This window comes from Centroberyx gerrardi, chromosome 10, assembly GCF_048128805.1.
Source record: "Centroberyx gerrardi isolate f3 chromosome 10, fCenGer3.hap1.cur.20231027, whole genome shotgun sequence".
Taxonomy (NCBI): domain Eukaryota; kingdom Metazoa; phylum Chordata; class Actinopteri; order Beryciformes; family Berycidae; genus Centroberyx; species Centroberyx gerrardi.
This window is the reverse complement of record NC_136006.1, coordinates 5,199,182-5,270,121: the sequence shown is the minus strand read 5'-3', so window position 1 is coordinate 5,270,121 and position 70,940 is coordinate 5,199,182. Positions and strand designations below refer to the sequence as shown.

General features: G+C 40.7%; 4 protein-coding genes and 1 long non-coding RNA gene across 5 annotated transcripts; 3 read left to right on the top strand and 2 right to left on the bottom strand.

The window, feature by feature from the left end:
- The first annotated feature begins 7,554 nt into the window (after positions 1-7,554).
- LOC139920961 (heat shock 70 kDa protein 12A-like) lies at positions 7,555-10,359 on the top strand. Its single transcript, XM_071911069.2, has 4 exons — positions 7,555-7,837; positions 8,522-8,746; positions 8,868-9,039; positions 9,281-10,359. Exons 1-4 carry the CDS (start codon positions 7,556-7,558, stop codon positions 10,357-10,359), a joined length of 1,758 nt encoding a protein of 585 aa, XP_071767170.2. The 5' UTR covers position 7,555.
- An 8,589-nt stretch (positions 10,360-18,948) lies between these two features.
- On the top strand, positions 18,949-54,107 carry parp4 (poly (ADP-ribose) polymerase family, member 4). Its single transcript, XM_078286097.1, has 36 exons — positions 18,949-19,086; positions 19,779-19,911; positions 20,764-21,004; positions 22,441-22,567; positions 23,489-23,567; positions 24,139-24,243; positions 25,126-25,284; positions 26,137-26,274; positions 26,807-26,974; positions 28,191-28,342; positions 28,479-28,610; positions 29,413-29,511; positions 30,000-30,183; positions 30,807-30,948; positions 31,551-31,693; positions 32,440-32,571; positions 33,816-33,902; positions 34,487-34,651; positions 35,217-35,263; positions 37,727-37,808; positions 38,588-38,725; positions 39,463-39,655; positions 40,307-40,377; positions 41,308-41,495; positions 42,167-42,266; positions 43,348-43,518; positions 44,088-44,168; positions 44,440-44,520; positions 44,628-44,723; positions 46,028-46,309; positions 46,498-46,611; positions 46,768-48,026; positions 48,325-48,391; positions 49,159-49,261; positions 51,116-51,248; positions 52,180-54,107. The coding sequence occupies exons 2-36, from the start codon at positions 19,786-19,788 to the stop codon at positions 52,376-52,378; spliced, it is 5,784 nt and encodes a 1,927-aa protein (XP_078142223.1). The 5' UTR covers positions 18,949-19,086; positions 19,779-19,785; the 3' UTR covers positions 52,379-54,107.
- Positions 51,671-62,333, bottom strand: LOC144539859 (uncharacterized). Its single transcript, XR_013505138.1, has 3 exons — positions 62,166-62,333; positions 52,105-52,392; positions 51,671-51,835 (listed from the first exon to the last, which is right to left on the bottom strand). It is a non-coding gene; the product is annotated as an uncharacterized LOC144539859 (long non-coding RNA).
- Positions 55,282-59,246, top strand: LOC139924815 (C-type lectin domain family 4 member E-like). The gene is made up of 6 exons (XM_078286260.1): positions 55,282-55,413; positions 55,510-55,611; positions 56,172-56,360; positions 56,878-57,020; positions 57,901-58,010; positions 58,910-59,246. The coding sequence occupies exons 1-6, from the start codon at positions 55,344-55,346 to the stop codon at positions 59,067-59,069; spliced, it is 774 nt and encodes a 257-aa protein (XP_078142386.1). The 5' UTR covers positions 55,282-55,343; the 3' UTR covers positions 59,070-59,246.
- A 3,809-nt stretch (positions 62,334-66,142) lies between the features above and the next one.
- vtcn1 (V-set domain containing T cell activation inhibitor 1) lies at positions 66,143-69,469 on the bottom strand. Its single transcript, XM_071907622.2, has 5 exons — positions 69,327-69,469; positions 69,054-69,118; positions 67,832-68,194; positions 66,504-66,755; positions 66,143-66,404 (listed from the first exon to the last, which is right to left on the bottom strand). Exons 1-5 carry the CDS (start codon positions 69,356-69,358, stop codon positions 66,292-66,294), a joined length of 825 nt encoding a protein of 274 aa, XP_071763723.2. The 5' UTR covers positions 69,359-69,469; the 3' UTR covers positions 66,143-66,291.
- Positions 69,470-70,940: the final 1,471 nt, after the last annotated feature.

Sequence of the window (70,940 nt, the reverse complement as noted above, 5' to 3'; positions counted from 1 at the left end):
CTTTTTTTGGTTTTGGTGAGGAGTCTGGCAGCTGCATTTTGGACAAGCTGTAATTTATGTAGACTCTTTTGGCTCAGACATGTGTAGAGAGAGTTGCAATAGTCCAAACAAGAGGAAATAAAAGCATGTATGACAGTCTCTAGATTTCTCCTGGATAAAATTGAACTGATCTTGGAGAGTCTCCTGAGCTGCAAAAAACAAGACTGGACAACTGTGTTAACATGCTTGTTCAAGCTGAGTTGGTTATCAAAGGTGACACCAAGATTTTTGCAGTTTTGGCCTATATTTTGGGACAGAGAGCCCAGATGTTTTGAGGTATAAGGATTAGCTGTTCCAGGGCCAATAATAATTACCTCAGTTTTATCAATATTTAGCTTCAGAAAGTTCTGGGCCATCCAGCATTTGAGGTCAAGAATGCAGTCGTTGAGTGTATTCATTTGATAAAAATCATTGGGGTTAAAAGAGAGGTACAATTGAGTGTCATCTGCATAGGAATGGAAGCTCACATTATGCCTGCGGATTACATGCCCCAGGGGTAACATGTAGAGAGAGAACAGGAGTGGTCCAGTGGTACTCTAATTACTGTATCATCCTCACACGTCATTGTGGTATGGCTGTCAACTTTGTTTTCATCATTCCATTGGCATTCCTCGTAGCTGGACTTCTCACGCAATCAGTTCCTTCTGAGGCAGTACTAAAAATAAGAGATTCCTCTTGGCTCGTTCAGGGGTTCCTCAGAATGCAATGCTGGTAGAACCCCCCTCGACGGCAAACAGAAACCAGTTCCTTAAGGAACCTTTGCTCAACGCCTCAATTACACACAAGCCCCTTTCACACATGCACCCTGTTCCGTACATTTAAAAGCACAGAGGTCATGTGTGAATAGGAGCCGGTGTCAAAATGCCGGCAAATCAGTTCCAGCAATTTAACTGCTCAAGTTGTACGTTGTAACATTTCTGGCAAAGTTCTGTATCAATCATATGTGCGAACAATTCCATAACATTAACGGCACAAGCAGGAATGTGGCTGCTCTGACGTAGGACACTCTGTTGTTGAACTGTGTGAGCCAATCATAAGGTTCATAAGGTGACGAGTTGATCCGCACCGGCTGTGACCACATGTAGGAGGGAAATACAAACCACAACGGGCAGTAGCATTTTGACGAAGGATTGGCAAAAATGTCGAATTGGACAGATGTGGAAATAAGAGAGCTCCTCAGCGTCCGGGCGGATGAAGAGATTAGCCAACAGATAATTCACCTGCCATGTTTTCAAACGGCTAAACGTAATTTCCGGGAAATGACAACAGAGGAATTTAACGGTATTGCCAGTGTTGTGTGAATGGTAGGCGTACGTTAAAATGCATAAAGGTATGTCTTGTGTGAACAACAGAAACTGATACCTTTAACAGAAAAAATAATCTGTCAATTTTTACAGGTTACATGTGTGAAAGGGGCTATAATATGTCAAATGTGTTACTCCCCAATGGAATTTTGTTAATTTATTTAAAATGAGAGAATCTGTTACCATCATTCATCATTCAGATACACTACGTGTTGTTTTATCCTCTTTTTGCTGGCTCTCTGTGATGTTTTCATGAATCATCAGCGAATTCAACTTGTGTTGATTAAAATTTTCTTCTCAACTTTATATTACAGTGCTCTAAACAGTGATCACACTAGATCAGTTTCATCTGGATAAGCTTGAACCAATTGTTGCTTAGAACTCTGCCCATAGCATGGAGTAAAAGGCAATAGGATGCACTGAGTAATTTATCACATTAACCCTGCTGTCTATATTGTAAGATGTGTAAAGAGTAATTGTGAAAAACAATCATTCCATTGAATATTACTTAATTTGAATATCAATAGTTTAGTTTTATTTCACAGTGATAAAGAAATGCATTAATGAGGACACAGTAATAAAATGTGAGGATAAAAACATAAAGAAGAGATAAAATTAATATTTTTTGCAGGTGAGATACAAAACAAAAGAAAACAAGGAGGCAAAAAAACATTTCAAAACAAACAAAACAACCAAATAAACAAACGTTTGGGAAACAAAATAGTTTCCCAAACAGCATCAGTATATTAGAGTCACCAGACTGCACCGTACCTGAATCAAACTTTTGGCCGACTTTCTGTTGTCATCATGTGATTTCAGGTGGCCTTTGATTTTAGGCCACTGTATGATTCTGAGCTGGTCGTACATCTCTTTCAGTCGAGTTTTACTAACTGGGTTGTTCATGTTCTCAGAGTCTCCTGTCTTTATTGAAAGAGACATTTCACTTGCCATTCTATGCAAGGAGAGATAAACACAATAAGATTTCTCCTACTTTATTTACATGCTTGAGTTTCCCAAGGCAACACTATATACAGCAAATTGCAATTTCTTTTTTCAATATGCTGCATGTACCTATCTTTGAATGATTTAAATTCTTCCTCAGATTCTTTCAGGGCGGATCTGTAGGGATAAAATTTAGTGTGTGAAAATGTCTCATGCTTTTATTCAACAAGTTCATAAATCAACAACTGAATTAAAGTTTGTAACATGTAACACATTCATGTAACAGGATTATATTTTTTCAATTTACTAACAATATTTTTTATGTATCCAATCCATAGATCACATCTTAATGGTAGCCGAAACTGTTCTATGAACGTTGTCTGGCCTCAAACTGTCCTTTTATCCTTTAATTGCTATTTATTTATTGAGGGTTTATAATGAATTCATCTCTTGAATTCTCTGCACCTCTACTTGGAACAACCTGTAGAGGGAGCTCAAGCTTCAGAAACTAGTCACTCTATTTTAAAGTCAATGGAATCAGCATCTATTTAAAATTGAAAATGTTTTAAAAGTTAGTTAGTTCTCTTGCAGTGTAATACTATTTTTTTCTTGCAATTTTTGATGACTTTGGTGTTTGTGTCTATATACATGTGTATTGTTAATGCCTTTGAAACTATGTGAGTGTTTGTAATTGTGAATGTGGAGAAGAGCGTCCGTGTTCAGCAAACCAAACCTGAGTTTGTAAAGGTTAAATAAATAAGTTTTAAAAAATCAATAACGCATTGCTTTGTAGGACCTTTTCTCAAATCCAGTACATTAAAGAAACATGTGACAGAAGTCGAAATGTGTAATCCTTAAAGGCCCTGACACACCAGGCCGACGGTCGGCCGTCGGCCAATGTCGGGCCGTCGGTAAGCGCCTGTGTCCCTAGTTTTTGCGGTGTGTCCCGCACCGTTGGCACTAGTCGGACCCTGTCGGCAGCTTTTCGGCCGATTGAGCATGTTGAATCGGCGGCGCAGCCCGTCGGTGAGAGAGATCACTCTGATTGGTAGTTCGTGTTTTGCCTCTGGATGATTGGACTGATAAATTCCTTCAACATGTGGAACTGAACGGGAAAGAGCCGAGCAAAATTTTTAAAATCGGAGGTTTCATTTATCTCCAGCTCTCGACACAGGTTCGGGAAAGCCCCTTGAGCCTGTCGCAGGAGTATCCATGATTTCACCCATTTAGTGCGGTTTCTCCTTATTTTTCGCCTCCGCCTCTTCCTTTCTTCTTCCACAACCAAAAGACCAAGGGCTGACAACGCCAGTGCCATTTGCAACTTCTTATCAGACATAAGGTATGGAGAGTTATTTCCCCTCACGCAGGCGCAGAACGTACGTGCTAGTTGGCCGTCGGCTGTAGTCTTTGCGGTGTGTTCAAGTGCAACTTTTTTGGACCAGACGCAGGCGACGTGAGGCGACGCAACAGTCGGCCTTCGTCGCCGCTGGTTCTTTGACGTCGGTTTGGTGTGTCAGGGCCTTAACATGTGACATGCCTGTTACAAATACATTATGTAAACCCTTTACAAATAGTGTTACCAAGGAAACTATGTGAAACTAACTTGAATTCATTGCGTATGTAACGGGTCCCAGGAGGGAGGGCCATAAACAGATAATACCTGTAGAAACAGGATAAGTAGTGAGCTGAGAAAGGAGACGTTGTCGTTGTATCTCAGGCGTTCTTCCTCTCTTTATTAAAAGATACTTTCTTCTCTTTCAAAATGTGATATATTGAATTACACAATAAATGTCTGCCATGTCAATAAAAACACATCACATGTACACATACATTTTTGATGATAATAATATAATAATAATTTACCGTAGCATTAGTCACTGTTTAGTTACTACAAGTCAATGAAAGGTAAAAATCATACATTCTTAGTACCTGGACTGCTTCACTAGTTAATGACCTTTTCTGTCATACAACAATATCAGTAAGTTACAAATATGAGCCTAATAGCTATGAAGATTTGCAAATAATTTATATTTACAACCATACAAAATCATGAGGATGCCTGGGGGTTTCACCAAATAAAACATGTAACATAAATTTACAAAATGAAACTAACAAAAAGCTGCATCACTGTCCATCTATAAGGCACCGGAGTGGACATTAGTGTGTGCCTGTAACCATGGCAACCAGGCAACCAGCCGGCTAGCTTAACCTAGCATAATGATTATATTTAGCATCACACCAGTCAGGTAGCCATCCATTTACAATAAAACAATAATAATAAGAATACTCTTACTGCAAAAAGACAACATTAACGGGCGATCTTTGGTCACAAATTACCCTATTTTTCTTGACCGTTACCAAAGTTCTACGACCGTTAATTTCCCCACAATATAAGCGAATGATGTTAGCTAGTTAGCATAAATGCTAGCGGACTTTTAGCTGTCTTAAAAACACATTTACAGAGATCGCAGTTACAACAGAACACACCCAGGCTTAGCTAAGGGTCTTATCTAAATGTGTATGAGGGGGCATTGTGTTCACAAAATGTACAAACCTGTAGAAACAGGATAAGTAGTGAGATGAGAAAGGAGACGTTGTTGTTGTATCTCAGGTGTTCTTCCTCTGCCTGAGAACGCGACCGACGCTGATAATATGCCAACGTCTCCCCCTAGTGACGAACACTGCTATATTAGCCACTATAAATGCCATACAGGAATGAATGAAAGATGGATTGCTCAGTGCAATCAAACAATACCACATACCAATACTATATAAAAATATACAGTATATACACAAATTGTGACAAGACGTTTGTGTGTCAAACGTATATCATGTGCAATATTTAAAATTGCCATTAAAAGAATGTTCAGAAAAATATTTACCTCGCCTCCATAAGTTTCTGTTTGTAATGTTCTTCCATTTCAGCCATACTGTGTTAAAAGAATCTTAAATGGTTATTTTGGTTAAACCAGGTTCACTGTAATTCATAACTTTAATGCCATGAATGTATACATGTTCATGTGATGTTTTTTGGATTATCTGTCAGTTCCATAAAATGAATACAATATTATCAGAAACCCACCTGTTTTCATATTCTAGTGCATTTTGTTGACACTGATGGCAACTTGATTCGACACAAGCATCTCTCATAGAGCTTTGGCTGTGTAAAGGAAATGAAAACAATATTCAATATAAGATGTCTGTTTGTGTATGATTTTCTTTTCTTTTTTTTTGTGCCAGGCTTTACTGTTTGTGGTTGATTGATTATCCAGTAATGAAACATACTGGGACAAATTCAGAGGCAAAGTTTCAGGATTTCCCAGTGGAGTTCCTGTAAAGTTGTTTACTGTAAAGTTCTGACAAAAAAGTTCATCTTCCCCACCAATTTCCATCTATTTTGTATAACACTCTTCTATTCAAAAGTCAGCAGCATAAATCTATTCAACAAATTATACAAATATAGCAAGAACATGTCCTAGTTTGTGTGAGAATTAATATTAGCCCAAGCCAACCAAACAGCGCTGCATCTTTCACCTACATGACAACAAGCTACATGCCATTTGACAACTGTATTTAAAGGCTTAAATTGTAGAAACTTCTTGGATGTGAAGTCACTGAGAAATGCAGCAAACTGTAGCAAATAACAACCTCTACCTCTGCTCTGGTAGATATCCTGCATCAAGAACTTGCCCACTGCATCCAAAGAGTTTGGGGTTAGGAGAAAGAGCCGATGATGGCATCACATTATCAGGGTTCCTGCATTTTAAATTCGCAAAGAAGATAAATTACCTGTAGTACAGTAATACAGAATGTCTTTCTCACATTGAATTAGGATTCAGCAATTAAATGATAAGTCTATGTCTATGAAGTTCATCATTTTTCCATAGCTAAGTATTTTACAGAAGCTCTTTGAACATTTTCCTAAAAGTAAGGTGTTGTAGGCTTCTAGTAACAAATTATAAATTTGCATCTTAATTTAATCACAATCAGCAAGTCTCAGTGAATGAAGACTGCAGTCTGTGTGTGAAGACACAAGTTCAAACTGTGATGTGTGAATCAAAATGTTGATAATCAAACCTTTGTGTCACGGCTCTTGTGTTTTCCTTGTGTTTCTCTTTGTTACCTGCCCCCTGTGTGTCTCCGCCTCCCTGGTTTGTCTCGCTGTGTTTGTCTGTGTCTGTTATGTGTGGCGTGGGCGTGGCTCCCTCTCCTTCCCAGCTCCTGGGCTCCAGAATTACCTACACACCTGAACCTCATCACTCATCACCTCCTGTATATCTACCCCGGCGTACCTTCCATTTGTCGCCAGATTGTTCCACCAACTCCGTGGTAGACACACTCTCGGTCGCTCTGCATTTTCATGTCTGGACTTTTCTTGTATACCTAGTTCTGTACGTGTTGATCGTATCTCTCCTGTGTCCAGGATTTCCCCATGAGTCTCTCCACCTGCCCACGCCACATCTGCCAGTCTCTCAGCTTTCCTGCCTGTCCGCCTGCTCGTCACACACCTACCCGAGCTCCAGCCAGCCGTTTCGCTCGCCTGCTAACCCGCCAGCTCGTCTGCTCGTCAGCCAGCCCAGTCCTGATCATCTCCTCTACTCCGACTGGCTGCCTTCATCCCACCACACCCAATTCCAACCTCCAATAAACCTTTTTCCTTTTTCTCCTACTCATTGTCCGTGTCTGCATTTGGGTCCAAGAAAACAACCACCCTAACACTTTGGACACGCTGTTGCTGCATCCTCTCAGTCTGTTGTCTTGGGTGTTCGTCATATCTCTGGGGAGAACAGCTGCAAAAGAAGCATAACAAAAATGTTGTCAAGCAGCATGTATCTCTATCTTATACTGTTGTAAAGGAATAAATGGAATTACATCTGCAAACAATATGTCACTCCACTCAACAGCTGCTGTATTCTACAGTATAGACTTTTCAATGGGAAAGTTGTCGGAAGTTGTTTCCTTGACTTCATTTACTACTCACTTAGGCTTTTTTTTTTTTGTACTCATTTTGCTGTTTGTCTTGTCTCTTATCTTGTCCAAGGCAGATGTGTACTGAAGCTACAACTCTGTCTGTCAGCGGTACTAATGTAGGTTCCAACAAACTCCAAGGGGATTGGGCCTCAGCGAAAGAAAAGTAAAGCTTGCAGGCTATAAATACACAAAGTGAAACAGGGTTCTTCACGTTGTTTGAAGCACTGCTGCTGCTGCTGCTCATTGCCATTTTGATTTTTTGATTTCACCAATGTTGACTAGCTGGATCTCTTTTTAAAATGGGTGATTCGTTTATCATAGCGATAGACTTTGGTACTGCATACAGTGGATATGCCTTCAGTGTGTCACCCAGACAGGCACAAATCCAACCCACTGTGCCATCCTGGGGAAAAGAGCATGGATTTGAAGCCTTGAAGACTCCTACCTGCATTCTTTTTAATGAAAATGAAGAATTCCTCAAGTTTGGTTATGATGCCAAAATGGCATACACCAAAATGCGTAGCGAAGAAGCAAAGAAAAACTACCTCTTTGAAAACTTTAAGATGGCACTCTATGGAAAAGTGAGTAAAGAGTGGTCTGTAAATCTAAATGTATAGTAGTTTTACATTTGTATGCCTCATGAATAAAGGCAGAATATACACTTTCCTATAATATAGATTAGATTAATAAAATTATGTCTTGTTATTACCCACACATCAGAGCTACCTAGAAATTATTTTTAATCCAAGATGTTGTTGTAATGCTGCTTTGCACAGTTTCAGGAGGGAAAAAAGATTACTAAATTTATCTTTAGTGCCGAGTCAAAAGGGAGAAGAGAATTGAATCCAAATTGAGGGTTGAAGTGGTTGTAGTGGAAGCTGGTGGTTGAAGCTGGAAAATAACTCTTTCACTTCGGTTGTTCTACCCTCACACCATGTTTATAATGGTGGTTGAATCTCAGTATCTCACTTGGTGTCCCAGTGTCATATTCTGCAGTGTTACTCAGTGCTAAAAATGGGTCATAGGCTATTTTGATTTCAGACCTTCCAAGTCTGACTCCTTTACATCACCACACAGTAATTTGGAAGTTAAACCATGGCACAGTGGTAGAGGGCAAACACACAACAACATGAGAATACAGAAGCATCTTCCATGTTAACTCCTGGTTCAATCTGACTCAAATGGCAATATTTTGTGTGATGACTTTAGAAATAAGGTTCCAGCTCTAAGAATATTTGAACTAACATCTTGTCAATCATCACCAGCAACTCAACAGGGATGTAATGATTGCAGCCATAAATGGCAAGTCGATGAGTGCCTTGAAGGTAATGATAGAAACCCTGCGCTACCTGAAGGAACATGCACTGAAAACCATCAGTGACAACACAGCTGGGAGGAAGTTCACCGCCTCTGATTTCACCTGGGTGCTGACTGTGCCTGCTATCTGGAATCCTTCTGCAAAGCAGTTCATGAGAGAAGCTGCAACTGAGGTAAGTGCATTTAAACTATAATTTAAGCTAGCATTTAAATAATGACATGATTGGCAAAATATACAATCCACATTTTCTTCCTCATATTAACAAGAATGTGTGACTTTTATTTTATTTCTAGGCTGGTATTGTGACTGAACACAAAGCAGACAGGTTGGTAATAGCTCTGGAACCCGAGGCAGCCTCAGTCTGGTGTAAGAAGCTCCCATCTGATGGTTTCATAGCAGAGACCGTTGACCAAAACACACTAGAGCAAGCTCCTGGAACACAATACATTGTTGTCGATTGTGGAGGTATGTGGTGCTGTTAGTAATTATGCAAACTATTTTCTGTATTTCCACAGGCAACAGCATACAAGTTGTGCAAATTTGCCATTTCCCATTTCAAATTTTACTTGCATTGCAAAATATTTATTGTTAAGCATAGCTTTTATTTATTGCCTCACGTAATAGTGTCCAGATTTGTAAGAGCGTATTGTTAGCTCAAATGCTGTAGTTGCTCAGCAGTTTTAATTGCAGCCTTTTTGTCTTATAGGTGGAACTATTGACATAACTGTACATGAAGTGCTGGATGGAGGAGCCCTGAAGGAGCTGTACAAGGCCTCTGGTAATGACCTGGGAGGGCAAAATGTTGACAAAAAGTTCAAAAGTTTCCTCAAAGAAACATTCTCTGATGACCTCTGGGATGAGTATGAAAGAAATTATCCCAGCGAGTTTCAGAAGATGATGTACAGCTTCTCGGTTCTTAAATGTGTGGAAGAGGATGTGGAGATTTCCTGCCCGTATAACTTAGCAGCATTAGCTCAGAAAAGGCAAAAAATAGAAATGTTCTTCCAGACAGTGCAAGGTGCATCCTGGGATGACGGAGTGATCAAAATCTCAAAAGAGAAAATGAAGTCTTTCTTTGATGAGAGTCTTAGCGGGATCACTAAAAATCTCAGGGAAATCTTAAAGAAAGATTTAAGAATTGAATACATTCTGTTAGTGGGGGGCTATGCCTCAAGTGTGACTCTGCGCAAACACATTAACAAGCAGTTTGACAGTCAGTGTAAAGTGTTGTGCCCTTTAAATGCCCAAGAAGCAATCATGAAGGGCGCTGTCATGTTTGGAAGACATCCAGAGGTTGTGGCATCACGAAAAAGTGCCTTTACTTATGGAGTTGGTACGTGTAGGAGGTTTGACGAGTCCAAGCATAAGGCAGAAAACAAGTTCTCAAACAAAGAGGGTGACTGGTGTGATGATATTTTCAAGAAACTGGTGGAAATTGATCAAAATGTGGGTTGGAATGAAACCAAAGAGCACATCTTCACTCCAATAAAAGCAGATCAGACATCGGCAACATTTCCTTTTTATCGCACAGAGAGAAAAGATCCTAAGTATGTGGATGAATGGGGAATTGACCCAGTTGGTTCATTTGCAGTTAGCATGCCTGACACTAAACGTGGCATGGATCGCAAGATCAAATTAGAAATCAAGTTTGGCTCCACAGAAATACAAGCCACAGCCACTGACATAGATTCTAACTCAACAGGATCTATCAAGATTGACTTCATGAGCAGTGCCGGCGCGTGGGCGGGGCAGACAGGGCAATTGAACAGGGCGCCACACCACTAGGGGCGCCAAATTTGTCCACACTTGTCTTAATTTGATTGTTACTAAGGTGACACTGGGTGACACAGCATAAATACATTTATCGCGATCTACAAAGAAAGAAAAAACAGAAATAAACCTACTATGCTTTTGGAACATTGTGCTCCTTGTTTTACTGAGACTGAGTTACAGCAACAGGTTGAGTTCTACTCCCAGTCTGTCTCCCGACGAGTAGCTTTGAGTAACTTTAAGTCTCTTTCAGTTAAGTAATAATAAATATTGCACTACGTGAGTTGATTTAAGTGACATGAGACACAACCTGTGTTGGAAATTAGCAGGTGACTTTGATCAACCTAACAGCCACGGTGGCCGGTTAGCTACGTCTCCTCCTGCATCTCAAGTCTCGACCAATCAGAGTAAGGTTCGGGCCACTGACCGCCAATTTGATTGCACGTGAAATTCAAATTCAAAACTGCGTCTAGTCTGCCGCAAATTGCATCAGAAGAAGAAAGTAATCTGACGGACTAACGTTATTTAAACAACAATGTGGCGTTACATTGCGGGTGTAAAGAGAGCGGCTGATGTAAGTACACCTACGCAAGAGGAGACAACAACTCTCGAATCAAAAGTTAAAAGGCGATTTTTTAATGAGAAGTGGAGAAGAGCCGACAGTGGGGAGTTACGTGTCTGGCTAGTTTTCGATGAGACTACCACCCCTCTCAAACGGAATGAAATTTCATTCGGATTGGCCAGTTTATTCTGATCGAGGCGTTTATATGAGGCATTTTTATTCTGATTGGGCTACTAATCTGATTAAAAGGCTCCATGTGCCAAAGCAGACCACAGTCAGCAGTCTGTCTCTAGTCTACCTGTCTGCCACTGAACCAGCCTGTGTCACATTGTGGCCGGTCTGTCAGCATTAAGACTCTTACATCATCATTGTGAGCAAAGTCAGGCCACTGGGGCTCAAACTAAGGCATCACTGTTGATTACTTGACGTGTGTGTGTGTGTGTGTGTGTGTGTGTGTGTGTGTGTGTGGTAGATTGTAATGAGTTTGTTGTTAAAAGACTGTTAAGGTTCTGACTTAAAATTGATCTACAGTGCACTGCTGTTTGGGTGTCTGTATTTTGTTTTTGTGCATTTGAAGTGTGTGTGTGTGTGTGGTGTGAGGGAGAGAGAATTAAAAATGGATAACCATAGGTGAATATATATATTAAATTAATACTTTTTATGTTGGTTTTTTTCAAAGCAAGACAAACGTTACACAAAAGTTAGTTACACACAAAAGTGCAATTACAAAATGGTGGCTGGTAAAAAATATGAGTAGCTTCTTATATGAGTTCTTCCACCAGCCACTTTGGCTGGTGGAAGAAAAAGTTAATTTCCAACACTGGACACAACTGGGGAGGATTTACTAAATTGTTTTGAATGTAGCGTAATGTATTAACCAATCAAGGGCAATGTGTGTGTGTGTTGGGTAGGCCTACGTTGTGCTTCAGATGAAGGTTGTAGTGACTTTCAACAATAATAGCCACTGAGGGGCGAACGGGGTGAACTTGTTTCGGACGCATGTTCTAAAAATAAACCAATGTCCAGTGCGCTGTATATCTTTGGATTCTTCAATCCATTTATTCACAGTTCGGCATACACATGCTCAGCTTAGCATAGGTAGATAACAGCATTGTCCATATTCAGTCACAATAATCTTTCCATTCAGCAAAATCAGAGTCAAGCACCGACACGCTGATATGCTGCCATACTGACACGGTCAAAAACTGTTTGCTTCCCCTTCCTCACACCTGATTCTCATCACCTGGAGCTTAGCTATATGCACTTCCTACATCAATGCTCCACCCCATGTTCAATATCAGAACTGCATGTGTATACATATAGTCACATAGCGTTTTAGATAAGGATAAAATAAACAAAAAACTACATTATGGCTCCAACAAAGGTAATATGCCTTTGCAGTTTATTTTCATGACTTTTTGCTGGGCTGTGCTTTTTACATATTTACTTTGTTGTTTTTCTTGGTTGTAGGTTGCATATTTAGCAATTGGCAGTGTGTGATGATGGTTAACGGGACATGCACGTTGCACATTTGGCACTGCGTAATGGTGAGAGGGACAATCCCCCCCCCACCCCCCCATGTCCGTCAATAGATTTTGTATTTCTCAAAACTGCTGAAACAGTTACTGTTACAGTGAAACATCTTGTATTACACTTTGATGTTACATGAGATTAACCTAACTAATAATTATGAGCACAGTACTGCAGCATTAACATAAGCATCTGTAGCATATATCAGTGTTGCATATATAAGTGAAGTGTTTTTGTTCTTCATGTTCATCATACAGTTTGGTGTGTTATTCCCTGATGAAGGCCACAGTATAGCCAAAATACTTTGTTAATTTTAATATGTTGTTTTGAACTAGTCATTCAATAAAGGATTTTTCATCTTTTGCTTGAAGACTGCCTGGAACTCTCTTTTCATTGAAAGCAAAAACTCCAAACCAAAGAGTATCTTCAACAAATGCCTCCACACATTCAAACCCAATAAAGCACACACTATTATTCATTTAGCAACTTCTACCGATTTTTTGAGCTGCCAATAGTTGATTTCCTTAGAAGGAATTAGAAATTGACATCCTTTAAAACTCACAGTTAACACCTTGTATTGCTTGTTCCCCATCCATTTGACGGCGGCCACGACGTTGCCCCTCGCTCTGGCCGTGATGCCCGTACGCCCCTATGGCCACCATGGCATTTGTGCCCTGCTACTGTCAGAGTCAGAGGAATAGGATGGTATACGGCTCATTGGTGTCAGTACTTCGATACAGCCACCAGATGGCGACGAAGAGCCAGAGCTCCCACCACAGAGCTCCAGTCTGTCTGGACTGAAATGGCTAGTGAAAATCCCCGGAAGATCGCTGTGAGTCAGAAACAGTCTCAAACTTACGGTAGAAACGTGAGTAACTTTTCTGGCGAAAATAACCTGACCCCGACGTTTGTCTGCTGGACGTTTCCAGTGACAGCTCTTCATGAACATGGCGACTAACGCAGTTTCCCTCAAACTGCCGGAGTTCTGGGAATCGTCGGCCTCGGCCTGGTTCGCCCAGACAGAAGCGCAGTTCGCGCTTCGGGAGATCACCGTGGACGCCACAAGGTACTTTTACGTGGTGTCGGCCCTCAGGAGTTCAACTGCACCTCCTCAAAACACTTCCGCAGCAGGATAAATATGAGACACTCAAAGCCCATCTGTTGAAAGCTTTTGAACTTTCCGACGCCGAGCGGGCTAGCCGGCTCTTCTCTCTGCAAGGCCTCGGCGACAGCAAGCCGTCTGAGCTCATGGACAGGATGCTGGATCTCCTGGGTGGGCACAAACCCGATTTCCTCTTCGTCCACCTGTTCCTGCGATAGCTGCCTTCCCAGGTACAGGCTGCCCTGGCCAACACCGCCATCACTGACTGCCATGCTCTAGCCGTGGAGGCAGGGCAGGGGGGCGCCCCCGCCGCGGGGGTAGGGCCAGGCCAACGGGTCGGTCCAAGTCCATCTGACCTCTCCTCTGACCGAGGCCCACAGTTTACGTCCGAGCTCTGGAATGCAGTCGCAGAGGGCCTGGGGGTGAAGCTCCACCGCACCACCGCATACCACCCACAGGCCAACGGGTCGTGCGAGCGGTTTCATCGCTCCATGAAGGCCGCTCTTCGGGCCAGCCTCAAGGACAGCAGCTGGGCCTCAGGACCGCCCCTAAAGAGGACCTCCAGTCCTCATCTGCTGAACTGGTTTACGGCCAGCCGCTGCGGGTCCCTAACACCACGGCTCCCTGGTCTGCAGCCCGCCAACGGGCCACGCTCTGGGACAACGCCAGTGTTTTCGCACCGGTCCCCACTTCGCATCACGGCCTCCCACAGTCTCACGTCCCCACAAGTCTGCAGTCGGCGGGGTACGTTTTCATCCGCCACGACGCCCACCGTGGGCCCCTGCAACCTCCCTACGACGGCCCGTTCCGCGTCCTGGAGACCAGGGACAAGCACTTCGTGGTGGACGTCGCCGGCAAGCCGGAGCACGTTTCTGTGGACCGCCTCAAACCAGCTCACCTGGACTTGGACCGACCCGTTGGCCTGGCCCTACCCCCGTGGCGGGGGCGCCCCCCTGCCCTGCCTCCACCCCCCACCCTGCCCCCACGCCGCCGCAGGGCCCCCAAGGCTCCTCCTGCAGGCGCCTTGGCCCCCGCTCCCGTTCTGCGGAGCCGTTACGGCCGGGCCATCTGTCCCCCTCCACGTTGACTTTCTCTGTTATGGTGAATTCTGGGGGGACGTATGTGGCGGACTCTATGGACATTATTCACCATAATCTGTGGTTTGGGTATGTTTAACACACACAGTTATATTGTGTGCTTCTCAGGGTTGAGACACGGTCCCTTTAAGAAAGTCTGGTTTTCTGAGTGACGTCAGCTCGACGTAGTGTTGTGTTTTGGGGCAGCGCGATGTAAATTGTCTTGCTCTGTGAGTTTCAAATAAATGACACACGAGTTAGTGTAGTCAACGAGAGAAGTTGTCCGTCTCCACATTCCTGCCACTTCTACACTGTCATGATTTTTCTTGGACAGCTTGGACCTAAATGTTGGTGTGTAGTGAAAGTAGTGTTTTGACATAGAACTTGTATAGTTAGAGGTAAACTGTACTGTGTCCAGAAAGTCAGAAAATATCAGAAAGTGTAATATATGCAGCGTTTATAGTTAAAAAATGGCACATATTATTAGGGATGCACCGATACCGATACTGGTATCGGTATCGGTGCCGATACCAGGCTAAAATGGTATATCGGTATTGGAGATTTTAACCAAGACTAAAATCTGATACCAAAAGCCATGAGTAACATGTAAGAAATAAAAGCAAACTGTCTTGATTTTATGCATTTGTGGCACATAGAAGCCTGTATTTCTCAAACAGTGGGAAAAACAAGGATTTTATCTCAACAATTTTGTCCATTGAACCCAAACTAAGGAAGTAAGCCTGCACTGTTTAGTAAAAGTAATGGATTGGATCGGTACTCAGTACTCCGATACTCCGATACTTAAACTTTCATACTCATAATCGGTATCGGCATTGAAAAAGTGGCATCGGTGCATCCCTACATATTATGGCCTTTATTTTTTATTATTTTGACAAAAAACATTAATATGGGTGCTCACTTATTGAATTTGACAATTAAATACAAAGTAATTGGTTTAAAACAGTATTTATATACGTTTACAATCTCGCGCTTTTATTTTGAAGGATAAACGCCCAAACCGGAAGTTATTTTCTGTTAATTCGAGCTAGCATAACGCATCTTGTTGTGTTCCGCCAGCCTGAATAAGACTTCCGGTCTGTTTTTTTCAGAATAAAAGTAATTTCTACAAATTCCCTTATTGCCCTTCATTATTCCCCTATGATAAGAATTGTTGTAATCATTTTGTTGAAAGTTCATCTTTGGACTACATAGGATGCACAGATTAAATATTACACAGTCACCTTTCATTTCTTCTGCAAAAGTTATATATCAAAACCCTCCTACAGACCTGCACTTTTAACACATAGGCCCACGCAGTTTAAGAAAAATGACAGGCCCTCAAAGTCTGAAAGTCTGATTTGATGTGTGTGCCTCATTTCTCTGACATGAGCTCCATTCTTCTATTACCACCACCATCTTGATCGAGATTCAGTATTTCCATCTGAAGTAGTTGAATTTCCTGTAGGTTAAAACCGAAAAAAAGAAGTACAGGTTGTGCTCACTCATTTGTCCCAGTGGTTGTGAGGTCCCACAAGGGCACTTTGGGTCATATTTGTTTTTTGTCCACGTTGTTGTGAAAGCAGATTATTGCCGCATAATCAGTCATATCAAGAGGGCGTGCAAATCAGGCAGACCAAAAAGGCATCACATACTTCTATGTAATTTGTGATAATGGGCCACTATCAAGTAAAGTCTGAATATTCTCATGATCTGGATGCAGACAGTGTTGTATGCAATGACAGGCCAAAACAAGTCATGGATAAAGTCTTACCACTTCTTGTGTTTCTAAACAAGACATCCACTTTCAGTGTCCATTTTAAATGTCAGTGTTACAGAATGGCTGAATTTGAGGGCCTGTCATGACTTTTCTTAAAAAAGCTTGGGCCTAAATGTTACTGTGTTGTGAAAGTACAACACAGTAGGGCAGTAGGAGTGTTTTCTTGTGCAGTAGCAATGAACTGTACAGTGTCCACTTTAGTCTGTGTATTCTGCACATTGTAATATATGCAGCATTTATTCTAGTCAGTCTAGTCATGTTTATTTATATATCCCTTTAGCACAGTCAAGTCTCAAAGGGCTTTACATACTATCATATACAGTACATGTCATATACCATATTACATCCTACACTAAATCATACACATACTTCATATACATCATTTACTACATCATATACTATACATCATATACTATGTTATGTACATAAATCATAGTATGTATATTATACATACTACACATCATATACACTCATGCCTATGGGCAATTTAGTCTTCAATTCACCTGACCTGCATGTTGTTGCATGTTGTTGCAGCATGAGTCATAGTTAATATTATGGCACTTTTCTTTATTATTATAACATTAAATATTAATCTAGGTCCTCGCTTACTGGATTTGACCATTACATGCAAATGGATAAAATGTATTTCTGTATGTTTAAAATCTCGCGCTTTTATTTTGAAGGCCAAACGCGCGAACAGGGAAGTCTTATTTCCTGGTATGCGCAAGTAAACTATAGTTTCCTTGGGTTATGCATTCCACTTGTTCGAATTAACAGAAAATAACACTTCCGGTTTGGGCGTTTAGCCTTCAAAATACAAGCGCGAGATTTTAAACATAAATACTGTTTTAAACCAATTACTTTATATTTAATCGTCGAATTCAGTAAGTGAACACCGATATTAATGTTTGATGTCAAAATAATAAAAAAATGACATAATATGTGCCATTTTTAACTACAAACGCTGCATATATTACGCTTTCTGACATTTTGTGACTAAATTGGACACTGTACAGTTTACCTTTATTTGTAAGTGCACAAGTTATATGTCAAAACACTCCCACAGACCTGTACTTTCACTACAAACTAACATTTAGGTCCAAGCTATTTAAAAAAAAGTCATGACACGCCCTCAAAGTCAGCCATACTAACACTGTGACATTTGTAGAATAAAGTGGACACTGTAGGCCTACAGTTTAACTTTATTTGTATGTGCACAAGTTCTATGTCAAAACACTCCTACAGACCTGTACTTTCACTGCACACTAACATGTAATGATGAGCCACTTGACAAGTGTTTCACTGAAGTAGACTAAACTCTGAATATTCTCATGATCTGGATGCAGACATTAGTGTTGTATGCAATGACAGGCCAAAGCAAAACATGAATAAGGTCTTACCACTTCTTGTGTTTCTAAACCAGTCATCCGCTTTCAAAGAATGCCACAGAAGGCTTGCAAGAGCAGAAGCACAGTCTCCAGTGTTGTTTAGAAAAGCTCTAGAGACATTCAATATAGTCAACACAATAAAGGATTTATCAACATTGGATACACAGCAAGTGACTAAGGAAGATGTATGTGACATGATAGCAAGTTTTGTGAAAGACACCCTTGGAGCAGATTTTCTTGGGGAAGACGTACTGTACCTACGGACATGTCAATATATTTGTTGTCAGTGTGGTGATCAGGCAGCACCTTTTAGCAAGACAATGAAACAACTTGTATGCAGAGGGACCGCAGCGGATGTGTTCAACCAGGACCAAGACACATCTACACTTTTTTTGCCACTTTGCAACTTTGCTTTGCTAAGTATTCTATGCTTTATTTATTATTTATGTATATATTTCATATCTAATTTGTCACATTTCTTTTTTTCAGTCATACCTGCCATTGAAACCAGTAAATAAAAATTTTACAGTGTGAAAAAGACTTGAGACTATTGTATGTGTTTCGAATGTGTGTCTTAGATACTTTATTTTACAAATGTCACAGTGTTAGTCTGGCTGACTTTCATTTAAACAGCTTGGACCTAAATGTTAGTGTGTAGTGAAAGTACAGGTCTGTAGGAGTGTTTTGACATAGAGCGTGTGCACCTACAAATAAAGTTAAACTGTACAGTGTCCAATTTAGTCTGAAAATGTCACATTATTACAGTGTGGCTGACTTTGAGGGCCTGTCATGACTTTTCTTAAACAGCTTGGACCTAAATGTTAGTTTGTAGTGAAAGTACAGGTCTGTAGGAGTGTTTTGACATATAACTTGTGTACATACAATGAAAGGTGACCTGTGTAGTGTTTAATCTGTGTAGCCTATGTAGTCCAAAACTGCCAAATCTCTGTTTAAATGTAGAGGGGAACCTTCAACCAAATGATTACAACAATTCTTATCATGGAAAAACATTGTACAGATTGTATAGTTGCATTTTGTTGCAAAAAGACGTTTTTTTAGTCAGCATTTGAGTGTTGTGGATTTCTAGAAATTACGCTCTTATTCTGAAAAAAATCGCACCGGAAGTCTTATTCTTATTTCAGCTGGCGGAACAGCCTGCTGACTTGACGCTGCCCCAGATAACAGCATAACAACATGAAGTAGGATTGTATGGTTTTTGCAGTGTGACATATTTCGGCTGGTGCCAGAAGCCGCCCACACTTCCTGACAGCAACCACCGCAGTATCGACTTGGAGCTCTACAGTGAAGTGAGCTTTATTTTCTTTATTTTACATTATGGCTTCCAATCTGTGTATCCTTGTCAGAATAGCACTCTTTTATTGTCGTTTGCCCAAGTGCAACACTAAGACATTTTATTCACTGGAAACAAATACATGTGTTATTAGCCATGATTTATTTTTCATCTAACTTTCTTCTATTTTGTTTTATTTCCTCTAGGCGTTGCTACACTGTACAAAATGTCCATGTGAATAAGTCGCCTAACATTGTATTCAGTCTTACAATCTTGCTATTTCGTAAAGTGTTAAAAAAAAAAATCTCCCAGTTGTGAGGTAATTACACCCGTTTGCAATTCGGCTTAATTAACTTGTTTCTAGAATTTTCTTTATTCAAGTGATATTATAATGAAACAAGATGAGTGCTCTGATCTGCATGTTTCAAGATGATGTGACAGTTTTTTTTATTATCCTTTCAACAAGTGAAACTGCATTGGAAAACTATAGTGAAAATACCTCACCATTGGAAGAAATTATCAGTTACTTCAAGAAAAGTCAGATTGTAAGACAGTACAAAGTCATTTAACTTGTTGACCTGTTAGGATTGACACTTTTTGCAGTGTAGGTTTAGGAATAACCTGTTTCCGCATTGCTTTACCAGTAATCTGCACTGTGTGTGTGTGTGTGTGTGTGTGTGTGTGTGTGTGTGTGTGTGTGTGTTGTAGGTAGGCTATGGCTCTATTTGAAAACTGCTCTGTGCTTTTGGAGCTGAAGACTTTGCCCTTTAAGGAGAAGAAGAGGCTGAAGTTGGCAGTAACAGAGAATGGAGGCAACATTTCCTATGTGGTGAATAAGCAGGTCAGATGCTGTGACAGTCGGCCTGTTTCTCCTGTTTACAGGTTACTTCCTACCACCAGGGTTAGACCGATATAACTCTGCTGGCAGATACATCAGGCCGATATTTTTTTTAACATTTTTTTTATTTAACTAGGTAAAGTCTCATTGAGATGTAAAATCTCTTCTGCAAGAGAGGCCTGGCCAAGACAGCAGCAATTACACAAACATAAAGTTACAGATAACACAACAAAGAAAATAACTTACAAAAATAGAAACATAAAACTGTATCATGTCAAATACAAATTAAAATCAAGTGCAATAAAATTTGGATTTGGGGGTAAAAGGACATAGTCACAGCTCCCTGTTGACTGTGTTCACCAAGCGGAATCAAATTTTCCAAACAGCAGAAGAGTGCAGGCTAGCTGCCAGTATTACGTACTATGTCAGTGGCCTTAAACTGGATATCGGCCAGTCAGTGTCGTCCACCTCCGATTTGATGCAGTTTGTTCGATTGTACAGTTCATCAACACTGGTTGTCTATGGCAACAGTTCTCAACCTGGGGGCCGCAAAACAATTTTGGAGGGTTGCGAGATGATTTGTGGGATAGGGAAAAACATATACTATATTTATACTGTATATTCTATTATTTATACTATATTATACTGTAAAAATGCATTATCTTGTCTATTTTTTCTGATTTTTCTTTTGTGTGAAATACAAAATAGTTTTCCTCTGATAATTAAATGAAACTGTGGTTCTTTGGCTCCGCCCACTGAAGTTTAACTCAACCAATGAGATTATTCGTGCCTCTTAGAAACGCTCGTATCACTAAACCTCCAGTCTGCTGTGCGCTCTGTGCCGTCCTCCCACAGTGCTCTCTGATCGTGACGGGCGACGTGTCCAGTCTGAGCTCCAACAGGCTGCGCAGCATCCAGAAGCACCAGACCCCGGTGGTGGGACTGGACTACGTTTACCGCTGTCTGGAGAGAGGAGTGCTGCTGCCTGCCGACCAGTACAAGCTGGACACTTCTCCTTCTGCCTCTGCTTCTCTTCCTCTTCCTCCTCCTCCTCTCTCTCTCTCCGCACCGAGGCCAAGTCCACTCTCACAGCAAGGTAGTCTTATCCTGAAAATTCACTTTGAGAGGGAGTGAGGGTGAAAATTTGGATTCAGTTGTTATAGTGATTTATATGCTTGTATAAAATGTACTTTTTCACATTTTAGGTGTCTGAAGTTATAATCTGCGGCATTTTCATATGAATAAATATCCGTTTTGCTACTGATGGCTGATTGAGCACAACAGAGATTCAACCTGTACCTAGTTTATGAAAACCTCACATTTCCTGGGAAAGATCCCACTGGCACACAGGAAGTGATGCGTTTTCCATTTCCTGTTTGTTTGGATTAAACAGAAGAAGAAGAACTGGGTAGTTAGCATGAGCAGTGATAGCCACCATGACTGAACAGATAAAGAAAAGAGAAACTCAAACTGCATCAACAGAAAATCCAAGCTCCGCCCACACTGTTTGATTGACAGGTGATCTGTGGGAAGAGCAGTGCAGAAACACCACAGTGATGAGCGCTTAGAGCCTAAGATTGAGACAATTGATTACTACTTTAAGATAAGATGAAACTTTATTGATCCCCGTGGGGAAATACTAACAAATAGGATTCAGCAAGGAACGCACAAATTGACTGTAAAATAAGCAATAGAAACAGTAAAAATGATAAAAACAAAGTAGAATATAAACAATTGTGGTGTATAACCTTAGTGGACTGCATGGTGAAAGAGTATGGATTACTTGCATGCCTGGATTTACTTTTGTTACTTAACAGTTTAGCTGGTGTGCTTATCCAGAACAATTTGCAAGGAGTGCAGTAGTAGAATCCATTTCAATTTCTATTATATATTACAAACAATACGAATTAAAGCACTGCAAGGGTCAAGGCCACAGCGAGATGATGCAACAAGCTAATGGCATTTTATCTATCTAAGTTTTTAGTATTAGTATTTAAAATGAGTCAAAATTAATATGTGCAACGTGGGTTTATCCACTGATTGTGCATTCAAAGACTTGGGAGTGTTAGTAATTATGAATGATTACACATGTTGTGTGCGTATCCTCAGCCATGACTACAGAAGGCAGAGGATCTATCAGGACTCCACCCAGTTCCAGCACAGTGACGGATGATTCCTCTCAGTCAGTGTTCTCATTTGCGTGTACCACAGATCTGAGTCATGAGTTCGTTGTTGTCTTACAGGCAAGACGCTGGTACAGCTACTGCCCTCTGTCTCTGTCCTCGGTGTGTTGATGTACGGACATATTGACTGAAAATCCAGTTTTAACTCAGTGAGCCGGTTTAAACGGACAGGAATGTTTAGGTCAGATAGTGTCTGTTTGCTCATCGGGTGTGTACAGATTTGCACATTTTGATTTTTGTTTTAGAACAATTAAACCTTTGGCAGGGGCGTGTCATGAACATGTGACGCGAGGTTGGGTGTGTTGCTAATGTGTGTGTGTGTGTGTGTGCACTGTTCTGTGTCTTTTAGTGTCTAAGGTGCCAACAAGCAAACTAGTTGCTGAGAAGTCCAAAGAGCAGAAGAGTCTCGACGCTGGCAGCCTGACAGAGGAGGCGGGGAGTCGGGAGAAGACCGGAAACTTCCTGGAAAAGTTCAGGTGTGGATCGCCTCCTGCAGCTGTCAATCACTGCTGAGCAACAGCATTATATTAACAGGGGAGATGGAATATGACACATTATATACATTATATAAGTACAAATTATTAAAGGTACTATGTGTAGCATTTTTAAACCTCAATATATCATTGTCAAATTAATTGTGATACCTTGGTATAACTGCTATCAACAAATGAGACGGTGGTCAAGATGATCATTAGTCTCCATTTCACATCAGTGGTATTGTTAGTGCCAGAGGTTCTCAAAATGAAGACCACATTTCCCATAATCCCTGTTTCTTTTACTGATCCAAAGAGGACGTTGCTACTTACCTGGATTTGATCGTTTTCCCTTTTTTTCGTCTTCCCTTCCGTTTTACCCCATTCTCTGCTTCTTCAGTCAAAGGTTTTGTCTTTCGTTTTACTGAAAAGGATAAACATCTGCGTACTGATTTTTCCATTGGCCTTTCACTCGTTCCACCATCTGCCGGTACGAGAAGCTCTGAAAGCTTTTAGTTTCATTTGTGCTGCAAGAACGGCGCCCTCTTCCTGCTTTGTGCTGTAAAGCAGTATCCCCATATGTCCTCTGGCAGACTTCCTGCAAAATCCAACCTGGTGGCAGACACTGTAAAAGTACACAGTTTAAGGTAGATTTGTAGTACTGAACGAGAATAGTTTATTCATGCACAGCTGTCACATGGCGATAGCTGCAATTGGGAAAAATGTCCTGTTCAATAAAGTAGTTTCTTAGCTTCCAAATAATACACAATTAAAGAAAACATAATGTGACATTTCAGTCATGATTTTCAGTCATCGGACCTTTGGATGACTAACAGTTTCTATCATGTCTTGTATTACATTTTGTAGATTTTGGAAGTTTTATTGATCTTTGCCTTTCTGTTGTCAAATGTTGCCTATTCACAGAATATATACTGAAAATGACAATGATCTTCCGACGTATCCGGACAATTTTCAAGTGGCCAAGTACTCCATCTTTGAAAAGGTAAAACTTTACTTAGCTCTGATTTCCTCTGCTAATTGCCCCCCTGTAGCGTAATCTGCTGTAATTCTCTGTTGAGTTTTCTAGTGGATATTGTTGCTGTCCTTCAGAAAATATGGTTGTCTGGTTTCCATTGATGCCCATGATGTGGATGTTTTTTTATATATTTTTATAAAATTTGGCTTTGCCCTAAAAATATTAATATTGGTACTACTATTACTACTACTACTTATACCACTACTACTACTACTACTACTATTACTATTACTATTATTACTACTTCTACTTATACTACTACTACTACTACTACTACTACTGCTACTACTATTACTATTATTATTACTTCTTCTTCTTCTACTACTACTACTGCTACTACTATTACTATTACTATTATTATTACTTCTTCTTCTTCTACTACGACTACTGCTACTACTATTACTACTTCTACTACTAATACTAATACTACTACTACTGCTACTAATACTACAACTACTGCTACTAATTCTGCTACTACTACTACTACTAATAATAATAATAATGATATATGTTTGTGTATTTCCATGTGTGTGTCCAGGTTAACAGCAGTACCTGGTCTGTGCTGGAGCTGCAGAGTGTCAGAGGAGAGAGCGGGCAGCAGTACTGTGTGGTCAGGTACTGGAAGGACAACATAGCAGCCAAGGTGAGGGGTCTGTGGTATACTGCTGACTGTAGTGTATGTCACATCACATACCTTATTGTTTTTTTAAACATGAGTTTTGTGAGCTACCTCTTCAAATGGGTATATAATCAGTATTGTATAATCAGTATTGTATAATCAGTATTGCACTGAAGCGGAATAGTTTTTGCAAATAATATAAGAAGCCTTCATCATCACCCTGATGAAGGCTTCTTATATTATTTGCAAAAACGATTTGACCCACTTCTGTTCAGAAACTCACTGAACTGGAATGAGCATCCCTACCATATCAAATAGAAATTCAAGTTCAGGATTTTATTGTCCACAATATACAATTTTATTTTTCTGCAAGGCATAAAACATAATACACCCTGACAATAAAGAAAACATACAGAAATGACCTTGGATGACTATGGATGTGGGAGCGTGTGGTGGAGGCTGGCCAGGTTTCCAGTTTACAGCATGAGGGAAAAACTGCCAGCCTGTTGCTCTAGTCAGCGGCGTGTTCTCGCTCAGAGAAACAATCGAACAAATCAGCGCCTTTTATGGGCATGTCTAAAGTTTGAACCGTACCTCCAAAGGATTTTCATTGGCATTTCGGCAGAATATTATTTGTTGAAATCACCCCCTTAACCAACAAATTGTCTTTGCGAAGACGATATTTTTGTCAAAAACGACCGACAATCTTGATGAAGTAATGTCAGAGCGGCCGGATACATCAGTCACTAGTGATTGGTTCGGGGAAAATCACCCCCCTCCCCCACAGGGAAAATGGCTAACAAAGAGGCAACCTCAGGCTGAATAATGGAGTGGGAACAAATGGCCATTCAGTCTGAATATCAGGCTAAAAAACTACTGATGTACCTCCTGTCCTCGTCCTGACAGTCAGCGGCTGTGAGGGACCAGCTGGTGTTCGTCTCCTCCTCTGAGGAGGCTGTGGAGGTCTACCAGGCCCTGAGGGAGCAGCTGCAGGCCGCAGGACTCCAGCTGAGGAACAACCTCCCTCCACAGGCCCGGGACCTGGGCTCCGTCCCGCTCAGGCAGGTCAGTCACACACTTCTTACAATACATAAAGCTGTCAGAGTTTCTCAGCCTTTTCCAGAGCGACTTCCAGTGAGCGCAACAGCAGAATAAGCTTCACTTCCTAGATCATCAACATTACAACCGGTGTTTTTGCATGTTTACTACAATTCAAGTATACGTGACATGACTACTGACCATTTTCTAAAGCATATCATACTTGTTGAGATGTTTGAATGTGTTTTTCCTCCCTTCCAGGCAGCCATTCATTTCCATTAATTTCAGTACAGTAGGAAAATCAATTTGCAGAGACTTGAAACTTGCTTGAGATAAGTAATCCATCACAGTGAACATCCTGTCTGGGTTTATTTAGGTCAAAGTTACTTTATCGTTGCGTGGCACCATTCCACTCTGTTGCACTCAGAAACCCACACAACAGAATGTATGTCTCCGCCAGAAAATAGTCCCTGAACAAAAGATTGTTTTACAAACTAAATTCAAACATCCATGACATCTAGACCTGGGCATAAATATTAGCTGGAGCAGCAGAGAGTTTTAAAGAAGGTTTATCATTTAAAAATGTAAAAAAAAAAATAGGGAAATCGAGTAAATGTTCAGAAATCTGGTAGAAGTATGGTATGCTTTGAAAATGGTCAGTAGTAATGTAAAGTATGTGTGGGATGAAATGAGTATGAAGTATGAAATGGGATAAAACAACAGTATGGTCCTAATGGTAGAATTTTTGTTGATATGAAAACTAAAACCTAATCTTGACCTAAATTTGACCTTTAAAACAAACAAAACATAGTCACTGCTTGTAGGGCAGAATGCAGTGGTCGGATCAGTTGATTGGCACATGCTCTGTGTGATTGACAGCTGCTGCTGGAGGAGGAGCTGAACACAGGAAGTCTGTCACAGGAAGTGGGCGTGTTCGTGGAGCTGCTGTGGACCGAAGCGCTTGGTTGCCTTGGCAACATCCTCAGAGTTTCGATCACCAGTCTGAGCCTCAACGATGTAAGGCCGGGTCTTCCTCTCTGGACTGTAATGTTAAAATCTCTTTCTGTCCATGCATTCTCTTTTGAAAGGGCTACTGACTGACTTGATTTGGCCAGCAGCATCAGCTGTCACATCGGCTTATTTTTATTTTTTATTTTAATATATTTTTATTTAAGGAGACTTGCATGAAAAAAAGTATACCGTCCCTCTGCTAACCCTCCCAACTCTCCACCCTCCACCCATCTCTTTTGTTTTTTACTGCAGCCGGGAGGAGGGGGGGGGTAATATTCAGAGAAAAAACTAGAATTTCTGAGATTAAAGTCAGAAATTTACGAGAAAAAAAAAACTCAGAATACTTATAAATTGTGAGGGTTTTTTCTCACAAATTTCTGACTTTAATCTCAGAAATTCACTGTTTTTTCTCTGAATATTACCCCCCAGCTGCAGTTAAAAAAAAATACATTTAATTTTACGGTAGTGAAGTAGCATCAAAAGTTTGGTTATTGCGACAGCGCTAATAAAGCTGTAAACCTCTCGCTCTGCCTGGCAGGTGAGCAGGGCCGAGGGCTTGTTGCTTCAGGCTCAGAAGAAGCTGAGGGGGGCGAGTCCCGCTGAGGCGGCGGCGCTCCTGGACGAGGTTTACACCCTGCTGCCGCACAGAGAGCCCCGCCCCCCCGCCACCGCCAAGCTCGTCTCTCAGAAACTGGACCTCTGTCAGGTAAACACACAGATGGACACACACACACACACACACACATGCACACACAGAGACATGCATACACCAACATGCACACGCATGCATGTACTGAGCAGCTCACTCAGAGAGATACACAAATGGAAACACAAGTATCCAAACCCATGTTTTGTAAGGTCTTTCATGCACACACACACACACACACACACACAGCATTATACACACGCACCTAGGGCTGGTCGATGTACACAAAATTGATATCACGATAATCATCAAGATATCAATATGTAATCGATGTATTGATATGTAACATGCAAAATCACATATAAATAATAAAATTAAATAATCAAATTGATGTTCATCACATTGAACTGCATGCTAATATACTGTATAAGTATGATAAATTGTGATTTTCTGGAATAATTGTAGTGTAATTTTCAAATGATATTCCCTAATTTGTCTCATCTTTGTCTCTGTCTCATTTTGTGAGAGACTAATTAGTATTTGCTTTTAATCTTTCATTTGGACAACAGAATTGTGTTTCACGATAACTTGACATCATAATTTCATCAGTATATGATTCTATTGAAAGACGATAAATGCTACACACACACACATACACACACACACACACACACACACACATTTAAAATATTTATTTATGTCCACAAAAATTACAAGCATACAAAGGACATAAACACTATTAATGCAATCAGATATTAGGAGTCAGTCAGTTACATAAGTGCCTAATTGGCAGCCACATTGTTGCTACATACAGGATGAAAACAGTGGCAGGTCGAGGAATAATACACAGAGTCCATTTCAAGGGTATAAAAAGCAACGTCTTCTCCATATTGAGCGGCTACCAATGACAGCAGATACTGAACAATACCTCGCTAACTGCTTGGCCCTTCTCTTAGGGAGACCAGCCATTTGAAGGCCCCTCACAACTAGCTTGTGCACATGACCCAGGCTGCCAAATATGAAAACTAAAAGTTTACACTTGTAGCCCAGCTGTGAAATGGTCTGCTCCAGCTGTTGATATTTCAGCATCTTAGTTAGAAAGGCTTCCTCTAGGCTGTAGTCAAAAGTACAGCCGACCTCTAGAACACACACACACACACACACACACACAGAAACACTATTCTGAAGCCGTTTATTAGCCCACATTAGTAAACCCAAGTCACCAAAGGTCTGTGGGCATTTCCAGACTAACATACGATCATTTCTTTGTATCAAGTTGATCCGAGATGTTCTGAACGTGAGTGAGGTGACTTTGAGAAGCCCCGCCCCTTCCTGTCTGGGGAAGTACCGCGCTCTGAGGTGCAGCATTGAAGCGGTTCCCCCCGGTGGCCCCGAGTTTCAGACCGTGACCCGTCTGCTACAGGACAGGTAGTGTCACAAATGTGTGTAGTGACGTCCTGCAGGCCTGTGTGGATTTCTAAATGTGTGTTTTTCAGGTGTGCGTTACATCTCGCTGTGTGTGTGTGTGTGTGTGTGTGTGTGTGTCTCCCTCTCCGCCCTGCAGGAAGGTGCAGGTCCGACAGGTGCTGCGTGTCAGCAGAGGGGTGGAGCTTCAGATGTTCAAGAACGAGCTCGGCAACATTAAGCCCCTCCTCCACTCCTCCAGTCCCAGCAGCTTCGTGGGGATCCTGTCTCGGTGAGATCACACACACACACACACACACACACACACATACACCTACACACACAACCAGTGCAATTTATTGACAAGAGGTGACTGGTATATGAGTGTGATATAAGATATAACGCATGCATACTCATACAATGATTGAAATTTTACAAGCCCGCGAGCCTTTGGACAGCAGTAACAAATCTTCACAGATTTTTATTGGGAGCAATTTTTTAAAGCTGCTCTATGAAAGATTTTTCTGTAAAAATACGTGCATCTTATCAGCCTAAATCACAAAGTGGGGCTGCAGCAGAGAAGAGCGTCCCATCCCCACTAATTCAGACCCCGTAGATTTGCCCTATTTGCCCAAATTAAATTCTAGTGTCAGGTCATGAATCAAAGCTTGAGAGTGAAATCCAAACTGTCTCCTAACCTGTTGATGCTGTGAGACGTTTACTGACCTCACTGCACAGGATTTCTGGGTATTGAAGTTCAAATTTTTCAAGCAGTTACCTCCTGCTGCCGTTTTGGTCCGCCAAAGTTGCCTCATGCAGCTTTAAAGTCCACTTCTCTAATCTTTAGGCTTATGTGTCCAACCAAAAATATTGATACTTTAACATTAGTCAATACATCAAAATGTGGCAGAATAAGAAATAAATAATAGAAATTATATGCCCTTCCCCCATATACAAGATATACAAGATGTTACACAAATCCATATCCACCTGCATCTTTGACATATACTGCACATTTTGATTGTCCTTGACATTGGATGATGAAGAAATGAGATTTTACGCGCTGTTTTCTCTCTCTGTCTCTCGCTCTCTAGCGGTCTGCTCCTGCCCCGTATGGGAGTGGAGCATCATGGGATTGAGAGAACAGACATCGGTAACCTGGGCAGCGGAATCTACTTTAGCGATGCCATGAGGTCAGTAGAAAAGAAGAGATTGAAGAGGTTTAGATTACATGTAGATTACATTTGGAACACAAGTTACTTTTTGATTACATTGATACGAGTAACTAAACCTCAAACCCAAATCTGTAAAGCTATTGGCTAATCTTTGGTGCCAGGTGATGATATCACCTTCTATAGAGTACAACAGGTACAGACCTGGCACCAAAGATCAGCCAGTGGCAGATGGCAATTTCAGTAGCATGCTTTTTACCATTAGATATCATTAGATATTTACACAGATTTGGGTTTGGGGTTTAGTTACTCTTTAAGAATCAAAGTAAAAACCAAAAACAGTGATATAAAAGCAAGTCTATCAAAATGCATTTTAAGAAATAATTGAAATGTTACTGAACTAGCTTGCCTAAGTTCCTCAGGCAGGTCGTTTCATCGTCCAGGGACTCTGACGGTGAATGAAGCACAGTCGCCCTTAATATAATTTTTTCCATGTCCTCCGTCTGCAGCACCAGTCTGAAATACTCCAGGCCCGGTGCGACCGACGGCTCCCGGCTGCTGCTGGTGTGTGACGTGGCGTTGGGGCGCTGCAGGGACGTCCAGAGGAAAGACCCCAGCCTCCATCAGGCCCCTGAGGGATACCACAGTGTGCACGGGGTCCGCCGCACCCCCAACACCCACTCTGAGTTTGAGGTGTGTGTGTGTGTGTGTGTGTGTGTGTGTGTGTGTGTGTGTGTGTGTGTGTGTGTGAGAATGGATAGATAGATAGATAGGTACTTATCCTGATAGATTGGTAGAATTGGATTGATAGAAATCCAATTGTTTACACTGACTTTACATTGTGTGTGTACATTATGTGGGACCTTGGCTTTCTAGTGTGTGTGTGTGTGTGTGTGTGTGTGTGTGTGTATATATATATATATAGACAGACAATTATTTAATTCATCCCAGGTGGAAATTCGCTTACTCATGCACATTGACTTTTTTGTGTGTGTGTGTGTGCATGCATGTGTGTGAGTGTGTGTGTGTGTGTGTGTGTGTGTGTGTGTGTGTGTGTGCATGCATGTGTGTGAGTGCAAGAGAGTCTGTGTGTGTATGTGTGCATAGAGTAAGTGTGTGTTAAGATGTGAGTGTACAGCATACAATATGTGTGGATGAACGGCTATGTGTGGGATTGTGCAGTACGTTGTGCTATATTACGTGTGTGTGTGTGTGTGTGTGTGTGTGTGTGTGTGTGTGTGTGTCCACGTGTTTACATCCCTACACCCGCACCTGTGTGTAGGTGTGTATGCTAACATGCAGTACGTCTGCTGCAGGATGATGAGTACGTGGTGTACAGTCCGGATCAGGTGAAGCTGAAGTACGTGGTTCAGTTCAGCGTCGATGAAGACCAGCTGAAGGACTTCAGTCCCTCCATCGACACTTCAGCTGAGCTGCCTCCGCCCTCCGCAGACCGAGGTAAAGGCCACAAAGCTATAAATAATAATAATACCAATAACTTTATTTGTATATTTCCAAACACATTTTGGAGTTCATCACCGGAGACCTGCATGGCATTCTGTTACGCTAACCGTCAATCATTACCATATCCTCACATTGCTCACAATTCCTTGTTTGTGAAAGGCAGAAGCAGCAGAACAGACGTAATTTCTTCAGGGTGTCTGCAGGTCCTGAAAAAGACTTTAAGTGTTGTAAATCATATTATTTAAACTCATTTAAAGTCTACAATTACGTTTTAAAAATGCAGTTTTTTTAGACACAATTAGGTCCAGTCATGCAGACTTATATTGTGATCGGTCTACAGTTTTAATTTTCACATCGATTTGATTTGTGAGTTCATTTTTATATTTAATTCTAACTGCCATAAAAAAAAGCTCTTAAAAAGTCTTACATTTAACTTGGAATTTGATGAATTTGATGAAATTTGCAGACGCCCTCTTCTTTTGTTGTGATGGAAGTGGGAAGCAAACTAGCTTTTTGTTTGGTTTGTTTTTGTGTGTGTGCGTGTGTGTGTGTGTGTGTGTGTGTGTGTGTGTGTGTGTGTGTGTGTGTGTGTGCAGTGCTGTCTTCTGAGGAGGACGGAGTCGGCAGCAGTAAAAACCCACTAGATGATGTGACAGCCGGACTGTTGGACCGCTTTGGTCAGCAGCTCCCCCTGCAGGCCGTCCATGTGAAGTGCAAACTGATGGATCTGCTCTCCCAGGTATCTGACCTGATAGCTCACAAGACAATAATAGATTAGAGAAAATATAAATATTAATCATTCACAGTTTTGTCTTTGATATTTTTTTTCGTGGGTTAGGTTCATGGTACAGTTCAGTGGTTAGAGATGAAACTCGATCCACAATCAGAAAAGAGACATTTTTCTGTTTTGCCTCACTAACATATTATGCAGAGGTGGGGATTCCAGTTTTAATAGCTTTAGACTCGACTTGATGCATGAAGAGAAGACTTGAGACTTGACTTGACTTGGGTTCTGGTGACTTGGGACTTGACTCTGACTTGTACTCTGATGACTTGAAAAGGTTTCTAAAGTCTTGACTTGAGATCTTGTGTTTGTGTAAATGACTCAGATTGAAAGTGATGAGATTTGTTCCAGCAGACGACTGAATTTAAATTCTGTTTTCTGAATTTGTACGGAATGATTGAATTTATTGAAGTTGAAACTGATTATAGAAATCAAACTCATGATGCTCTTACCAAGTTTTTATCCTATTAAAACCATATTGCATTGAAAAGTCCTAGATATTTAGTTTTCTTTAAGATATTAAATTGATACTGGACTCTTGATTTGTCCTGACTTGACTTGCTGTTCTACATTTAGACTTGAGACTTGACATTAATGACTTGGACTTGACTTGGACTTGAGATGTTGTTAGTATGACTGTCGGTTTATCTCTCCTGAAAAACCGCTCTGTGTTAAAGCTGTCCTCCCCTGTCGACTACCAGGTCGTCATCTTCCAGAAATACACCAATCAGAGCTCTGCACCCATTGAGGCTAAGTACGTCTTCCCATTGGATGATTCTGCAGCGGTCTGTGGGTTTGAAGCGTTCATCAATGGGAAACATGTGGTGGGACAGGTAACGCAGCTCAGCTTTTCTTCTCATCGATGTCTGGTCTGATTTGATTTTTCCCTGAATGCCTGTGTTACCTACAGCCAGTTATTATTGTCCAGCAAAACCAGGTATCTCAATCTGTTTGTTTGTTTGCTTGTTTGTTTGTCCCTTGGAGTGAGGCAAACTACTGAAAATATATTGTAAAATGTCAAAAAGTCAGTCAGTGGAAAAGATCAGAAAAAAAATAAGCTGCATTTTTCAGCTGTTTTTTTCATTGCTTTGGTATTTCATTTCATAACATTACTTTGTTTTGATGAGTTAACATTGCTAGCCAGCTAATTAGGTAGCATTAATTGAAAATAAACAGAATAAGGTATCAATAAAATGACTTCAGCTCTTAGCATCAATCCCAACAATAGATGCAAATGTTCTCCAGGCATAATTTTTGAGAAGTTTACTCATTTTGAATAAAAGTTGTGGAGAACTGGGAAACTTTGAATGGCTGGAATCAACTTCTCGTCCATTTTGCACTTGGCAGGCAAAAATATTGTTCATGAAACCGAATCACAGTGGTAGGGAAAATAGGAAGCCTGGAAATGTGATTGGCTGTTGACGGCCGATGACTGCGAGAAGTTCAGCCATGGACAATTTTTCTCAGACAAGCTTGTTGAGCGTCCGCACATCAGTGACATTGTGGTGATGATGTTGTTGATCGTGTTGCTCACAGTGTGAATCAAATCAACTGCAGTATTTATCTGCTGTTGCTGATCGTGTTTGTTTCAAACTGCTTGGAGTACCAGATTTCACTCTACCAGGACAACTAAGCTGTCAATCACACAAGTGCAGTAAATTTACTTTTCATGCTTTTATTCTCTCCTATGATTGGATACGTTTTCTGGTACTCATTCCAGTGTCCTTTGTGGCAAACCCCACCCATCTGGTGCGGCACGCAGGATGAAACGAACGCTATTAGTCTCTGTCCTTATTTTAGTCTCAGTCCTTATCTGTACTGTATTCTAATGTTTCTGTATTATTCTTAAGCTTAATGCGCCTGTACTTCCTGTTTTAACTCCAAAAGCCCAGCCAGGGTTAGGGGTTGCAAATTAGCCGTGGCTAAAAACCCGTATGCATGGCATCTATTTTGTATTTTATACATGAAACAATGTTTTATGCATTTGTCCCTATTAAATAAACGAGTAAATAAAATATGTATTATTAGCAAATACCATTAGAGCCCGGTGTGACTGTGCTGTCTGTTTGGATCCCAGGTGAAGGAGAAAGAAAAAGCTCGTAAGGAGTACAAGCAGGCCATAGAGAAGGGCCATGGAGCCTACCTGATGGACCAGGACGCCCCTGTATGTATAAGCTCTGCACTCCAAACACATGAAAATACACAGAAAATAATCATTTCTCCATTGAGTTAAGATCTGTTATGAAGCCAAGTATTAAAAACAGACAGGAGGCTGCAAAGCTTCGTAGCTATTCTTGGCTATTCATTGTGAAAAGTTAAAACCTGTCTGATGTGTTTCGGCCCCATCAGGCCTTCATCAGGCCTTCATCAGGCCTTCATCAGGCCTCCATCAGGCCTTCATCAGGGGAAGGAAGGGAAGAAAGGAACGCATCAGGCACCGTTTTTAACTTTTTAGAATATGTAGCCAAACAGAATAAAGGCTTTTTAACCTATTTTGGAGTGCCTTGCATCACTTTTTCCACATATTATTATATTATATTATTATATTATATATTATATATTATTATATATATTATTGTCTGTGGTTGATGAGTCAGTGCACTTCTATCTCCCACTTCCTCTAAGTGGTCAGTTTTCAAAAGGGAAGGAGTCTCATGTTTGTGATCTTTTGAAACGCTCCATAATAGTCGACGCTGAGTCTCCGTGTGCTTTGTGATAGTGGTGATGTCATCTTTGTGCGCCCTCCAGGATGTGTTTACCATCAGTGTGGGGAATCTGCCGCCCGGCGCGACGGTCCTGATAAAAGTTACCTTTGTGTCGGAGCTGATCGTGCGGGACGGCGGCGTTCTCTTCTCGCTGCCCGGCAGCGTGGCGCCGTGGCAACAGAGCGCAGCGCTCAACCAGACCACACAGGTGAGGAGAGACCCAAAACAACACGAGTCCACGCGGCTTCCGGGGTCCATCAAGTTATTACTGTGAAGGGTCTGGAGAAGGGCAGAGGGTTCCCAACAAGGTTAAACACAACAACAGGAAAATGTACACCAGTCAGCAGTCTGGACACACCTGACTGAATGTTCTGTGTTTCTCATTCTCTTAAAGCCATTTTGATCTAAAGGCTTCTGCTTAAATGCTTGAAATGAGTTTCTTAGACAAATATAAATAGTGAAGTTGATGCCTATGTATGAATTTCTTTCCAAAGCCTTTGCCTTTCCATCAAGGCAAACTTTAAAGAATCTAAAATATAAGATAGTTTTGATTTGACGTCTTTACTATTATTCTAAAATGTGGAAAATAGTAAAAATAAAGAAGAATGCGGTGTGTCCAAACTTTTGACTGGTAGTGTACATGTGATTTTTGTTGAGTAAAAGTTGAACTTTCTCTCCCTATATGTGAGGTGCTCAAAAAAAAAAAAAAAAAAAATACAATTCTGATAATGTCATCAGCTGTGTGTTTTTTTGTCTTTACCGTCACTCAACAGGTTACTGTGGAGAAAGTGTGTGTGACTGACCTGGCAGCAAGTACAGGGTGAGCAATATTTTGTGTTTTTTTTAACTGGATATAATAATAATAATAATAATAATAATAGTAACTTTATTTATATAGCACTTTTCTTAACAATTGTTACAAAGTGCTTAGACAAAGTAAAATGAATCATGTAAAGAATAAAACATTAAAATAAAAACAAAAGAATATAAAAGCAAAAGATATAGGTTGGATCACTTGGAGAAAAGCAAAACGGACATTTATTTATATGAAAATGTTGTGTATTATGACTATGAATAGTGTGCAGTGGAGAAAAACAGGAAATATGGGAAAGATAGGATAACATGTAACAAAGGTCATGAGCAGAGCAATTAGTTTCCCTACTCGTTGCATTAATTTTGTGTTGCACCCTAAAATTATTATAAATATTGTCAACCTAAGTCCACATTACCAGCAGAAATATCTAAATTATGACAGACACAAAATCTTTCTTTTAAAAGAACCATATTGGGTTTTTTTTGCATGTTTTAGCCCATTTACTACACTGCACACATACTTTACATTACTTTGCATTACTTTCCAAAGCATACGGTACATTTTTAGATGTTTGAGTGTGTTTTTCCTACCTTCCAGGCAGCCATTCGTTTCCATTCATTTCCTTACGGTACGAAAATCAACTTGCAGAAACTTGAAACTTGAGTTTGAGATAGGTAATCCATCAGTGAACATCCTAATGGCTGTTGACGGCATTTGAACATTTAGTTTGGTCAGTTTCTTTGCATGGTAATTTAGTTGAATTTGGGCATTGATTTGTGAAGTCTGTAGGTCTTCTGGTGCGTTCACGTGCTGGCGAGAAGCTCCGACATCTGGGACTGCAGCGAGTATTTACACTTTGTTGGCTCGTTCATGTGCGCTCTACTATAATTCTGATATTTCCAAAGTGACTTGAAGGCAGAATAAGACAAGGGGAATCTTTCATTGATATTACGCCAATAAAGAGGTTAAAGGTCCCATATGGTGTAAAGCAGGACTCCCCTCGCCTCTGTGATGATAAAGGAGTTGGATGGTCTATCTAAACATGGTGAAAGTATCAAAACGCACGGTCGCCAACTAAATCCACACAATCCATATTAGAAAAGCGAGCCTCTAAACGAGCCGTTTGGACTTCCGTAACTTTGTGGCGTCACAAAGGTTCGCTCATTATCATTTCTGTAAGAAATAATAGACTAACAAAGTGTTTTTTTCAAAGTGGTTGAGCGGTTGTTATTGTTTATTACCGGAGAGTTTTCCCTACCTGTAGCCGCCGGGCCGCGGCGTCTCACGTTTCACTCTTGAAACGGTTAGCCAATCGGAACAGAGGGGTCGTTAATATTAATGAGCCTTAAAGACACGGCGACAGAAACAGCCTGTTCTTGGTAAGGCTCAGAGAGATGCTGGAAAATTAACTAAATGGATTGAGAGTGTTTTTGGTACATGACACCACACACAGCTTTGAATGGACCTCAAGGGTTAGGAAAATAAAACAGAAAATAAAATACTGGGAAGTGGAGAATATGGGACCTTTAAGAATGTAACGCAAGTAACAACCGATCTCTCAGATCAGTAACTGTAATGTGATTACTGAAATTGGAATAGTAATGTCTTACTTTACTCTGTTATAAGAAAAAAGTAATGTGATTACGTTACCCCCAACACTGGTCATGAATCATATTTGAACCACTGACTTTACTGGTACATGGTATGCTTTGTAACCTGCTTCAACAGCCCATACTGTACATATACCGTAAAACTTCAATTAATAGCCCGGGCTTTTATTTGCTTCAAACACTGAACTCAACCGGCCTATATTTGGGACAGGCGTCTATATGGGACAGGCCTTTAATTCCTAAAACTCTTGCTCAGCAAAGATGGGAAATACTATCAAATTGTTTATTTACTGGTAAACCAGTATGAATATTACTTGTATAAAAATTAGGCAGAGAGAGAGAGAGAGAGAGAGAGAGAGAGAGAGAGAGAGAGAGAGAGAGAGAGAGAGAGAGAGAGAGAGAGAGAGAGAGAGAGAGAGAGAGAGAGAGAGAGAGAGAGAGAGAGAGAGAGAGAGAGAGAGAGAGAGAGAGAGAGAGAGAGAGTTGGAAGGAAGCCCATTTTTTGATTGTGACTGACGTTTGAATGCAAGTAAAAAAAATAAACTGGCAACCGGCTTCTAATTGAGACCGGCCTTTATTTGTCAAAACGTGTAGCCACACCCGGCCAGTAAAAGGGACCGGCGTCTAATTGAAGTTTTACGGTAGACTTTTACTGTTGTCCTAAGCTGAAAGGATTTTACTGCACTTTTGCTTCTCCGCCAACCAAGTAACTGTTTGGAAACTCCAGCAGTCGTAACGGAGGATTGATGTAAAGTGGGGCGTGCTTTAACAACTTGACCCTCCCTGTATTGTATATATAATATGCACTGTACTGTGTGTAGTTAGATGTCGTGTTCAGTGTTTATCTGTCGGCCCTCAGAGAGTTCACACTGGACATGTCCATTGAGATGCCTTATGAGATTACCAACCTGCACTGCGTCACTCACAAAGTCAAGGTGAAGGTAAGAAATCCGAGCATACTGCATTCATCCTCATATTTTTCATACATCTTCATTTTATACATGTTTTTTCCAAATTTTCCATTAATTTTCTTTGTCTCAGTGGGTTCCTACACAGGTCTAGACATGTATGGTTAAACAATTTGGTAATTTCCAGGTCTTGATATGATGGAAATTGCACAAAAACGTTTGGAAAAATATGGGGAAATATTGTTGTACCGCCCCAATATTCATACAACTACACAATTGCTATGGTTTTAAACCCCTGTCAGCTCACATATTCTGGTATTTGGCACTGTAAAGAATAATCTCCAACTATACAGTGATACAGCAGAGTTGGTAGGGGCTCGACGACTATCAAGATGACAAAATCTTCAAATCAAATGAAAGAAATTAAGGTCTGGAAAAAGTCTGTAATTTTGAATGAAACTTTGTAGGAACCCCGCTGCACTGCTGTCGTTTGCACACCTTGCATATATAAATTAATATATTTTTCATGCATTTTTTCATTCATATACTCCCACTCAATGTATTCTACTATTGAAATTGTTGGTTCTATAATATTGTTTATGTTATATATATTATAATATCGGCCATTTGTTCTTCTATCCTGTTTTTCTTTGCTGTTTCTGTTGCTGCAACGACCCGATTTCTCCACAAGGACCATCAAAGTTTCATCCAATGTAATAATCTTGAATGGCTGGATGTTTTTAGTCTCTGTTAACTGTGTGTGTGTGTGTGTGTGTGTGTGTGTGTGTGTGTGTGTGTGTGTTATCCCACAGAGGACGGACTGTAAGGCGGTGGTGAGCGTGCTGCCAGGGGAGCTGATGGGACCGGATGGTTTCCAGCTGTCAATCACTCTGTCTGAGATCCACCTGCCCAGGATGTGGGTAGAGAGACACCCGGACAAGGACAGCCAGGTCTCTCTCTCTCTCTCTCTCTCTCTCTCTCTCTCTCTCTCTCTCTCTCTCTCTCTCTCTCTCTCTCTCTCTCTCTCTCTCTGTCTCTCTCTCTCTCTCTCTCTCTCTCTCACCATCTTTCTCTCTCTCTCTCTCTCACCATCTTTCTCTCACCATCTATCTATCTCTCTCTCTCTCTCTCTCTCTCACCATCTATCTATCTCTCTCTCTCTCTCACATCTATCTATCTCTCTCTCTCTCTCTCTCACACCATCTATCTCTCTCTCTCTCACCATCTCTCTCTCTCTCTCACCATCTATCTATCTCTCTCTCTCTCTCACACCATCTATCTCTCTCTCTCTCTCTCTCTCTCTCTCTCTCTCACCATCTATCTCTCTCTCTCTCTCACCATCTATCTATCTCTCTCTCTCTCTCTCTCACACCATCTCTCTCTCTCTCTCTCTCTCTCTCTCTCACCATCTATCTCTCTCTCTCTCTCACCATCTATCTATCTCTCTCTCTCTCACACATCTATCTATCTCTCTCTCTCTCTCTCTCACACCATCTATCTCTCTCTCTCTCACCATCTCTCTCTCTCTCTCACCATCTATCTATCTCTCTCTCTCTCTCTCACCATCTCTCTCTCTCTCTCTCTCTCTCTCACCATCTCTCTCTCTCTCTCTCTCACCATCTCTCTCTCTCTCTCTCTCTCTCTCTCACACATCTCTCTCTCTCTCTCTCTCTCTCTCTCTCTCCAGGCCTGCATGTTGGTTTTCTATCCAGACTTCGACGTCCCCTCCACCCCGTCCTCCTGCGGCGAGGTGGTCGTCCTGTTGGACACGTCTGAGTCCATGAGAGGAGAGTCTCTGCTGAGCGCCAGGAGAATCGCCCTGCAGCTGCTCAAAATCCTCCACCGCGGCCTCAGACTCAACGTCATATTCTTCGGCACAGGTCGGTTTGATTTGTGCTCGCTTTTTTTAAAGAGCGAGGAAGTACAAGCTGTGCAAGGTGAGGCGAAGAAAAACCGTCTCACCCTCAAAGAGACAAAGAAAAATGAAGATGAAAGATGGAGAAAGGCATGAATTTGACGACAGAAACTAAATAACAGCAAATGGCACAGAAACAACAAAATCCATGAATATCAAGGCAAATAAATAAAGTTATTATTTTTTTGTGGTATTGGTTAAAATGAATTATTCAGTAATATGTCTGCTCTTCTCATGTGTTTTGAGTATAATATATAATAATTATAATAATATGTTTTCCATGAAGAGACCGACCGATGAATATTTTCTCTTAAAAAGCCAACTCTTCTTGTTGTTAAAGGTGACATTTTTTTTAGCAGGTGCTGGAGTGTTATAGCTTACAGGGACTCATTAAAAAGGAGAACACACACTGCTTTGATGTATTTATTCAACTATTTCACAATGTTTTGACCCTACAGTAGGTCTTCATCAGGGAGAAATAGGTTCATTTATAGTCAGTCAGTGAAAAAAATGGGAAAATCTGCCATGTCTGTTTATGTTTGACAGAAAACCCAGTGTGTTTATCCTCATGAACATTTCCCTGATGTTTTTTTTTTAATGTATTTTTGTCTCCCAGACCAGACAGAGGCTTTCCTTGCAGCCCAGCCTCTTGCAGACGCCCTCCAGCCAGCCAGAGACTTCATCAGAGTGAGTTTTGACAGATATACTGTATATTATACTATGAAATATATATTTTATCACAAATATCTAGTTATCTTAAATCCATTATTCTAAATTACAACTTGCTAGTCCATAGTGCTAACAAGTGAAGACTAGTGCTGCTGTAAGTAACTATATATCTTTTGGAAATAAAAATTAGAAGGCTGCAAATAACTGTATTTTTCCTTTTTGTTAAACCTATTGCTAAACATAATTAATGTTGTATTTAAACTATACTAGGCTACTTTAAACCCCAACCCTTTAAAATTAAACTATACACTGTCAAATGTAGTTCAACTTAAACTACTGTGAAGCTTTAACTACTGTGAAACGATATATTAACTAAACTATACTCAAACTATACCATAATAATATACTATGATTAACTACAATACACTAAACCTGCATTATACTTGAACTCTGCTTAAATATGTAATAAAGTTGACAGCAATTTTTCATCTGTACTGACATGAATGTTTATCTACAGAGGCGTTTTTGAAATCTTTTGTCATTTGTATTTTATACATTGAAAATTTTTAGTGAAGTAATTCACCAAAAACATTTTTTTTTTTACAAATCCCTCCCCTAGATATTAATCCGAATGAAACAGGAAAACATACTCTGGATTTATCCATTGAGAACAAAATGTTCTGATATGCAAATGTGCACATTTTATGAAAAATTTGCTAATTTGAATATGTTAATAACAAAATAAATAAAAGATATAGTACTGAAAGTGTTGGCTTAGGATGTTAGGGGTGTGTTGGCTTTTTGCCTCCATATTCAATCTATAAAATGTAATTCTGTTGAGATGAAAGGAATGTTTTTTGTCCAATTCACCTCTGGTTCCTCGGCTTCATCTGCCCTGTGCCTGCACACGTGTTGCTCTGATGGCTCCGCCCCTCTCTGTCCCGTCAGTCCTCCCCTCCAGCAGGCGGCAGCACCGAGCTGTGGCGGCCCCTGCGAGCTCTCAGCCTGCTGCCTCCGTCCCGCGGCCTCAGGAACCTGCTGCTGCTGTCGGACGGCCACGTCCAGAACGCCGAGCTCACCCTGCGGCTGCTCCGAGACAACGCTCCGCACAGCCGCCTCTTCGCCTGCGGCCTCAGGTCCGAACCGGTCGAGGGTTTTGACTTCTGATTTTTCTTTCTTCCTATCCCATAACCTCACTTAACATACACTTGGTGGATGATTTTATCCAAAGAGACTTAGGGTGCGATCACACCTACAGTTTGTTTTCTTTAGTTTTTTTTTTTTTGTATTTGGTTCGTTTAGGTTCACATTGACCAATTACAAGCGAATCAACTTGTAAATAAAAGTCACATGACTCTCACGTAGCTCATTTATTGGACAGAGTTTCAGTGACCTGTCATCCCGCAAGGTTAGAGATTTTGATTTGATTTTGGCGACAAGGAGAGTCAAAATAAATCCGATTCCAGTCCCTGTGACTTTAGCTAAAGGCTTGGTCACAATACATGATTTTAATGCTAATTCTAAGTCCGACTGAACAATCCCGACCGTCGGAGTGAGTCAGGGCTGGGGGGGGGGGGTGTGGGTGGGGTCAGTCAGATTATCCTGTAGTGTGAACAGGTTCAAGACTGGAGGCCTCTTGACAACTCCAGACCGGTTGGACCTTGACAGGATTTTTCTCTGGGCAGACTCTTGTAGTATGAAGCGGTCCAAGCCAATCAGTGTAGCTCAGAAAAAGAGAATGAACCAGAAGAGAAGTCGCTCACGTAGATGTTTTTAAATGTGTGTGTGTGTGTGTTTGTCATCTCAGCCCGACAGCTAATCGGCACATGCTGAGAGCCCTGGCCCAGGCAGGGGGCGGAGCCTACGAATTCTTCGACCCTAAAACCAAACACAACTGGGCAGAGAAGGTGAGACTGACTTCCTGTAGTCTGTTGTGGCGTCTTGCTTAGTCACAATACCGATGTGTCCTGTCATTCAAGGCTGCAGTTTAAATCTGGCTCACGACCCGAATATTCCACTGAAAGTCTTGGTGCGGTATAACAAGCGCTTCCATTATGCTTGACCAGTCACAACCTTTGAATGCACAATGTTAACAAGAGTTAACATAGAGAAGCAGGCAGAGAAACCTTCTTGGAAAACAACGATGAGAAAAGAATCAGCCCGATGTTAGACAGGAAAGTCCTTCTCTCAGTTCTGAATGTGAAAACAATGTAGTACAGATTCTGGGCAGTTTGCCTTCAGGTTGTAGCTGTGCCTCAAAGTAATAAAATAGTAATTATTTAATATTTTAAATTTGTAAATTCGGACCACGATACGAGTAAGGCAGAGTGAAAACAAAACTTTGTAGTTGCTGCTACTTTGAGGAATACTGCACTGAAAAAAGTGAAAATATATGTCAAGGTGCAAAAGTACAATAAAGTAACTTCCTGAAACCAAGACAAATAATCATGATTAGTAATTGTGATCACAATATTTAATAATTTAATAAATAATCAGGTTTATCATTTTTGTCATAATCGTGCAGACCTACAGCATTTAGAAGAAACTTACACTCAGTCTGACAAAATGATTGCTGGCATGAAAGTAAAGCACATTATTTTTTATAGGTATTGGATAATGAATTATTGGTTTAAAAAAAAAAAATCAAAAATGTGTATATAAGGAGTTTTGGATTAAATCCTTTCCTTTGTCCTTCTCCACTGCACCTAACAGAGCCGAAATGACATAAAAATGGTCTAGAAATGCTTTACGCTTTCTCTAACTTGTGACAAATGTCAGTATTTACTCTCGGTCCTCTACATTTGAAAGCTTTAGTGTACTGTGTACTTTTATCAAATAAAATACATTGAGTCGTTTCAGTGAGGTCTCTGTAATCCTGGGTGTGTGTTAATGTGTGTATACTTATTTCTGTGTCTGTCTCTACGTATGTATTTATTTATCCATGATATATCCATGTATTGCTCCCTCTGTCCACCTGTTCGCCTGCAGGTGGCGTCCCAGGTGAAGCGCATGGCGTCCCCGGGCTGCAGCTCGGTGTCGGTGAAGTGGCAGCAGTTCAACCCGACGGCGCCCCCTCCTGTCCAGGCCCCCACCCAGCTGCACGCCCTGTTCAACGACTGCCACACCCTGGTGTACGGCTTCGTGCCGCACTGCACCCAGGTAGGGAAGAACTGCTGCTTCAGTCTGATTTACTACATTTTAGATGCATAGCATGTATATAATATATAGGGTATGCTTTGTTTTTTTTAAATAGAATGATGTATTGATTTGTTTAACACTTTTTTGGTCACTGTATAACTCCATTTGTGTTATTTCACAGTTTTGATGTCTTTACTATTATTCTAATATGTGGAAAATAGTAAAAATAAAGAAAAATGTGGGGTGTCCAAACTTTTGACTGGTAGTGTATTTGTTGCCCATTTTTGAGAAAGCGATAGAGAATAGCAAATCAGGCATTTATTTACATGAACATTTCAAGATTATTTAAAATCTTTGTAAAAGTCATAAAACCTCTTTAGAAAAATATAAAAGACCAACCCACCGAAAATCTACTTTTTGTGCATCATCACAAACTGTCCTTCAAATTATTACCTAATTACCTATTTTGTTGTGTCACAAATCATTTGATGTCCGTGTGTGTGTGTGTGTGTGTGTGTGTGTGTGTGTGTGTGTAAAGACCATAATTGTGAATCTCAGCTCACTGTCTGTGTTGCTTCACATATATTCAGGCCACTCTGCTTGGCGACCTGAGCGGTCAGGAGATCAAGACCATGGTGTCGACCAGCGAGCTGCAGAAGACCAGGGGCACAGTAAGACCACTCCCCCCACACACACACACACACACTCACACACACACACCCTCTCACACACACACAAAGAATCAATCTCTCTATCAATCTGTCTCGAAGTGAAACCTTGCCTGACATATTGTCTTGCACAAAATACACACCTCATAACCAGTTACCTGTTAGTTAGTTATGCTGCATGATGATGGTGACTGTCATTATCTTCAGGACGATGATGATGATGATGATGATGATGATGATGATGATGATGATGTGTATGTACATGTGTGTTCAGTTCCTTCACAAGCTCACAGCGAGGGCCGTCATCAGGGATTACGAAGACGGAAGCCTGGACACCAACGAAGCTGAACATGAGGTGTGTGTGTGTGTGTGTGTGTGTGTGTGTCTAACCTGAAAGTGTCCCTCCACAGTTTATATTTCTGGTCAGAGCTTGATATGTTAACGTGTTCTTTGCTTTTCCAGGGGAAGAAGGCGGAGCTGAAGTCCTCCATCATCGAGCTGAGCAAAGAGTTCTCCCTCCTGTCCCAGTTCACCAGCTTTGTGGCCATCGAGGAGCGGGTGTGTGTGATGCACACATGCAGTTTTCAGCATGTCCTCCTTCACATTATTACATTGCTGCGTGGCACAACCAGCGTCTTCTGCTGTTAGGGCGTACGTGCCTTGCTCAAGGGTTATTTAAGTGGAGTGGAGAGCGTTTTCACTTTACCCACCTGGATTTGTCTAACAAGCCCATTTCTCGAGCCTCTAGGCGACCACCGCCACATTTGTCATAATCTTAAAGTCGAGATGAAACGGCATTTCGAGTGTATCTAACTTCTGTATTGTGACGTATTTCCGAGTGAAACAGGAAAGACAGGCAGGACGTAACGTTGGGAGCAATTTGATTTGAACGTTGAAAAGTGGGCGTGTCATAACACCCGAAGACACACCGAAGTACCGTGCTGTTATGCTGTTGCTAGCTAGTTAACTAATGAATCTTAGCTCTGTGCGCCAAAAGTTGAAGATTGATTGATGGGTGGATGTCATATTATTGGTTGAAATTGGTTGAGGCATGCTTACGTAAGCACACAGCATATTTTGTTTTACAGGAAGAAAACATGATTGAATTTTGATATAAGAATACAAAGAAATTGATTTTTTTATTTTTTTTTTGGCATATATTGTTAAATAGGTGCACAATATGACCGGGGATGTGATCTAAAAGGGTTAAAAAGGCATTTTTCATTTCATCTCGACTTTAAAGCTGCAATAAGTAAAATTTTCTGACCACTAGAGGGCGACAGAAACTGCAGCAAATTTGTAAATAAACTCACAGCAAAGCCACTGGCCCACTGCGCTACGGAGGCTAGCCAAGGACAAACATTTCAAAACACCGTGCATAAAGGCTAATAGCTAAGCTAACCGTGCCTACAGAGAAGTCTCGCCGGTTAACGGTCTCGCTTTAACAGATCTTTCTCCTGCTGAAGTTACATGTCCCACAATGACCAGTGAAGAGGCAGGTAGCAAGCTTACTAGTTCAACAAGTTTTACTCGCTCGCATCATCGATTCCACCATTATGCAAACATTTTCAGGAATGGGAGGGTGAGACCGCCGCTTTAAAACAGCGAAGGAGGAGACAAGCTAGTAGATTGTAAAGATTGTAAAGCTACGGGAGGGAGTGGGAGGAGCCTCGTTCCGGACCAGAATTTGACAACAAGCTTTAGAAAAGAGATGTAAATAGCAACACAGCTCTTAAAATACCGTAATGAGTTTTGCTTAATTGGCAGCAGTCATTTTGTCAGATAGGCTAAATTTTTTTGTTTTGTCATATATCATCTTTTGTTGCTCCAACTTTACACCAAACTCCTCTCCCATGTTGTAGGACTCAGAACAGAAAGAGGAGGGTTTCACAGACATTCCCAAGTTAATCGCAGAAGAAGATGTGGACTTCCTCCCCTACATCAGCTGGATTTCTCCTCTGGATAAAAGAGAGGAAGAAGTAGAAGAAGAAGACGAAGAAGGAGAAGAAGAAGAAGAGCTTTTTGATTATTCTGAACGTGCTTATTATGGAGCTTGTAACATGGATGAAATGGAGGTCACTTACGGTTCCAGTTCTGAGGACTCAAGCTCAAGTGAAGAACATAGCAGAATGGCGATAGAAGAGGTAACTTCATACCATGTGTAGTGTAAACGGGTGGGAGGAAGAGGAGTTTTACCGTTTAGTTGTGTAGTTTTTTGCCATTTTTTCTGCCTCCTTTTTCTTTCTGCTGTAGGAAAAACATCACTCCCACAGGTTTACTAACTTTCCTAGCCACTTCTTTACCCTATCAAACCTCTCGACCTGTTTTTCAGGATGAATATCAGGAGCAAGTGCTTCGTCTGCCTCGTTTACGGGCGGGAGGTGATGTCTTACCCGACAGCTTTGTGAAATCCTGCTCCGCAGCCTCTCCGCCTTACATACCCACTGTTAGTCCTTTCTCACAATTCACAGATTACACATGAATGTTTGGGGGTTTATCTTGTATGTCTTCATGTCTGCCAAGGTTCTGACTCCTTGTATGTTTTCAATTCTGTCTCTCTCTCTCTCTCTCTCTCTCTCTCTCTCTCCCTCTCCATTTGTAGTGTGCCTCTTTTGCTTCTGGTCCTGTTCGTTCAGAAGCATCTCTGCCGATGAAAAAAGCCAAGAAATCCAGGTTGCTGTCAGCAGTTGTTTGCAAAGATGAGGCTGAATGGAGACCGCGCACCGCGTCCGGAGTACAGATGCATGCACAGATGGAGTGTCAATCTGCAGATTTGCTAGGCCTGGCTGACAGTCAGATGCTGCCCAAAGTGCAGCCTGGTATTCCTTGCGGTGTTTCCTCTTCAGCCAAACATCCAACCAGCCCTCTCGTTTCCTCTCCATGCCCTCCGCCTCCCCCTTTTTTCAGTGTTCCCCAGTCCAGCTCTCTTCCTCCTCCTCCTCCTCCTCCTGTGGTTGCCTATGAAGATCTCAGTTGTGACATGCCATTTGAAGGTGCTCTCAGGAGACAAATTAAGTCTCGAGCCAGACGCTCAATGGAGCGTACAGAAGACATGACCCCACCTGCTCCCTCATCAGAGTTGTCACCAATACTGCTCAGTGTGAAACCACAAACTCGTGAAACCACAGAATTGGTAACAGGTTTCGGTCAATCTGGTGATGCTCTGGGCACAGACTGGGAGGATTGGGACTGTAAGCACTGCATCTCTGCACAGTCTGCAGCTGATGAGGAAGATGAGGAAGTGATTGACTACTCTCTCAGAAGTGACATCTCTGATGCGGCCTCTCTGACCGGATTTCACACAGCTGAAGTCAAGAGCTCACCTTTTGGAGGGAGCAAACCCAGTCTCTCATATCAGGGAGTGCCAAACTTTGGTTTAAGTGCATCCCAACCAGCACTAAAAGTCCAACCAACGGGATCAGCATACCCCGGCTCTTTTTCCGGGGGTTTATTTGGTATGTCATCTCAGAGTGTTTTGACTTGTCCAACAATAATCACCCAAAAACGTTTTTTTGGAGCACCACAACCTCGTGCAGAACAGGGCTTCAGTTTTGGCTCAAGATCTGTTATTAAGATGACTTCCGGCCCCAGGGTGCTGGTCGGCAGTTCCCCACGAAAAAAAAAGGAGCTCTCTGGGGTCCCCTTTGGACAAGGTTTTTCTTTCGGGGGAACACCAATGGGGACACCAATGGGGGACTCCCTAGGTGGACTTCGACCTCATGCTGTGGAAACGAAGGCTGCACTCGCCAAAGCAAATGCAATCCTCAGCCTTCGCTGTTTTGCACCGGCACCAGAAACTGAGAGGCCACAGTTAAAGGGGATCAGTCTGTCTCTGTCACAACCTTTAAGGGCATGTTTAGGGTGAGTCTCAAACCATTTCAAAGGTTAAAAGTGTAATTGAAGAACTTTCTTTATCCTGATACCCATTATTACAAAATGATTACATTTTTAAAAGAGGCTGGGTAACTGATGTCTTTGGTTGACAAAGTCAAAACAGACCAGATCTTCTATATTTCTATATTTCAAATACTGGCTGATGAACTCCAGGTAATATTTTCTGGGTATCCATTTAGTTTGTGTTTGCGATATCCAATAATTGTTGTTTTGTGATTGTGTGTCATTATTCTTTCACAATGTACTGCTGATTGTCTTGTTTCAGCGCCCCGTTAACGGCTCCTGAAGACGTGAAGCTGAAGTGGATGAAGATCTTCCAAATGCAACATCCAGTATGTGATGCTAAAATTTTTACTGAGTCCACCTCGGTGTTTCCGCTGGACAGATGGTTTGAGACACAGAATATTTTGTCCGTTTTTTCATACGGCCTTGAAAGTGCTTCAATCTTTTCAATAAAACACTTCACTTCATTTCTTGACTTGACAAGAGTAAAAGAAATGAGGCCTCTGTGATGTCTAATTTCGACTAATGCCATGTCTCACCCCAAAACATGCCAATTTTGAATCCTTGCATTTTACCAAACAATACCTTGAAAGTCATTGAATTAAATGTCCCATGAGTGTGGGAACCCTGGTGTCATTAAGTAATCTATGACTTTTATCAACCTCTTATCAGCGACCATTAGGAATTGCAACAACATCAACAGGCCTCTGGCAAAGCTTGCAGGGGTCTGTAATAGACAATAAAATCAGATTTTCACAATAGAGGGGAGTAAGATAACTAATTAGAGCAGAGATCCAACAGAAAGCGAGGTAATATATCTAGTCAAAGTGCTATAATAATAATAATACTGCTTTGTCATTTGTTTTTTTGGCTTGAAAACAACACTTTTTAGCTTTTCCATATACTGAGATTAGAATAGCCACGCTTTGCTCATACCTGCAACCCTCAGTTTTATTTCACAGTTAAATCTGCATTGAAATAAAGCGAGCTGCATGAGTATTTGATCAGTGAGACATTGTTTGATGTTTGATGGTGCCATGCTCTTATTACTTTGGATATGAAACGACAGAGTGTGACACTTGTCTGTGTGTTGCAGGAGGGCTACTGGGAGTGTACTGCTGAGCTGGGCAAATTCATAAAAGTAGATGTAGACTCCTTTGCCAACGTGTTCCTGAAAAACAAGGGCATCTGCTCTCTAGGTACAGTACAGACTAATGTAATTCTGTCGTGTGTTTGTGTGTGTGTGTGTGTGTGTGTGTGTGTGTGTGTTTGTGTCCTCGTACCGCTATGCTTGTGAGAACCAGTTTTGAGTTTTAGACCTTCGGAGTGAGGATATTTTCGTGAATTTAGGTAATTTTGACAACTAACCTCTTTCAGGGCCTAGTTTAGGATTCTGACTGTTTTTTTATGGTTAAGATTAGAATTGGGATTAGGTTTAGGCTGGAGCAAAGGTTAAGGTAAATTTAGAGTAAGGACTTGGGTTTAGGGATAAAGTTATAATTAGGTTTAGGTTAGGGTAAAAGTTAAGATTTTTTTAGGGTTAGGAGTTGGGTTTAGGGTTAAAGTTAGAATTAGGTTTAGGTTAGGGTAAAAGTTAAGATTTTTTTAGGGTTAGGAGTTGGGTTTAGGGATAAAATTAGAATTAGGTTTAGGTTAGGGTAAAAGTTAAGATTTTTTTTAGGGTTAGGAGTTGGGTTTAGGGTTAAAGTTAGAATTAGGTTTAGGTTAGGGTAAAAGTTAAGATTTTTTTAGGGTTAGGAGTTGGGTTTAGGGATAAAGTCAGAATTAGGTTTAGGTTAGGGTAAAAGTTAAGATTTTTTTAGGGTTAGGAGTTGGGTTTAGGGTTAAAGTTAGAATTAGGTTTAGGTTAGGGTAAAAGTTAAGATTTTTTTAGGGTTAGGAGTTGGGTTTAGGGATAAAGTTAGAATTAGATTTAGGTTAGGGTAAAAGTTAAGATTTTTTTAGGGTTAGGAGTTGGGTTTAGGGATAAAGTTAGAATTAGGTTTAGGTTAGGGTAAAAGTTAAGATTTTTTTAGGGTTAGGAGTTGGGTTTAGGGATAAAGTCAGAATTAGGTTTAGGTTAGGGTAAAAGTTAAGATTTTTTTAGGGTTAGGAGTTGGGTTTAGGGATAAAATTAGAATTAGGTTTAGGTTAGGGTAAAAGTTAAGATTTTTTTTAGGGTTAGGAGTTGGGTTTAGGGTTAAAGTTAGAATTAGGTTTAGGTTAGGGTAAAAGTTAAGATTTTTTTAGGGTTAGGAGTTGGGTTTAGGGATAAAGTCAGAATTAGGTTTAGGTTAGGGTAAAAGTTAAGATTTTTTTAGGGTTAGGAGTTGGGTTTAGGGTTAAAGTTAGGGTTAAGGGTTAAAGAATGAGTGTAATTAATGGAAGGTCCTTATAAGGATATATGAACAAGGATGTGTGCGGTCCTGTCGCTCAGTGAGTTGAGCATGACTCTAACACTGTCAGGGGGTTTGATTCCCACTGAAGCCACCAATGCTAAAAATATATACACTCATTAAGGCTGTTGGAACAAATTTCAGTATTCGAATTTCAGTTGATGTCAAAAAATCCTAACGAATTTGAACCCCAAATGCGTCGAAAACTTTTTTTTCCCATGCACAGCTGATTGAACTAAACACATTACTGGCTCCCCATGCCTCGGCTCCATAGACCCCCATTCTCTACCGCTCTCTCGATCTCTTCTACTGGCCTGCTAGTTTGTTCTCCTCCAAACAATATTTGGAAGATATTTGGATTCCCCTCAGTGAAAGACAAGATTCAGCAGAACACCAACTCAGATCTTTCAAGATACTGAATAAGGGAAAAACCGCTCACTGCCAATAAATTCAGAATAGAATCTCTATCTGTTTAGTACACCTTGGCTGTTCATTGCGCCCTGCTTTCATGTGTCAATGTTATGTAAATGTGATCATTAATATTCAAATTTAAGTCGAATTTTACTGATTTTGGTCAATTCTAAGGTGCTTTGGATAAAAGCATCCACCAAATGAAATGCGTTATATGTGTGTGTGTGTGTGTGTGTGTGTGTCTAGGTGTGAGGGCCCATGCAGACATCCTGAGGCTGGTTGCCACTCTGCTGGTTCTGCAGCTGATGAGGGTGGAGAAGCTGGAGGAAGGCAAGCTGCTGCGCACTCTGTTCTGCCTGGACGACTCTCCTCAGCCCAGGTCTGACTCCAAAACACCCAAGTGTGTGTGTGTGTGTGTGTGTGTGTGTGTGTGTGTGTGCTCTTGTATTTTTACAGTAAACCATGTCTAGACCAAATGTCCTCATAAGAATAGAAAGAAAGATGGGGAAAATTGAGGACATTTCGCCAGTCCAGAAAAAAAAAGGTGTAGGAAAAACACTGCCTTCTAGTATTTGATCATTTCAATTCCAAATTGCAGTATATGTTCTTGGGAAAAGAAAAAGTTTATCAAAAGGTCATCATTTCCCAATTCAGATTTTTCCTTCACATATGAAATCTAATCTGTGTCAACAGCAAAAAGCTGCATGAAATTTTTTCAAATCTGATAGATATGTGCTACAAAATCAGTTCAATCAGGACAGACTCAAATTAAAACTTTATTCAGAAGCAAAACATGTCAGAAACTTTGGCGTAAGCTCCAAGGTGAAACTCCTCCCATTGATGAAGTTAGGAATACATCCGTGGTTGGATGTAGGAATTAGGAAGCCCCGCCCCCCCCCCGGGGAGTTCCTCTGGAGCCTTGACGGTGGTGATGGGGTGGAGGAGGGGCGAAGGTAAGCACAGCGACTGGAATGACAGCAGCATACAGCATAGTTCAGTGAGTGGCACAATAGCATTGTAGGTGACGTGTTTATACATACGTGTTTATAGGGAAAGTGTTCGCCAACTCTGAATGGGTAAAGAGAAAGCATGAATGAAACTAGAAAGAGGTGGGTGGATTTAGGTGGTCTTCCTGATTGAACTTATAGACCTCACAGTCTAAGGCATGCGACCTACATACAACTTGAATGCTCAAATCTGAATTTGTCAACGGTTCTGAATTTAGCAGTTGCTACCCAGTATGAATGAGGCGGTGAATCTTTTGGTTTGTATATCTGGATGCTGGTAAACGACGGCCTTTTTCTTTCCAGGTCTGAGCGGTGGGAGGCGGTGAAGAGGGCGGTGGACTGGGTGTGCTGGGCCGACCGGCAGTACCCGTGCGTCTACAGCCGGCTGGAGTTCGGCTGGAGCTGGGAATCGTCCACCCGCCAGCTCCTGGGGTACGAACGCCTCCCCGCCCGCTCGCCGCTCAGCAGTCTGGGGACCGGGACGCCTCTGCCGGTCCACTGACCGGGCTGACGTTACTTCAGGGAGGATGAGGAGAAGATGGTGTTTAAGAAAGTGTTTAGTTTTTAGGATGATAAGGCACACACATTTATCTTTTTTTTTTTTTCCAGGATTACGCTTTTGTACACATACACATATACAACTGCCTTTCAACACTTTTGATTTGCTTTTTTGGGGGGATAAGTTTAGGATAAATTTGGGGACACACACAAAAAAGTATAGGGAATAAGTATGGGAGCTCAGTTTTTAGGTGATAATTTAGAAAACACACACATATTGTTAGTCAAACCAATTGGTCACTGCCAGCTGCAGTTATTTAATCAAGAGAAGTGCTGAAGCCTCCTGATAGTGCTGTTAGCTTTGCATGTTTTAGCACTGAGCGCTAGATGTTTCAAATATTTCAACTTAAAGCAAAAAAGAGCACAGCATTTCAAACAGGTGTTCAGTACTGTCTTAGTGACAGCAAGAGTGAAGATCAGCACTCACACCAAGCATCTGTTGAGTGCTGCAAGTTAAAAAAGATATGCCCAGTGGATACAGGGGCATATATAGGTCTTCTTTATCATATCATTTTTAGCCTTTGCACTGTTATAGTCTATCCTGTTTGTTGTGATTTTAAGCAAGCGAGTATCAGTGTTGCCAACTTGGCGACTTTGTTGCTAGATTTAGCGACTTTTCAGACCCCCCGGCGGCTTTATTTCTCAAAAGCCACTAGCAACAAATCTGCCGAGTCTTTCTGACCATGGGGAACAATGTTAATGTGTTGAAAGCCAAAGCATTTGGCAATAAATTGGTACGGCTGATGCTGGTTTGCTCTACTTGCTTGTCTAATCCAAGACAATCTATGAAGATCCATTGGAGAATTGGCTCTACACAAATGATGTCTAAATATCTAACAAATAGAAAAAGAGATACCTCAATTCAGTAAAAATTGAGTAGTCTGATAAGGTAGATTTGATTCCAAATGTAGGTTACTGTGACACAGTAAACTGTCTTGTCTTTAGCCCTAGTCTCTACTCCAAATCAGCTAGCCAGCTAATTAGCCAGGCTAATTTGGCAGAGCAACTGATGTTAAAGTTAAAACGCGACTACTAGCCACTACTAACACTAGCTTCTACTAGATACGTTAGCTAGTGTGCAAATCAGATGTGTTTACAAGACAGATCTAGTTAACCAGGGCTAACCAGATTCAACAGTTAGCTAGCTCACAAGCTGGCACAAAATCATAAAATCAATCAGCTGCATCTGTGGCAAAATGATCAGTTCCCAGTTTAAAACGGCACTGAAATTAACCTGTTCTGTTGAAACCCAATCAGCTGTTTCAGCTGTTGCCCAAAAACCGAGGACATCCAATATGGCCGCCACAGGGTGTGTTAACGTCACCTGAAAGCCCTCTAATATAGCTCAGTAGGCCTATACAGTATATCGATCAGCAGAGAGGTTTGGGGGTACAGTCTGATATTGTTGCTTCAAGAAGTTCCTGAAAGTTATTTTTAATTAAAATCCACTTTCTATTTTAATGATCAGTGATGGTACACTTCAGAAGCCTTTTACTATTCAATATTTTACTTTGGTGATTAGTGGTATTGTTAACAATGTTGTATTCAATTTGTGGAAGATGTCATAAATGTATTGAATTATCTTGTATGTAAACCAAAAATAATAAACATGAATTATTGTGAATGCAATTCACTATGCTTGACAGATTTGCATTGGTGTCAGAGATTAAGCTTTGTGTCAGTTCTCATTTCCTTCTTTAAACAGTAAACCGGACATGCTTGTCTTATTTGGTCGCATGCACACCACAACCCATGCGTACGGTCCATGCGGCAGCCACACACACACACACACACACCATACTCTCTTAATCAGGCTCTGATCGAATACTAGGAAGATTTAGCATTTATTTTTGTTTTATAATTTTACAAGAATTTAAAGCTTGGTAACGCTTTATTTTCCGGGTCCGCAATTTCTTAATAATTTCCTACAAAGGAACTGTTAATTTGTTAGAAAGTTTCCTGGACAGAACCATGAAATGATGTACTAATTATAGGGAAAATAGAGAAAGAGTTCAATGGTAAGTGGTAGGTGGTAAGTACCTCCAATTTCTTCTGTTGTTTCCAAGACAGAACCATGAAATTATGTAGTAGTTATATAGAAAATTGGAAATTAACCAAAATGACTTACTCAACAAATAACTATATTATACAATTATATGAATAATGGCGTATGATAATTTACCTCTGCCTATTATTTTTCCAATAAATAGTTTATAGTTTTGCAGTTCTTTCCAGGAAATTATTTTAGAAATGTACAGTATCGACTCACCAGACTGCTGACATTTTCTATATAACTACCACATCATTTCATGGTTCTTTCCAGGAAACTTACTAAGAAATTAACAGTTCATTTCAGGGAACATATTTGTAAATTGTGTACCCGGAAAAGAAAGCGTTACCGTGTTCTCTGACTTTTATTTATCGTTATACTTTATTGATCCCTGGCAGCTAATTTCATCTGCCAAAAGAGATCTTTCAGGGATCAATAAAGTATTTCTGCATTCAACTCTGTTCTTCAACTTCTCAAACACTATGAAAGTATGTGTGCACAATTTACCATGAAATCATTTTGAATAAATGACCCACCATTAACAAGCAGTGAACAGTGCTGTTTCAATTAGATTTGGCATTGACTAAATTGAAAGTTGACTCTTAACTCTTCAGACAAATGTTTCAAATTCTCTATACTTATTTACACTATAAGATTTGTATTACAGTGACAGCTTCAGAAGAGAAGTTGCTGTGATGGTCACAGCATCAACACCTGTGAAAACTTACTTCCTGAAAGGCTACAAGTCAGAGGAAGTGGTGGAAACCAACAAGAGTTTCAACATTTGACAGCAGACTATAATATTTAATGTTGGACAGCAGAGGTGACAGTTGACAAACAGCTGGGATGCTCATGAAAAATGGAGGAAATCTACATGAATGTTGAACCTGCCAAGTCCAGTGACTCAAGAACTTCAACAAAACAGACAGGTAAAGATGGGCAGACTGTGAGTGTGTGGATATATAATGTCATGTATTATTACTGTTCTCTTATTTATTATACTCCCTGGTCTTTTCTGTGCTCAGGTCCCAGCAGCTCAGACAGGAGTTCCCATGGAGCGGCTTTACTGGGTCTGGGGCTGCTGAGTGTTTTCCTACTGGCTGCGCTCATCGGCCTCGGTGTCCGCTGTGAGTCTGGTTCACATTCAGAGCTCAAGTCAGACTGAACAGAGGATTTTGATGACCGTTAGTCTATTATGAAACATGACCATGTGTTACCAAGACGTGTTTTTCATGTTTTGTTTTGACTTTTTATGTCAAATGGTTATGTTTTGGATTACTTTTTGCATTTCTCTGGGTCTTCGGCTTTTCAACGCTGGCACAGACCGTCGTATCTGCTTCTGTTCAATATCAAAATGTTTGCTGGGAAAAGACAAGACTCTTATTGTTCAGCAGGAGCATTATTACGATTATTATCAAGAATGATTGCATTTGCTATGCGTTTTCAGCTGAATTTGTTGAATTCCAGTGATGCTCCATGTTGCTGCATTGATAACATAGGAGGACAGATACTGTAATCCACCTGTGCAGTGTCACATGAGACAGATGATGCACTTAGTTTGACCACAGTCTCTCACAGAACAATTTGTCATTTTGACTTGTGAATACTGTAACTGCTGCTGTATGTTATAAATGCAGAAGTTATTTGATGAAATCAATGTTTCAGTATGTCTCTTGATCTATTTCAGACCAGGATGTGGTGCGTGGTTTTGCTGTAGATCTCTCCGTTATCCAAGCCAACCTGACTGAGGAGAGACTGGTTCTCCAGGCCAGTAATGATAAGCTCTCCTCCCTGACTGAGGAGAGAGACCTGCTGAACACCCACCTCACTGCAATGACTAAAGAGCGAGACAGGCTTCAGAGTTTGTCCAGAAAGAGTGAGTACTTGCATGTGTGGATGCTGTGTTGCTCAACCTGCGGGTCAGGACCCACCACAGGGTCATGTAGGAGCCCTATGGTGGAAAAAAACATTGATGTGGAAATCTTTATTCCGTTCTGCAAAATATGTACAGTCAAAAAAGTATTTTATAGCTGGAATCCGGTACTTTTTTCCAGTAATAAATGGTTATTTTATCCATCTGGACCGTAGAGTCAGGTTACACAATACCAACTATTAATGTTATCATGGTTGGAGATGATCTCCATAGACTGGTATTGAAATGTTTGACCAGGTAGAATGAAAGTCTGCTAACTATCTAACATTATCCAACAGAAATCATAATTTGGTATCATGGCTCTCTCTATCCTGTAAGTTTACACCTGCAAAGAAAGGGGGTCTTCAGGGGTGGATTTGGGGGTCGCTGCTGTACAGTACATGCATGTTTTTGAACAGCAAAACTTTACCAATAGACAGACTTGATTCTCGTCTTATCTTTTATGTTTTATATCGCACAGAGAAAACGTGTCCTGCAGGATGGAGGATGTTCAGTTGTGTGTGTTATCTCCTCTCTACTGAGACTAAGACCTGGGATAACAGCAGACAGGACTGCAGAGACAGAGGAGCAGATCTGGTGGTCATAGACAGTGCTGAAGAACAGGTACAGTGTGTTGGTGTGAGTGTGGGTGTGGGTGTGTGTGCATCTGTGAATCTATGAGTGCAGGGATGTGTTTGCGCCTGTCTGTGTGCTTTCAAGAATATTATATATATAATTATATATATATATATATATATAATTTGCCTGAAGCACAGATGGAATACAAATCATCTTAAGTTCTGTTTGGATGGACCAATGAAGGTCAACTCATGTTAACATTAGAAAACATGTTTATTGCAATAAAAATTCAGCAACTTTACGATAAATAAACTCTTTACACATAACTAATAAAAAAAATAAAAAATAAGAATGAATACAACAGTAATAAAAAAGTGACGTTTGGAGTGTAGTTAAAAAAAAAAATATATATATATATATACATATATATATATATATATATATATATATACACATATATATATATACATAAGCTATCATAAAAATAACATGTTCACAATTCAACTGCATGTGGGTTAAACAAAGGTGCAAAATTAATATTGATCAAATATGGTGAACTACATCACATTTTAGCTGCTAGGGAGCTAAGATTTTGGAAGATCATTCAACACAGCGTATGCTAAATTTATATTTTTTGTTTAAATTTATAATTTTTATTTGGTTCCTCTCTGGCGTGAAAAGCTTTAATTGGGGAATTTATGCTGGAAGTCAGACTGGCTAACAACAGGATAAAAATTCTGTGACATCTAGATGCAGCGATTTTATTATTTTCTGCAGGATTCAATGACTTTCCTTATTTTCTGATCCGTTTTCCATAAAAAAATATTTCTGAATTATAATTTTGCCTTGGATTCCTCTCATATTTTGTTGAGATGTGGTTAACACTATAATATAAATACCATGGCTTTTTGTTTGTTTGAAACAGACATTCCTCTCTACACTCACTAAGGAAGAAACTTCATGTTGGATTGGTTTGAGTGACAGAGGCACGGAGGGGACCTGGAAATGGATTGATGAAACTCCATTGACTCTAAGGTAAGACAGAAATATGTTTAGCCTTGGTTGAACATACAGTATATCCACTTTTTCTGTATATTACTAGTAGTTACTTACTTTACTCGGTCTGGCGCACCGAGCTAAATTGTCGCCAACGGAGCGGAAGTGTTGCCCAGGTGATCGTTGACGGTTCATGTCGTCATCGCGTTGTGTGCACCAACTAAATGTCTTACTGTCATAGCTTTGTTTTTGTCTCGTTTTAATTTTATTTGGCAAATACTTATTCTTGGTTAATAGAAATAATTCAGGTAAACAATAATAAAGTACCCTACCTTCCCTCTGCTCTGATTGGTTCGCGGTTCACCGCGTCATCAGAGCGTGGAAAAAAGTTGAAGCCAGCTGAACTTCAGTTTGTAGCTGCGCTGCCCGACACGCTGATACATTTATGCTCCAGCGCAGGCATCACTAACTGGCGGACTCCGGGCCGTATCCGGACCCAGTGACGGTTCTGTCCGGACCGCGACCAATTTCTGATCAATTAATGAGAATAAGATTGACGGAGCCATGGACGGAGCGGCAACACTGATCCGTCGGAAAACGGACAGAATTGACGTCAGGAATACAGCAGCCTAGCTTCGCTCATAATGGAGCTACTTCATAGAAACAAGTTAAATTCATTCAAATTCATTGTTTGTAGAACTAAAACTCCAATCTGCCAATTGCCATGTGCAAGGTACAGGAATTTCTTTCTGTGATATTTGTGCAGAAAATTAGAAACATCTAGAAAGCGATGGACCAATAGTGCATTGGTCCAGCATACCATGAAGAGGAGATGCTGACTAAAATGAGACGCATTATGTAAATTAAGAGCCATTGAAGGCCTGGATTCATGTTGGAGATTAAAAGTGTCATGATTGTCTTGTTTGTTGACCTGCTAGGTACTGGAAGGCAGCACAGCCTGATAACGGTGGAGGAGATCCTCAGTTGCGGGAAGAAGACTGCGCTCATATCGTTACTGGCAAGACTAAAGAGAACTGGAATGACATATCTTGTGCTTATTCTCTGCGATGGATCTGTGAGAAAGTGGTTTATCATTGAGTTTTGAGAAAAATCAATGGATTTTCAGCTTGTAGGCTATGCTTTTGTAAGGAGTGTGTGTGTGTGTGTGCGTGTGTGTGTGTGTGTGTGAGAGAGAGAGAGAGAGAGAGAGAGAGAAAGACTTTGGTTGGCAAAAGAGTCATGCTTTTGTAATCTGGATGCTTTTTACTTTAAAGATACTGAATGATAAACTTCAGCTAAGGACTTGTTCCCCCAAAATGGATATGTTGCATTTTAAAATAGCACACATACTTTTTGCTGCAGATGTGTCACTTAGCGGTTGTTCTGGCTTTACCAACCAAGTGATGTTAAAATAAATTTAAAAAAAAGTGATGTTTACTGAGGTTGCGTCCTCCCCCACTTGCCAGGTCCGCGGTTTCCTGCCTACAGAAGCGCATTGCATTCACCAAAGAAAAGAAAAAAGTCAGAGATGGTTTCTCGTAATTATGACGTAGTATTTCATGATGAGATACGGAAGTCATAATTACGAGAAACCATCTCCGATTGTTTTTTTCTTTGGTGAATGCAATGCGCTTCCGTACCTGCCTTCCTCCCCATTTGGTTTTGGAGCATGTGGGACGGTTTTCAGTGGCTCATGCGCTGGAAATTTTAGTTTGACCTGGCAACCCTGTCCTGTTACTCTGGACTGTCCCTGCTGATTAATTTGCTGTCTTTTGGATCGCCATCCATTACGAAAAGGATGCAAGGTAATGACGATGTGACTAGTCAGTGAGTTGTACTGCTAATGTTCTGGAAATAAAGTGTTTTCTTCCCCAGGCTCAGAGTGACAGTAGAATCACAGTAAAAATCTACAAATCTAAAGGACCGCTTAGTAAGAGCGGATATACATACATCTAGCTCTGATACATTTATTACAGGAAATGTTTCATGCAGATCATGTACTTCCTTTAATGATATGGTGAAAACCAACAGGTTTATCAATCAACATTCCTGTAAGGAATACACGATAAAATCACTCATCACATGCAACACTACCAATGTTATATATCTTTTATTTTGTAAATGCAATAAATACTATGTCGGTCAAACCTCACAGAAGCTTAACGTCAGACTTAATGAACATAGAAGTAGCATCAGGAGAGGAGACATCACATCCCCAGTTGCCCGACATTTTTTAAATGAAGGACACAGATTGGAGGACTCACAGGCATTGAGAAAGTAAGGTTGAATCGCAGAGGGGGTAATAATGAAAATGCCTTATTGAAAAGGGAATGTTTCTGGATACATACCTTAAATACATTGCATCCTAATGGGTTAAACGAGGAATGCAATCTGACGGTCTTTTTATGAATGAATGACTCTTGAGGTTGGGCTCCTGTGAATATAGTAGCCTAATGTTTAAACTTAGTGACTATTGGTATGTCTGATTTATGAACGGCTGACCACCTGATGTCTTCAGATATCCCATAGTTTTTTGACATACTTCTGATATTTTGTATAATCTTTTGACATGTCTTGTACACGTTTAACAATGTAAATTGCACGAATGACCCCTGGTGGCTACATCAGGTACCACATGTTGGAGTGTAGTTTAACACCAGGGATTTATAAAGCAACACCTTTACATAATGGTTCTTGTTATGGGGATTAGATCCTTCATGTCAAAATAATGGTAGATGTATTTTGAAAGTGGTGTCTGCATGTATGAAATACTTTGAACTTATTTTGTTGATTTAATGTTATATATTTTTATTTAATGAAATAAAATAAGTGGTTAACAAAGTAACTATCCATCGTGTCCGACCCCATCTCTATCAACTCAGATGTTTTAACATCTGAAATTCAAGTTATTCTTAAGGTCAATTGCAAATTAGATTCCTCCTAAAGTACATGACTAATGTCGCAGACCACTGACATCAGTCCCTTCATGTGTCAATGTAGTGAACGCTAGTTCACCAGCGTGTGTGTGTTTGTGTGTGTGTGTATGTGTGTATGTCGCCTTTTTCTTCTTGGAAGGACTGCCCAACTCCCGCTGTTGGTCCCCCCACCTGTCACACCAAATTTGCACCCATGGTTGTATGTAAACCAAAAATAATAAACATGAATTATTGTAAATGTAATTCATGATGCTTGACAGATTTGCAGTAGTGTCAGGTAGAGGTCTGCAACCCGACCCGAACCCGACGGGACCCGAGACTGTATGTCGGGTATTGGCCGGGTTGGGCTTGGTTTTTAAATAAATAATTCGGGCTCGGGTCGGGTCGGGATCGGTTGTATTTTTTTCATGCGTGGAAAAAAGCACAATGTTTTTTGCTCCTCGCTTTCTCTTGAAGCTCTGTGTCACACAGGCTGGGCACACACAGCCTCCCTCCCTCTGCTGAGCGCTCTGCTGAGCGCTGCTCAAAATTGTGGATTTTGATGTGGATTTTCTAATTTCTATTTCTGACAAGAAAATAGAATGACCAAAAAATACACGGACCAAGAGGCTATAACTTTTAAATAGGAACGTTTTGATTTCGGGTCGGGTTTGGGCTTCAAATGTTGCATTACAGTCGGGCTTAGTTTCGGGTCGGGCCTGAACGTCGCGGGCTCGGGCTGGGCTCGGGCTGGGCTCGGGCTGGGCTCGGGCTGGGCTCGGGCTGGGCTCGGGCTGGGCTCGGGCTGGGCTCGGGCTGGGCTCGGGCTGGGCTCGGGCTGGGCTCGGGCTGGGCTCGGGCTAAATGGCACTCTTTCTTCCTTGATTTTATGAGACGAGCGCTGGCACACGCTCGACCGGGAGAGGGGCATAAATGCGCGACAGACTTTAAATTACGTTTTTCAATGTAGACTACATCTGATATATTTGTTTCAGAAAGCAATTCTCCACTCCATGAAAAAACCTTCAACGCATTATTCTGGCGATAGGGTTAGAAAATGTGGGCTAAACCTTGCGGTCCCGGGGTAAACGTTGGAACAGCTGATTTTACAGCAAGGCTGACAAGTGGCATTCAAGTCATATCTGACCCGTTTTCAGTTTATTTCTCCCCACAAAAGTTATCTCTCGAATATATAACGCAACACTATCAGCTCCTTGTTCACGATACAAGACAGGCAGACAGGGAGGAAAAGAAACCATTCAACTTTTACTTTACTTACCAATTTGGCGTTCTCTCTTGCAAATAATCCAGCCATGTAACTATCCATTCATGAAATGAAATCGCACACTTTAGGATCCTCCTTACCCCGGGAATATGCACGAACATTAATGGTTTGTAAGAGTGGCATTTAACAATGTAACGGGACGCGCAACAGAAGTAATCCTTCCTGGCCAGTGATAAACCACAGAACAGCGCATCGCCCATTGTAGAACATATTCCCACGATGTAATCCACCAAATCACACTTCAGGATATTCTCTTAATAATGACTAAATTCGGAGTGACAAAAAACGGGTTTATTAAAAACGGCGTATGCAAAAGTATCCGACTAGGCCAACGTTACTGCGGAAGTAAAGCACGTCATGCATGACAACGCCACAAACTCCGACTGATGTCGCGGTGATAAAGGGGTAATTCACTTTTTAAATAAGATTATTATGATAGCCTCTTTGATGCTACTTGAGTTGTGTATTTTATATTTTTTGTATATTCTCATATTTCATTTCAATGTTTATTTGAATAGGGACAGATACATAGACATAGAACATTTAAACAAAAATAGTCTGATGTCACATATAACATTTATAGCCTAAGCTAATTTAGATAACCTAATAGATAGATCATTTAATAGACAGATAGTACAAAAACAATCAATGGAATTTCAATTTGTATTTAAAATGATCCCAATTATGATCCTGCTTGAGATGTGTGGGTAATGAATTCCATATTTGCCCCCGTACAGAGAAAGTGGTTTGTCCAAGGGAGGCAATTCCCCACAGCAGCACCCCTAGTGGTTGTCCCAGAGACCCAAAGGGATTTCACCATATCACAGAGAACCTGAGGAGCCTGATTATGAATACATTTATGAATACGTTTTATGTTAGCAAATTTAATGAAATTATCAAAACTTAAAATGTTTAATTTCTGTATGACACAGCAATGGTGAAACCTAATTGGCTTCCTGTCAATAATTTTTATTGCACGATTGTATATCATCTTAAGAGGTCTGATTACAGTAGGACTTGCTTGAGACCACGAAGTTACACAATAACTCAAGTATGAGAAAATCATTGAGTGCATATAGATATTTGCAGCATGAAATGGTAAACAGTTCCTAATCAGTCTAAATGTATTTGCTTTTGCTACTCTGCTCACCATTTGTATATGTTTCTCCAATTTTAGATGGGAGTCTAACATCAAGCCAAGATATTTAACCTCATAAGCCTGTTCAATCGATTGTCCATTGATTTTTACTTTTAATTTATTTACTTCATCTGGTGAGGAGCGTCTCCTGGACGAGAAGCATATTGGCACAGTTCTCTTAATGTTCAGTGTTAGACAAGAATTTTTGAGCCATACTGCTACCGATTCTAGATGTTCTGTCAGTTGTGTGGAAACTGAGGCGGTCGTCCGGCCAGACACATATATGACTGTCATCTGCATACATCTGGAGACCTGCTCCTGGACATGATTCTGGAAGATCCTTTATATATAAACTGAAAAGAAGTGGTCCGAGAATGGACCCCATGGGATTCCCGTTTTGCAGCCTAGTAAAGATGATTGTTTATTATTAATAACTACACATTGCTCACGATTACAAAGATAAGATTTAAACCATTGTAAAGTTTTATCAGAAAAGTTATATTTGGAGAGTTTAGAGATAAGAATATCATGATTAACGGTGTCGAATGCTTTTTTAAGGTCCAGGAAACCTGCCCTCACCAACTTACCTTTATCAATTGAGAGTTTAAGTTCTATAAAAAAGCAATTAGCACTCTCGGTAGAATAATTAGAACGGAAACCAAACTGCAATGGGTGCAAGTAGTTATGCATTTCCAGGTACTTCACAAGTTGTGAGGCCACAGTTTTCTCCAAAACTTTGGCGAAAACAGGGAGAATGCTAATTGGCTTATAATTGCATGCCTGATCAGCTGCTCCAGATTTAAAAATTGGTATAACTCATGATTGTTTCCACCCATCAGGAAACTTCCCAGTTGCAATAGATACATTAATCAGATGAGTGAGAGGACCAACATATATACTTCTTTAGAAAAGCAGTATCCAAATTAAAAAGATCTTTTGAGTGACTGTTGGTAAACTTACTTCTATTATTTGAAGAACTTCTATTCGATTAGTTTGTTGTAACTTAAACGAATGAGTAGTTTCATTTTCCAGACTGGCTATGATAGGCCTACTGGGTTGTTTGAAATTGTTGAAAAAGTTCCTCAGCAGATCTGATAAAGAAGTTATTAAATTCCTGGGCAATTTGTCCGCTTTCTGAGATCAATTGATTCCTTACTTTTAGTTCAAATATTATCTCTGTTCTGTGTGGCTTAATCAGATTGTTTATTTGCTTCCAGATTGATGAACTGTTTCCTCTCGCATCTGTAATTACTGAGATGTAATAGTCAGCTTTTGCATTTCTTAATTCTTTAGTAACACGATTCCTTAGCCCCTTATACAGAGCCATGTCAGTATTCAAGCGACTTTTTAAAGCAGTTCTAAGTGCAAGGTCTCTTTGTTTCATAAGTTTTCGAATTGGCACATTTACCCACGGTAAGGATAGTTTTCTATTTGAGCGCTTGCATGTTTTGATAAACTTGCCCACAATTGCACCAACCGTATTCATAAGCTCATTACAACATGCACTGGAATCGTTGTCATTCAAAACATTGTCCCATTGCACCCTGCTTAGTTCACTCTTCAGGTTTTCCAGATCACACTTTGAGATTGCCAGAAAATTTGATTTAAGATTACTACAATCAGGGAAGCATTTTTTTTGTTAGTTTCCTCACAGCTAAAGTCATATTGTGATCTGACAAACCTGTTATGAGATTATACACCTTAATTATCCTTTCCTCCCTATTAGAAAAGATTAGATCAATCTGTGACTGAGTGGATCTCGTAATCCAGGTGGCAATACGAAAGAAAGTGCATACGTAGGGATAGACAAACATTCAAACAGAGATATTCATCATAGTCCAGCTCAATTTCTTTACCCTTAAATTAGTTGCTAATATAAATTATTACTCCTCCTCCCTTTCTATCTTTCCTAAAACATCTGAACCCAGGCACATCAATTAGACTTTTACTTTTACTGTGAAGCCAACTTTCACTGAGGCATAGAAAGCGCAAATTAGAATCCATCAGTAATGTTTTAATTTCATCATGTTTTGGGAGTAAGCTTCTAACGTTTAGATGACCTCCGATAATCCCTTTGGGCTTAACGTTAGTGTCCCATGTAACTTTTGCATGATTGACTACATGTGGTATGGTTCAGTTTGCGTTTAGTCACTGCAGCGCTGCTTTTCAAGATATTCAGTTCAGAGCGCTGTTTTAATTTATGCGTCTCACGGCTGGTTGTGGAGACTTGATCCTCTGCTGGCAATGAACGGTGAGTCCTGTTAGCTGTTAGCTCGCTATTGTAGTTCAGTAAATTATACTGCTGCTACTGCTATTTTCCACACCCCTCCTAATGCTGTAATCCATAATTTCTTCATTCTTTCATTCACGCCTTTCTACTTAATATGTTCCAATGTTTAAATGGTTGGTTGCTTATGTTCCTTCTTTTACTCTATTCTTATTCTATTTTTTCCTCGCTGTATACTACTAATATTTTGGTGCTGCAATGGCGCAATTTCCTTACTTATCTTAGAAAGACAGATACTGTAGATCGAATAGAAGTAAAAACACAAGCTGACAAAAATTCAGAAGACTTTTCTGACAAATAATGTAGGTAGACCCTTTACTTACAGATTTAACAGACACACAATTTGCATGAAAACAAAAAAAGAACATTTAAAGGTTGATAGAAAAATTCCTAAGAAATTGCACCTCAAATGGAGTTGTACTGGAACATGGATGCTGTTACATAGTAACAACACTATCCACTGTAATAAATTAATTAACAGTAACATAAAGTAATGTTGGATCTAAAGTAATGTTTGAATGCAGCCTGCATTTATGTACTGTAATCTATTTCCTCTGCCCAAAATGTCCTGTATCATTTTGTTAGTGAATGTATTGCAGGCATTATGTGCACGCACGTACACACACAGGTGGAGATTTGAGAGGAAATGATATCCCACATGACCATATTGAACTTGTGTGTGTGTGTGTGTGTGATCATGTCAGATAATAGATGCAGAGGACACTGGTCATGATGCTCAGGAGATTAGACGCCGGCACAGATGTCGCTGCGCTGAAGGTGAAGGTCGTCCTCTCAGAAACTCCTGAGCCTGAAAAAAGGAGATTCCAATTTTTGGTCAGAAGAAATTTTGAAATGCACAAAATCTCTTGCAAATCCGGTCCTGGCATTAATAAAAATAAAAATATACCTGTTACAGTTGCCTCAGAGATGGCCAACACCATGGTGTTTTGGATGTGGCAGGTATAGGTGTCGAGTCTGGTGACTGGCTGCAGCGTGCTGACTATACTGAAAATCCCTGCCGAGTTTTGGTTGAAAGTCGTGCTTGCATTCAGCACTTTCCCATCATAGTCCAACCACGTCACGCTTGGTTTTGGGAGCCACCTCTCTGCCTCGGCGATCAAGATATCCTTTGTGTTTGTAAATTTGGGAGCTGAAAAGGCTGAAGTGACAAAAGTGACAATAAAGAATCATGAGAACATGCTGCAATCTACAATTTCCAAAGTGTGACTGTACCCAACTTCAGCATCTCCAATATTAATGTCAAAAGCAGCAGTTTGATTCTGTTTTAGGCATGAACCGTAATATATATTGGTACAAAGGTGAAGAGACTAAGAATCTGGTCTGAGTATCTGTTCACAAATTCAAAGCTTTAATGGGTGAGGGGGCTTACACTGGCTGAGCAGGTCGGGGTCTGGAGTCTCACTAAGGGCCACTTCCCCAAAACTGCAGTCAGACCATGAAAAGTACAAGCTGTATCGGAGCACAGTACCACACTCACAGCTGGTTTGTTTAAATCTTAACATGTGCAAATGTTCACATGGATCTTTAAGCTGCACCAGGCCATGTCTCATGTTGGCAGCACCAAATGGCAGCGAGAGGCAACTGTTTGAAAAATGTATTCCTTCAATTCCAAGATATTATGTAAGGTGATGTCAGAAAACTGGTAAGACCTGACGAAGGCCTTAAACATTGTCTATTTTCTATATTTTTGAATAAAGGTGCAGTGGAGCATGGTGTTGCAGGTCCTACGTTTTCTCTTTAGTGTCCACTTTTTTCGACCCAGCACCTGAAAACAGGATGTGCGTATAATACTTGACGTCAGTAAACGTCACACAGCTCGCTCAGGTTTACCAACCGGCCGGTCTGTGATGCTTTATACCAAAGGAAACCAAAGAGACGAGAGAGGAGAAGATCTAACGTTGGTGAGTCCAGCTTTCTCTGCTGCTGTTTAGGAGACAGTTTGGATTCATCACTTCCTGTGTGGAGAAGTGATCAAACCTGACACCAGAATTTAATTTGGCCAAATAAGAGAATCTACAACATCTTAGTTAGTAGGGATGGGATGCTTTGCTCTTTTTCAGCCTCACTTCATGGTTCAGGCTGATACGATGGATGTGCTTTGATATAAAGATGTTGCCTAGTGCAGCTTTACTCTTCCCTGTACCCAGTATGTACACAGACAGTTTCTTGATCAAAGCAAATACACAGTGAAACCGGAAAGACGAGGCCTCCTACCTGCCGTTCTGAGGCGAATGCTGACGGAGCCTCCACCACTGGAGGAGCTGACGCTGCAGCTGTAGACCCCGTCGTCGCTGCTCCTCACTCTCATCAGCAGCAGAGAGGCATTTCCTTTGTTTATGGCATCGGTAAAAAGCTGGGTTCTCCCTCTGAAGTCCGGGTTCTGGTCCCGAAGGTTCGCCGCTCCGTCCTGGTACTGGTAAACCAGTCCGCTTAGCCCCTCCTTCCTCCAGGTGATTGACACATCGCTGAACTGAGCTCCGCCCTCGTTGGGTAAGAGGAGGAAGCAGCTGAGACGCACATCCTGTCCAAGGTTGGCGATGGTCGATCTGTTGCTGCTCTCCACTTCGGACGAGGGGCCTGGAGGACAGGGGGACAGGGAGAAATGCAGATTGCAGAGGCCTTTCGTTTTTAAATGTAAAAAAAAAAAAGACAGGAGATAGATAAATCGATTGATAGACAGATTGATAGATACTCCACCAAAACGTCCCCAACATCACTGAAAAGCCAATTTCATTCAAACGGGAGGATTTAGCCACAGCGGGTCCCAGACAGACACAGACTGATAAAGTATAATATATCATTTTTTGTTTACTGTTGCTTTGATGTGAAAAAAGTTGTATATTATAGCTTTAAATTTTAGCACACTCCAAATGCACACTCCAAATGCAAATCAGTAATCAATCAATCTTTATTTCTATAGCACATTTGAAATGTAATGCAATGCGCTTCACATAAAATGCAGACATAAAAGTAATACATTATATCAAAAGTTGTAAAGGAATTTAAAACAGTGAGTGGGGGAAAATATAAAAAATAATAAAATAAAAATAAAACAATCAAATTTAAATAAATAAATAAAAATGTGTCTACCATGCTGCACTGTAGATATATTGTTCAATAGATAGATAGAAACATAAATACATACATAGATTCCTAGATACTTTATTTATCCCAGAGGGAAATTCAATTGTCGCAGCAGCTACTAATTTGACACACATGCATGGATCTAAACGCACACACACACACACACACACACACACACTACATTTGTTTTCACACTTGGTGATGTGTTGTCAACCAGATCATTAATTCCTAATTAGCTTATACAAACAGTCTCTGATGAACACACCCATCTGTTCCCTCCTGAATACACGAGCCGAGGGCCTGCGATCACTAATGACAGATGCAGGAGTAAACAAGGATCCACAACACTCACCTGATAACGTCAGGGCAAGGATGAGGATGATGATGGCTGCGAATATGAAGATGAGGACAATCATGCTACAAATGGAGAGAAAAAGAGCAAATCAGAACGTGTAAGGAAGGTGTAATCAGCTGAAACACCCGCGCCGAAGTTAACTTCTGAATCAACCTCACACCAACCAAGTTCCTCCTACTGTGGAAGGCTGTTGGTCACCTGATTCTTTTCAGCACTATAAATTCGATCATCACCACCACCAGTGAACACATTCAAAGGCTCACAGCAAACCTCCAGAAGATGATCTGCCCCAGGGAAGCCATGGCTCCTGACAAGACGTCTCGAGAAGAACAAATGACCAGATCCCCGTCGGTTGTATCAGCGGTCCGTTCACGCCATTCCTCCTTAAATAACGGCCCCAAATACGCTTCCACCTGCTTTCCAACACGCAGCAGACTTCTTCAGCTCTCTCTGAATGCCACTCGCTGCTGTTTTGCGTGTATTTGGTCTAAGGCACAGGACTGAGCTCTACTCCTTGTGTCAATATTACCCTTAGAGGCGTGTACTGCTTACCTAATCAAAATAAAAGGTGTATGTTACTAATTCACAAGAAAAAGGGGTCATTGTTTTCAGCAGGTTGTTGCCCAGCATGCCATTTGATGTTTTATATACACTGAAAAAAATAAATAAAGTGATGTTGTTAAAAATGCAAACTTTACTCAAACAAACTGAGACACTGACAGCTTTTTAAGTGAGTACAGCATGATATACTGTGTATGGAACAGGACATTTTCGTGATTGTGTGTTCACGAGATCTCGTTCCCATGAGATAATAATTTGTGGCCATGAGATAGATCTCGTTCCCATGAGTTAAAAAAAAAAGCAACTTTTTTTTTTTCACCTCCAGGGCTCCGTAGAATACAGATAATAGATACATGAATAAAACAAAGATAAGAGCAAGCAGTAAAAGTGTAATCAAAGGAAGGAACTAAAACATATATATACACAATATCTAAATGAAATGCATTTTGTTTTATATTGTCCCTTGTACCATGACTACAGAATTGGTTTTGATTATTTATCGATGGAAGACTCGGAAATCATGAAAAAATTGTGTGAGGTGGAAACATTTGCTTTTTGGACTATTTAGATAAAGCATGGACACTCAGAAAATCCATGTTGTATAAGTAGTTGTTTTATATTATATTAGCTGTCTTAGTGCTATTATGTTGAGTGACCTGTAAGTCTGTGTTTTATATGTTGTTGTAATTGTGTGTCATGTAATCCCATGTGGGATGGGCCATTTAGATGGTATGACACAAAAATACAAAATAAATTCAAATTCATATACAGAACCAGAAAAGCCCTTCACAACATGAAGGTGTTAAAGGGCATTTTGTTTAAAATGTATTATAAAAAGATTAAAATAAGATACTAGGCAAGGCAGGAGGGGGTCCCACCACACCTATTACAATGGTAGGCAAACACTGGGATACATTGTTAAAACCACTACTGAAAATTCAACTAATAAATGAAATGTGTAAAGAAAATCTAATTTCATGTCAGGTTTTCCAGCCTGTTTTTCTGTAGCTGTGATCAGGGAGGAACCTCCATCGTATCAGAATGTGATGACATTGACTGGCTGATATATTTAATAAAAGGCCAAAATTACAGGCTGAAATATTGGTCTAACCCTAATATTGTGTCAGATTCCTTTATTTCACCCGGAGATGTAGTGGGAAATGAAAAGGTGGGTAAACTATACTCTCCAGTCTGTGATCGCCATAATGCAAAGGACCATAAAATATACACAAAAATCTATATTATTTTCAAAAAAGCATTAATTTATTTTTCCCATAAAAAAATCCTTATCTTCATATAACTTCTTTCAGTTTGAGACATGCC

Excerpts from the sequence above, each read along its gene's own strand:
- LOC139920961 (XM_071911069.2), top strand. The coding sequence starts at position 7,556 with ATGGGTGATTCGTTTATCATAGCGATAGACTTTGGTACTGCATACAGT. Across the intron at positions 8,747-8,867 it reads TGAGAGAAGCTGCAACTGAG|GCTGGTATTGTGACTGAACA; the intron begins GTAAGTGCATTT and ends TTTTATTTCTAG. Across the intron at positions 9,040-9,280 it reads CATTGTTGTCGATTGTGGAG|GTGGAACTATTGACATAACT; the intron begins GTATGTGGTGCT and ends TTTGTCTTATAG.
- parp4 (XM_078286097.1), top strand. The coding sequence starts at position 19,786 with ATGGCTCTATTTGAAAACTGCTCTGTGCTTTTGGAGCTGAAGACTTTG. Across the intron at positions 25,285-26,136 it reads GCTCCGTCCCGCTCAGGCAG|CTGCTGCTGGAGGAGGAGCT; the intron begins GTCAGTCACACA and ends TGTGATTGACAG. Across the intron at positions 33,903-34,486 it reads TGATGGACCAGGACGCCCCT|GATGTGTTTACCATCAGTGT; the intron begins GTATGTATAAGC and ends TGCGCCCTCCAG.
- LOC139924815 (XM_078286260.1), top strand. The coding sequence starts at position 55,344 with ATGGAGGAAATCTACATGAATGTTGAACCTGCCAAGTCCAGTGACTCA. Across the intron at positions 55,612-56,171 it reads CATCGGCCTCGGTGTCCGCT|ACCAGGATGTGGTGCGTGGT; the intron begins GTGAGTCTGGTT and ends GATCTATTTCAG. Across the intron at positions 56,361-56,877 it reads TCAGAGTTTGTCCAGAAAGA|AGAAAACGTGTCCTGCAGGA; the intron begins GTGAGTACTTGC and ends TATATCGCACAG.
- vtcn1 (XM_071907622.2), bottom strand. The coding sequence starts at position 69,358 with ATGGCTTCCCTGGGGCAGATCATCTTCTGGAG. Across the intron at positions 68,195-69,053 it reads CCTTGCCCTGACGTTATCAG|GCCCCTCGTCCGAAGTGGAG; the intron begins GTGAGTGTTGTG and ends CCTGTCCTCCAG. Across the intron at positions 66,756-67,831 it reads CATTCGCCTCAGAACGGCAG|CCTTTTCAGCTCCCAAATTT; the intron begins GTAGGAGGCCTC and ends TTGTCACTTCAG.